The 54,804-nt window shown below is 36.6% G+C and overlaps 6 protein-coding genes and 1 pseudogene across 10 annotated transcripts in view; 5 read left to right on the forward strand and 2 right to left on the reverse strand.

The window, feature by feature from the left end:
- The window catches only part of LOC107667398 (protein kinase C delta type-like), a 19,057-nt gene extending 8,926 nt beyond the window's left edge, over positions 1-10,131 (forward strand). Inside the window, exons 2-18 of the mRNA XM_016459071.1 lie at positions 3,022-3,150; positions 3,525-3,724; positions 3,816-3,882; positions 5,491-5,650; positions 5,731-5,762; positions 6,003-6,088; positions 6,164-6,293; positions 6,548-6,648; positions 6,763-6,853; positions 6,930-7,060; positions 7,159-7,332; positions 8,038-8,129; positions 8,259-8,321; positions 8,430-8,568; positions 8,655-8,843; positions 8,992-9,120; positions 9,211-10,131. Coding sequence (XP_016314557.1) covers positions 3,042-3,150; positions 3,525-3,724; positions 3,816-3,882; positions 5,491-5,650; positions 5,731-5,762; positions 6,003-6,088; positions 6,164-6,293; positions 6,548-6,648; positions 6,763-6,853; positions 6,930-7,060; positions 7,159-7,332; positions 8,038-8,129; positions 8,259-8,321; positions 8,430-8,568; positions 8,655-8,843; positions 8,992-9,120; positions 9,211-9,369 — 2,052 coding nt within the window. The 5' untranslated portion in view covers positions 3,022-3,041 and the 3' untranslated portion in view covers positions 9,370-10,131. The remainder of the gene's footprint in view (positions 1-3,021; positions 3,151-3,524; positions 3,725-3,815; positions 3,883-5,490; positions 5,651-5,730; positions 5,763-6,002; positions 6,089-6,163; positions 6,294-6,547; positions 6,649-6,762; positions 6,854-6,929; positions 7,061-7,158; positions 7,333-8,037; positions 8,130-8,258; positions 8,322-8,429; positions 8,569-8,654; positions 8,844-8,991; positions 9,121-9,210) is intronic.
- Positions 10,132-11,173: 1,042 nt separating this feature from the next.
- On the forward strand, positions 11,174-18,620 carry LOC107667352 (protein DDI1 homolog 2-like). Of its 2 annotated transcripts, XM_016458976.1 has the most exons (10): positions 11,174-11,588; positions 12,435-12,561; positions 12,647-12,907; positions 12,991-13,117; positions 13,233-13,360; positions 13,610-13,738; positions 13,824-13,927; positions 14,676-14,868; positions 15,599-15,649; positions 15,915-15,926. In XM_016458976.1, the coding sequence occupies exons 1-9, from the start codon at positions 11,451-11,453 to the stop codon at positions 15,607-15,609; spliced, it is 1,218 nt and encodes a 405-aa protein (XP_016314462.1). In that variant the 5' UTR covers positions 11,174-11,450; the 3' UTR covers positions 15,610-15,649; positions 15,915-15,926. The 2 variants fall into 2 exon arrangements, with proteins under 2 accessions (XP_016314462.1, XP_016314463.1); XM_016458977.1 differs by lacking the exon at positions 15,599-15,649 and having other exon boundaries at positions 15,915-18,620.
- A 1,218-nt stretch (positions 18,621-19,838) lies between these two features.
- LOC107667310 (rho guanine nucleotide exchange factor 19-like) lies at positions 19,839-23,956 on the forward strand (annotated as a pseudogene).
- Positions 23,957-24,274: 318 nt separating this feature from the next.
- On the reverse strand, positions 24,275-24,992 carry tomm6 (translocase of outer mitochondrial membrane 6 homolog (yeast)). The gene is made up of 3 exons (XM_016458985.1): positions 24,771-24,992; positions 24,516-24,642; positions 24,275-24,429 (listed from the first exon to the last, which is right to left on the reverse strand). Exons 1-2 carry the CDS (start codon positions 24,863-24,865, stop codon positions 24,546-24,548), a joined length of 192 nt encoding a protein of 63 aa, XP_016314471.1. The 5' UTR covers positions 24,866-24,992; the 3' UTR covers positions 24,275-24,429; positions 24,516-24,545.
- Positions 24,993-25,028: 36 nt separating this feature from the next.
- On the forward strand, positions 25,029-27,337 carry LOC107667355 (ubiquinol-cytochrome-c reductase complex assembly factor 2-like). Of its 2 annotated transcripts, XM_016458983.1 has the most exons (4): positions 25,029-25,241; positions 26,109-26,183; positions 26,573-26,642; positions 27,023-27,336. In XM_016458983.1, the coding sequence occupies exons 1-4, from the start codon at positions 25,104-25,106 to the stop codon at positions 27,127-27,129; spliced, it is 390 nt and encodes a 129-aa protein (XP_016314469.1). In that variant the 5' UTR covers positions 25,029-25,103; the 3' UTR covers positions 27,130-27,336. The 2 variants fall into 2 exon arrangements, with proteins under 2 accessions (XP_016314469.1, XP_016314470.1); XM_016458984.1 differs by lacking the exon at positions 26,109-26,183 and having other exon boundaries at positions 27,023-27,337.
- Positions 27,338-29,174: 1,837 nt separating this feature from the next.
- On the reverse strand, positions 29,175-31,881 carry tspo (translocator protein). Of its 2 annotated transcripts, none has more exons than XM_016458982.1 (4): positions 31,567-31,881; positions 30,689-30,862; positions 30,413-30,551; positions 29,175-29,729 (listed from the first exon to the last, which is right to left on the reverse strand). In XM_016458982.1, exons 2-4 carry the CDS (start codon positions 30,859-30,861, stop codon positions 29,553-29,555), a joined length of 489 nt encoding a protein of 162 aa, XP_016314468.1. In that variant the 5' UTR covers position 30,862; positions 31,567-31,881; the 3' UTR covers positions 29,175-29,552. The 2 variants fall into 2 exon arrangements, with proteins under 2 accessions (XP_016314468.1, XP_016314467.1); XM_016458981.1 differs by having other exon boundaries at positions 30,689-30,875; positions 31,567-31,880.
- Positions 31,882-37,041: 5,160 nt separating this feature from the next.
- LOC107667350 (fibroblast growth factor receptor substrate 2-like) lies at positions 37,042-46,669 on the forward strand. 2 transcript variants are annotated; one of them, XM_016458974.1, is made up of 8 exons: positions 37,042-37,165; positions 39,318-39,442; positions 39,586-39,674; positions 39,812-39,998; positions 41,276-41,437; positions 42,214-42,335; positions 44,645-45,562; positions 46,056-46,669. In XM_016458974.1, the coding sequence occupies exons 3-8, from the start codon at positions 39,609-39,611 to the stop codon at positions 46,485-46,487; spliced, it is 1,887 nt and encodes a 628-aa protein (XP_016314460.1). In that variant the 5' UTR covers positions 37,042-37,165; positions 39,318-39,442; positions 39,586-39,608; the 3' UTR covers positions 46,488-46,669. The 2 variants fall into 2 exon arrangements, with proteins under 2 accessions (XP_016314460.1, XP_016314461.1); XM_016458975.1 differs by lacking the exon at positions 37,042-37,165 and adding an exon at positions 37,459-37,592.
- Positions 46,670-54,804: the final 8,135 nt, after the last annotated feature.

Below are 54,804 nucleotides of genomic sequence, written 5' to 3' on the forward strand. Positions count from 1 at the left end.
GACCAGGCCTGGATTTTATTTTGTGTTTTGGTTCTGTTTGTGCGCGACAGTCGTCCGCGAGGGGCTGTCGCGCTAGTTTGTGTTTATTTTATTATTAAAGTTTTATTTAAATGTTCACCGGTTCCCGCCTCCTCCTTCCTGACTTACGAACGTTGTTACAGACACATTTTAAGTGTGTGCACACTCTCTGGGCGAGATCAGGGTATATCTGAGAGCGCACGTCCAGTTTTGTGCGAGAGGAAATGAAATCTGCATGTGAGCGGAATTATGTTAATGTACTTTTATACTACAACAATGTGCTCTCGAAATTTGTCAGTAAAATAACGCCATAGCTAGGGATGTAACGATTAACCGCGAGCCGGTTGAAAATCAATTCAAATACGTGACGATTCAAATCGGTTGAGATGCCAAACAAATCGCGTTACAATTAGAAGTTTATATGAATGTATCTCTGAAGGGAACTTACTATCTTTAGAAAGGGTTACGTGGTATTTTCTTTTCATCTTGCCTCTGAACAATGCATATTAAAGTAGTATTCATAAGCGCTGCTCTGCTTTGTTTACAGCGGTAACCCAGGAAACACTGTATCATTGCTGTTCATAAGCGCCACCTGCTGGCAGAGAGTGAATCTGCGTCCCATTCAGCTCGTCTGCTGTTTCGTTCAGATATGTTTTACGTAGTATAGTTTCACAAAACTAAAGTCAGACCATTCTGTTTTTGTTTCAAATTTCAAAATTATACAGTCTAATTTAGATTAAAAACTACTCCTGCTGCATGTAGGCATGTAACGATATGAAAATTTCTTATCACGATTATAGTGACCAAAATGATCACGGTTATCAGTATTATCACGGTATTGTTAAAATGTGCTGGAAATGTTCAAAAAGAACTGACACACAATCAAAAAAATCAACAAACAACAAATAAAGTGAGTTTTTGTTTGCATAACTAAAACAATAACATTGCCAATGATGGCCGGATTTTAAATGACAACATGACTGACAACAGTTTATCTAATAGCATGTTGAAATATCTAATGTAAATGTTCAAATAAAGCTTTGAAAAAGTTTCATAAATGGTAAACCTCACATTTCAGCTTTTTAAAATAAAGAAAAGGGTTAAGTCAAAATGATATTTGATTAATAAATTATTATATGTATTTTATCTGCTCCATAAATAATACTAGATACCTTATTGTTTAAATGTGTAGAATCCACATAAGCGTGTTTTTCATCAACCGGTCAAAATTTACAGCAGGGCATGCAAATTCTGTCTATTTTTTTGGCCCAGACAAAAACTGCACACAGGCTGAATGTAAATGTAACTCTCTGTAAATCCACTCTCTGACACTAGGTGGCGCTATAGTAACAGTAGAATTAGAGCTGTTTCCTGTAACCTCCGAGGTCAAAACAGCATTGCGCTTAAAACACGACTTTATTAGGTATTACATGGAGCGAAGACGAAAACAAAATGCCATCAAATCTTTTCTCAAGACAGTCAGAATCTTCAGAGGTACATTCATATAATTAATTCATCCATATATTCATTTGTATAATTCCCTTAGCACTCTTTAAAACCTCCCAGCTTTTCCTCCATGTTTTTACACAAAACTAAACCACTCTGCTGCTGTGCTCACGCGAGTCTGTTACTTAAAACTGTGTTTTATGCTTCAGGGCTCCAGACTAATTCTTCCCACTGGTCGCTCTTTTGCGACTAACTTTCTCATTTGGTCACACCAGCACATGATTTGGTCACAATATTTTTATTTTTATTTTTTGGGATTAATCAGTGCATGCTGATGAACATTTATCATAGTTTATAATTATATGAAAACGAAAGTGGTTAACATTCAACCCCTTCTTTTTCATCAGTATTATTTGTGATTTAAATCAGTGCAACCGCACACAAAATTTAGTCGCACTGGCAGAAAAAATTATCGCAAAATGCGCCCATTTGATCGCACACTGGATCCCTGTGCAGTACAGTATGTATTTATCCTCAGTTGTTCAAATCGCGGTAATCAAATACGGTTATAGTGATAATTAAAATATGAAACGGTAATACTAACCGTGGGGTATTTTATCACGATTTATCGTCAAACCGGTAATCGTTACATCCCTAGCTGCATGTATGCTGCATCTTTGTTTGGATCATGAATAAAATCCAGTGGTTGCCTCTAATTTTCAATGGAAAGAGCACAGACAAAGCCTTAGTTTGTTCATATTAAGAGATTTCTTTTATTTGTGTAACTTGTTTGATTTGGGGTTTGTTTTAAAATTTCTATTTAGTTTTGTTATATTTCAATTTCACAAAGAAACATGCAGCAATAGCCTAATAAAAGACACCTTTTCATTTACTGTATAATGTCTTCAATCTCATTTTGTTAAAAATCGTGAGAAAATCGAATTGTGAAATCACAATCGTGAATCGAATCATGAGTTGAGTGAATCGTTACATCCCTATGTAGAACATAACTAATCTTCAGAAATCAAAACTTCAACTTCATTCCTAAAACACCTTCTGATGTTCTGATGCCTGCATTAACAAGTCATTGTCTCTTTGGTACATAGAAACTTCCACCCATTCAGTGTGAGGTAATAAGAAAGAAGTATTATACTTTTAATTCTAAACACTGGAAATACTAATGAGAAGAGTTCAATTGTGATGGTGCATAGTACCTGCCAGTTTGCATATCTTTTTGAAGAATCACAGTGTTAGAAACTGCAGCTCAAGTATTTTTATTTCACGGTCACTGGTCATGTCAGTCTGATCATTTCAGCAAGACTAAACAATTTCCTCTGCAGGTACATGCGCTAGCATGAACAAAGTATAGGTTCCTATTTATGACTAAATATAATTATGATAAAATTACCTTATTAGTTCTAAACTGAAAATAAAGCATTTTTAATGTTTTTTCTTTATTGCTATATGCAGTAATGCTGATGTTTTTCTGCTTTACTCAACATATTACAGAACACATCAGTAAAGTCATAAGAATTTTGCTTGTCTATCTTTTTTTAGGTTGTGTCTGAGGGGTTGCCATGGCCCCTTTCCTGAGGATTACGTTTAATGCCTATGATCTTGGCACATTCTCGCCAGTGGCTGAGGCGCCATTCTGTGCCGTCAAAATGAAAGAAGCTCTCAGCACTGGTGAGTAAATGTGTACGCGGTTATGTGTGTGTAATGGGTTTCAAGTGCATGGCTATGTTTGGAATGGCATACCGCCATGCATCTTGTGCTGTTTTTTGCAGTATACTGTATGTACACAGAACAACATGCAAATCCTCCATCTGCATAGAACTGGATTACGTGCTTCATTTTGCCAAATGAATAGTTTAGAATGGAGTACACTGCACAGAATTTTGTTTCCCACAGTGTAGTGCACCTTTACTTTACCTTAATTTCAATGTGACTAAAAGCATTATCATTTGTCACGTTTAATATAATTTTTCTAGCTGATTAATGTATCAAAGCTGGCAAGACTTAACTTAGTTAAATCAAAAATGTCGCCCTTTCCTTTTAAGAACGAGGAAAAACATTGATCCAGAAGAAGCCCACCATGTATCCTGCTTGGCGATCCACATTTGATGCACATATTTATGAGGGACGTGTCATACAAATCCTACTCATGAGAACCGCAGAGGAACCTTTAGCAGAAGTTACTGTGGGTGTGTCTGTGTTGGCAGAAAGATGCAAGAAGGCAAATGGACGTGCAGAGTTTTGGGTATGTGATGACATGGTTATGTGTATACATTTGTATGAGTGTCAGTGTTTGCACTTTTACAGGTAATGTTATAGTCTTGCTTCATTTTCAGGTTGATTTGCAGCCTTCAGGGAAGGTTATGATGTCTGTACAGTTCTTTATGGAAGATTCAGATACAGGTAAGACTCGATCATACTTTCACTTAAACACTCTTTCTCTCTTACTGTACAGTGATTTAATGTTCACAGGAAGGGTTTTTTCCAAAACAGAGCTAAAAGGCTCATTAACTTGAGACTGGATTGCCACTCTCATAAAAATGTCATTTCCATAAAAACTGGTAGATTTAAAGACAGTTATTCATATTATGCTCAACCAGTTTAGTACATCCACCCTAAGTTAGTGTGTCAATTATGGGACACCTCCCATAATTTTTTACCTCAGTGCCACCCTTGAGCTCCTTCTCAACAGACATTTCAACCCCTGCTTGAATCTAACCTATTGCCATTAGCAGTGGGAGGGGTTATTCTTATCTGATCATATATATGGGTGTGTGTGTGAATCCATTTGGACTCTCTTTAAAGTTCTGTGCACAGGAATGTCTCCGTTGAACAGCTTCAAAAACAGCTTCAGAACAGCTTGTCCCTGCATTACACTGTCAAAAATTCTGTCTATCTCTTCTTTTCCGTTTCATTGTTTTTAGAATACAAAATGTTCAACTGCAGATTTGCAAAATGATGTGTAAAATTAGATTAATATTCAAAAGTTTGGGGATGGAAAGGTGTATTTTTTTTTGAAGGGGTCATATGATGCGATTTCAATTTTTCCTTTCTCTTTGAAGTGTTACAAGCTCTTGGTGCATAAAGAAGATCTCCTTCGTCGAATCTGCCAGCCGCCGCTCACTCAAAGCCGCCGTGTGTGACGCTGTGTGTTTCGTTGTGAAAGCGAAACCTTTGTTTGGCGTCTCATGCTCACCAAGCCTGCATTTATTTGATAAAAATTGAGTAAAAACAGTAATATTGTGAAATATTATTATTACAATTTAAAATAACTGTTAACAACTATTTGAATATATTTTAAAATGTAATTTATTCATGAGACCGCAAAGCTTCAATGTCATATGGTCCTTCAGAAATCATTCTAATATGCTGATTTGTTTCTAAGGTAACATTTTTCTTTTACTTTCACAGTTGTAAACAGTTGAACTGCTTAATATTTTTGCAGAAATATTTTTTTTTTTCAGGATTTTAAAAGAACAGCATTTATTTGATATTCAAATATTTTTAACAATGTAAAAGTCTTTACTTCCACTTTTGATTTAATGCATACTTGCTGAATGAAAGAATTCCTTTAAAAAAATCTCACTGGCCCCAAACATTTGAACGGTAGTGTATTTTCAGTGCTAGCTTATTTGTGGGTTGATTGAACAACTAGTCAGTTAATCAAACTTAAAGAAGCCCTGTACAGTATATTTAGGCTGGTTGTGGATTCTCTTGAGCCCATTCAGGTGTGTTTTTTTGGGGACGTTTACATGAGATGCTTGTTCAAAACAGCTAGACAAAATTTAATGCAGTGGATCAAAATGTAGGCGATTTAAAAGTTGGTCAAAAAATTAATAAAGAAATAAAAAATGCATAATATTTACTATATGTATATAAAATTATTATTAATTAAATTATAATGAATTGTTTTCAGGACATAAAGATTTAATTTAATCACTGTCAAAAAGTTTCCTGTTATCAACTTGATTCTTCTTCCATCCTGTTTTGATTTTTCTCTTTATCTCTCAGACTGTCGTCAGTCAGTAGTGTCGGAAGAGGAGGCACCAACTCTCAATCGCCGTCGAGGAGCAATTAAACAGGCAAAGATTCACTTCATCAAAAACCATGAGTTCATTGCCACCTTCTTCAGACAGCCCACCTTCTGCTCTGTCTGCAGAGATTTTGTTTGGTCAGTCCTGATTGTTCAGTTATAAGATGTAAGAACTTCATAACTCAGACGTCCTTATAATTTTGTCTTTTGCTGCCCAGGGGTCTTAACAAGCAAGGTTACAAGTGTAGACGTAAGTATATTTTGCTGTTGTTATCCTAAATACTTCTCCACATATGTCCGCAGTTTGTTTTAGTAGGAATGTGCCCTAAATGGGGGAATACATGAATAGATTGCTTCCCATTGTTCAATGTTTAACTTGTATGAATGTTTTAAATGTTTTATTCAGAATATAGCAACACTGTGAAAACACATCCTGTCCCAATGCCTGAACCACCCTTAAAAATGTTTTTTTTGTCTTCTTCTCCACCAGAATGCAATGCAGCCATCCACAAGAAGTGTATTGATAAAATTATTGGAAGGTGCACGGGCACTGCAGCCAATAGTCGAGACACTATGGTATGTTTTGTATTAAACTATTTTTTATTTTATTTTATTGTACCATGGTTATTTAAAGTTTTTGTGTGCCTACAGTTTCAGAAGGAACGTTTTAAGATTGACATGCCACATCGCTTTAAGACCTACAACTACATGAGCCCCACCTTTTGTGACCATTGCGGTAGTCTGCTGTGGGGCCTTGTCAAACAGGGCCTCAAATGTGAGGGTGTGTATACTGTGTGTGGATGAGGATGTGTATGTATTGAAAAGGCCCCAAATTAACTGCTAGCCATTATTTGTTTACATTGTGGTTTCAAACATTTTAATATTTAGAAATACTTAAAATTACCAGCCCACTAGTCAGTGACTTTATAAATTGGCTAGTTATAATTACTTGGAAAAAAGGCACTTTTTGTTATTTGGTGCTAGTCGTAATATTGGACCCTGATTATATGTTTGCAATCGTCTCTTCTCTTTCAGACTGCTCCATGAATGTCCATCATAAGTGCCAGACTAAAGTGGCCAACCTGTGTGGCATCAACCAGAAACTACTGGCAGAGGCTCTTACCCAAGTCTCAAGTGTAAATATTAATGTTTGCACAAGGTTGCACAAAGTTATGAGGCACTTAATGTACTCTATTTCAACACATTAATGCTGTTATGTTTTGAAGTTGTGTATGTTTTTGTTGTCACAGAAATCCACCAAGCGACCTGAAAGCAACTCGCAGAGCAACTCACAGGATCTTGGTGTTTACCAGGATTTTAATAAAAGTCCTGATGTTAATGGTAAGTATGATTGATGGTAACTAATTGTGAGAATTAAAAATATGATTCTGATTTGACAGCAATTTTTATATTGTAGATGGGGCTCCTTATGGGCATCTGTGGGAGGGTTCGAGTCCTCATCCCCCCTCTCGAATCACCCACCAAACACGTATCACTACTGAGCTTTTCATTTTCCATAAAGTCCTGGGTAAGGGAAGCTTTGGCAAGGTAACAAACAACTTCTCTCTCCCTCAAACACACATTCATATACACTTGTGCTCAGGGTCACACACACAAACACACATTCATCATCTTCCTGTTGTCAGGTGCTGTTGGCTGAACTAAAGGGCACTAGTGAATGGTTTGCAGTGAAGGCATTGAAGAAAGATGTGGTGTTGATGGATGATGATGTAGAGTGCACCATGGTAGAAAAACGAGTGCTGGCTCTCGCCTGGGAAAATCCGTTTCTTACACACATCTACTCCACTTTTCAGACCAAGGTACACCACAGACATTTACACAAAATAGTAACACACACAGTTGTATGTATGCAATTGTGCCTGTCACATTTATTCAATTATCACTGAGCCATTTAAAAAATGTAATTCTGTTTCTCAATATAATTCCAATTTTCTACTTCAAACATTCTCATTCAAATAAGGCCATTTTATACTAGACAGATCAAGAAATGTGTTTATTATTATTATTAAGATGGCATGGATGTAGTTTCAAAGCTAAACACAACTACATGTTGATCTTAGCTCAATAAAATAGGACAGAACATTAATATGAGATTTTCCAAGAAAGTATCAGAGTTGTGGCCCAGTGGTCTATGCTCATGATGTATGTAGGTGACCTGAATTCAATTCCTGACTCATGTGAAGTGACGTGTGACCCATACTCGGAATTTGTGCTCTGCATTTAACCCATCCAAGTGCACACACACAGTAGTGAACACACACACCCGGAGCAGTGGGCAGCCATATTGCTGCGGCGCCCGGGGATCAGTTGGGGTTTCTTTGCTTTGCTCAAGTGTCTCACCTCAGTCGTGGTATTGAGGGTGGAAAAGAGAGCTGGTTATTCACTCCCCCCACTGGATGTCTAAATCTTAGCAACAGTGCCAAACAATAAGTTAATGGAGAATGTCATTAACGGTTATTAATTGTTAGCATTAAAAATCACATTAATTTGTTTATCTTTAACAGGAGCACTTATTCTTTGTGATGGAGTATCTGAATGGAGGAGACTTGATGTTTCATATACAGGAAAAGGGGCGTTTTGATCTGTACAGAGCCACGTATGTCACACATACGCATATAAAATGGTTTCAATAATATAAAAATATAGTTGAACCCTTGATTTAATGGGCATATGTGGTATATAAATGGCACCAAAGTAATTGTTCTGAATGGAATTCTTCTGCCAGGTTCTATGCAGCCGAAATAGTGTGTGGCCTGCAGTTTCTCCATTCCAAAGGCATTATTTACAGGTACACAACTGTTTCACCATTGTTTTGTTGTATTTGTTAATTACTCCACTCAGAATTCATAGATAGGCTTTCTGGATTATTTTCACTGTTGCTCTCTCCTTTTGCCAGGGATCTCAAGCTGGATAATGTGATGTTAGATGGAGAAGGCCATATAAAAATAGCTGATTTTGGAATGTGTAAGGAGAATGTGTTTGGGGACAATCGGGCCACAACCTTCTGTGGAACTCCAGATTATATCGCTCCTGAGGTATGAAACACACTTTGATGTTGGTTCACTCTCAGGCCGTAATGTCCTGGTATTGACCCAATGTGTTTGTGTGTGGGAAATCACAGATTCTGTTGGGTCAGCAGTACGCATTCTCAGTAGACTGGTGGTCGTTGGGCGTGTTGGTATATGAGATGCTGATTGGTCAGTCTCCTTTCCATGGTGACGATGAGGATGAGCTGTTTGAATCGATCCGAATGGACACACCTCATTATCCCCGCTGGATCACAGTGGATACTAGAGACATGCTAGAAAGGGTACACATGCACAAATACACATTTAAAAACACAACACAAATGAAATGTCTACAATTACACTTTATATGTATATACAGTATATGTGTGTGTGTGTGTGTATATATTTATTTATTTTTTTGTTTTTTTTGTTTGTTACATCTGTACACAGCTGTTTGAGCGTGACCCATCATGCCGTTTAGGGATTGTGGGTAATATACGAGGCCACCTATTCTTCAAGACTGTCAACTGGTCTGCTTTAGAAAGGAGAGAAGTTGAGCCCCCTTTCAAACCAAAAGTGGTATGTTTTCCCTCTCGCATCTTATCTTCTTTTTTGTTTTTGTTTCCTCATTATTTTTTACTTTTTTTTTTATTTTATATTTAATTGCAGAAAGCTCCAAATGACTGCAGTAACTTTGACCGGGAGTTTTTGAGTGAGAAACCCCGTCTTTCACACTGCGAGAAAGGCCTGATTGATTCCATGGACCAGAGAGCTTTTGCTGGGTTCTCGTTCATTAACCCAAGAATGGAGCATCTTCTACAAAAGTGACACACTTACAATGTAGTCAAAAAGAAAAAGATCTATTATGTTCATGTGCTTGTAGTATTGAGACAGTTTATTGCTCCAACCAAACCAACCATGTGCACTCTCCCAGCTCTTCCTTTAAAAGGACTGAACTCTAACCTAAGACACGACAGGCCCTTTGTAACCTAACACATATTTTGAGCCTCCTCATGGTGCATCAGTGAGATTGCAGTCTTGTTGCATTTTAGGGTCCCCCAATCTCAATGCAATTTTTAACTTGTCCTCTCAAAGTTAGGGTGTCTAAAAATAACTTTGCTGGGTTAGTACAAACTTGACAGTTGAATGCAGGGAGTGTGCTGTTAGTTTTGTTTGGGAAAAGAGCAATTCAAAGAAGTGTGCAAAAACAAATTAGGTAAGATATTATATACAAGTATTGTTTAAATCAATATTTGCATGCTACAGTCATGGATTATGTTGTGCATTTCTGCTGTGAAGTGGGTAATTATGTTTGAACAAAGCATTGACCTGAATTTGTGTTGAATGTGTGCTTTGTAAGTGTTGTATATATTGTATTTTAAATAGTTTGAAAACAATGTGTGTATCTGATACAGAAACATAGCTATCTTTAGCTCAGAGAGTCATCTGTTTGTGTGTGTTTTAGTGTGTATATTGTTGCATTTTAAGGTGTTTTTATAAAATGTACTTATTAAGAGTCCACATGATCAAATACCATACATGACTCCGTCTTACAATGAGAAACTTCACATGGTCCAATAAACATTTTGATGGTGAAAAAAAACTGACTTGGACTGAGATTTATTTTTACTGTCAGATTTAGTTTTTAGAATGTCACTGGCCTTTTAGGTTTGTAGTAATATTTATACACCTAAGAGAAAAAGGAAAAAAAAATCATGTCAGTATAATAATTTTAGTGAAAAGATTAACTGAAAAAAATGATTTCTGACCGTTTGGATAGAGGTTCACATGTCACACATTTGCTTATTTGATTAGTGATCTGGAAATGGGTTTCTTTGTTTTAAATATTCCAAGATCCTAAACCTTTCCTTATTTGCAGGTTTACATTTTTTAATTAAATTTCGAAGGTTTTCAAAGTGCTCTGAGGTTTTTGGTACCAACAGTATTTTGTGAGGGCAATGTCAACGATACAATTTCACCCTTAAAGTACCCTTAACTTTATAATTGACAGTCCTTCCTCATATTTATTATAACAGTGTTCATTTAGTTATTCATCTAATATTAATTAAAACTGCTGTAATTAAATGTATTTTTTCTCAGAAAACTAGTCAATATCCATTCCAGAGGTGATGAATTAAGTTGAGCCGTAGCGCCCTCTACAGTACGGTGGTTGGGTGTGTTGCTACTTGCTGGAGATAAAAATCAAACATGCCTCAGTAATTCTAAATAGTATGCATATGCATATTGAATATTATGTAGTAATTTCATGTATTTTATGTACTGTATGTGCTATTAGTACAGCTTAATCGGGTTATAAATCTTGCTGTAATCACACAAACAAAAAGTCTAAATAAATAGGCTATGCATGCATGTATACACGAGTATAAAAGCCTGAGGCTACACTGAAAACCGAGCATCTCTGTAGAATTAAACAGAAAATGTTAGGATTTCAAACAAAGAAAAGATTCAAAAAAAGACACACACACACACACACATATTTAATCCAATCTAAATGTGTGAAATTGACCATGTTAACTTTAAACAATTTAATTAAATATTGAATTATTCGCTTTTTTATTTCTTTGTTCAATTAATTTATCATATCAAAATGCATTACTGTTTTGACGTTGTATGTTGTTTCTGACTTCCTGTCTCAGTATGCTACGACACACGTAATCGGTTTGCGGCAGTGGCTGAAGAGCTGTGGAAAGGAAGTGAACGAATTCTTTATTAGTGAATTGTGTTTGCTTGTTGAGTTGTTTCTCCATGCGTTTAAACTCTTCATAACCAGATATTACACAGCGTTTTAACGGGGCAGTCCTGGGCTCATTTCCCACAGAAAAACTCCGGAGTAACGGCATTTTCTGACTGCGAGTAGCGGTAACCGGGTTCGAGCACCCCCGAGCACAATGCTGCTCACAGTGTTTTGTGCACCGAGAGACCGCTCGGAAACCACTTTCGCCTTGGAAGTGTCCCCGGAGCTTGAACTCAGGGATTTTGTGGCTCTTTGCGAACTAGAATCAGGAATACCAGCCAGGGAAATTCAGGTAAATGTCTTTCAAAAGTGTTGCAACAGTTATTTAGCCTCTATGCTAAGCGACCTGACTAAACAAATTGGTGCCAAACAAGCCAGCAGGTCCATTCTATTAATAGCATACTGAGGCTATGTCAACACTTCTGGAAAACCCCAGATCTCGAAAGGTTAACAGGCCATAGTTGCGTTTGCCACGCTAATTTCAATTAAACGTAGTTTGTTTGCTAAATATGAATCATGTCAGGAAACTGTAATACACGGAATTGTGCCCTGTAAAACATGGAAGCCCATCTCCACCACATAACAAAAAAAAAAATCATGCTTTGGTAAATCATAATCATGACAAATATTGTCGTAATTATGAGATAATTACGTCAAAATGGTTATACTAAGCCGAAATATGAGACAAAATTTCATTATGACCTGAAAAGTCGAATTGTTATGCCATGATTGGGTTTTTCTGTCATAATTATTACTTTTTATGTCAAGTCTTTATATGTAGTAATTATGATTTTTTTTTGTAATATCATAATTATGATTTACTAAAGCATGTTTTTTTTTCTAATGTGGTGGAAATGGGCTTCCGTAGTTAAAACGCATATGATTGATTCTTTATTTGATATGGGTGTATCGAGGTTGTTGAAAACCGAAAGAGAAACTTTGTCTGTATGTACGCCCATTTAATGGTGCATGAATTGAAACGGTAACCTGTAATTTATTAACAGAAAAGCTTTCAAAACTGAAGCATTTTTTTGTATATTTTAGACCTAAAACGCTTAATTTCATAGGTGTTTTGAGAAAAAGATGATATACTGTATTTTCACATATTGAACAAAATAATGCAATCTTTGCTGTACAGATCTCATATGCAGAGCAGCCTTTACAAGATCCCACCCGAGCCCTGGGGAACTATGGGCTGAAGGATGGAGATGTGGTAGTGTTACGACAAGCAGAGAGGTTACTAGGGCCACAACCCACAGTTCCTGGTAAACCAGCATAACTTGATCTATTTTAAAATGGACTAACATGAGCTTATCATGTCCTTAATCATAACAAATCTTAATGTCATAGGTCTGCCTCGCATCGATTTCAGTTCCATTGCGGTTCCTGGGACCTCCTCAGGCCAAAACAGACAGCACCAAGCCCAGCGTCCCAGTGCCACCCAGTCACGGCCGCCCCCCGCCACCACCACACCAGGCTCAGCCCTTTCTCCTCAGGGATTGGACAACCCTGCCTTGCTACGTGACATGTTGCTGGCAAATCCACATGAGCTGTCATTGCTTAAGGAGCGAAACCCTCCCCTTGCTGAGGCTCTACTGAGTGGAGACCTTGGTAAATGAAGATGATGGTGCTTAAATGCATCTATATGGAAGATTGAATGTTTTGTGACAGAATCATTTTGATTCCTTTTTCAGAGCGCTTCACCAAGGTGCTATTGGAGCAGCAGCAGGACCGAGCCCGAAGAGAGCAGGAGAGAATCAAACTGCTGACTGCAGATCCTTTTGACTTGGAAGCTCAGGCCAAAATTGAGGAAGAAATCAGGTAACAAATAAGGGGTGAGATTATATGCACAGCAAAAACATTGTCTGTGGCACAGGGATCGTAAAAACAAAAGAAAAGCACTGAATCCGTGACATTTTTTATTTTAAATTTCCAGACAACACAACATTGAGGAGAATATGACCATTGCTATGGAAGAAGCACCTGAGAGTTTTGGCCAGGTGGTCATGCTCTACATCAACTGCAATGTCAATGGACACCCAGTAAAGGCCTTTGTTGACTCAGGTAGTAAATCAGGTTTAAGATTTTTTTTTTTTTTTTAAGTCTGCTGGAAATTATGTTGTTGAGTGCTTTGTTATATATTGCTCATAGTAATGTTACGTTGAACATTATGCCTTAAAAACCAAGTGATAAATATTTTGGGTTAATATACAGCGTCCAGGTGAGTTATTTTCAGTCATATGCTATTTTTGTATACTACTTCGACACTCCTTTTAATACTTTTTTATTATTCTTCTGGTTATCCTTCTTTAGGAGCTCAGATGACAATTATGAGCCAAGCATGTGCTGAGCGATGTAATATCATGCGTCTAGTGGACAGACGCTGGGCAGGCATTGCCAAAGGTGTTGGCACCCAGAAAATTATAGGCCGAGTCCATTTGGGTATGGCATTTATTGAGACCTGCTCCTTTAATATTCAGTATCCATTTCATCCATCCATTATACTAAATATATATCTTACATCCAGCCCAGGTACAGATAGAAGGAGATTTCCTGCCTTGCTCTTTCTCCATTTTGGAAGATCAGCCCATGGATATGCTGCTTGGCCTTGACATGCTGAAGAGACACCAGGTCTGCTTGGAAACTTTGGTTCATAGCAAATCAAATAATCTATTTCCCGTAATGGAATCTGTTTGCCTGGCCATTAATGTTGCTTTAATGGAATAAAACAAAGTTGAGGATGCAGACTTTTTCCATATTCCCTAGACACACAGACTTTAGCAAGTGAGATTACTTTGTCTGCATGTTATTGTCAGTGTGAAAATATTGTATATCTCCCTAATCTTACAAATATCACCCAAATAGTTTATTAGCTTAATGTAATATTATGTAAATGTATTAGGGCTGCACGATAAATCGCATGCGATATTTAATGCGCATCTTGTCAGTAAAGACGGTTCTGTAATCAGCGGTAAATCTCCATCACCTGCGTGCTTTCACATTGAGCAGCATTAACTACACAGAGCCGTTGTTCACTGACGAGCTGCGCAAAAAATCGCGCGAATATGAACGTGGTTTTGCGCAACTCGTCAGTGAACAACGGCTCTGTGTAGTTAATGCTGCTCAATGTGAAAGCCCACAGGTGATGGAGATTTACCGCTGATTACAGAACCGGCTTTCTGACAAGATGCGCATTAAATATCGCATGCGATTTATCGTGCAGCCCTAAAATGTATATTTAATTTTATTAAACAAACGTTTTAGAGAAGATTACTAGTAGAAGTTTTCATTTTTTTTCATTCATTACTTGAAATCTGAGCATGCAAGCTCTGCTCTCTTCTACTGACTGTTGTTCACAACTTTACTTGCTTTCATTCAGTGCTCCATAGACCTAAAGAAAAATGTCCTCCTCATTGGGACAACGGGTACAGAGACACATTTTCTACCTGAGGCAGAGCTGCCTGAGTGTGCCCGGCTGGCATATGGGCCAGAGGGACGAGAGGATACCCGGCCTGAGGAGATTGCAGATCAAGAACTGGCAGAGGCAATACAAAGATCTGTGCAGGACAGCGGTGAGATGCATGATATGTAGGCCAAGAGATGGCATGGCTAATAGGGTTGGAATAAAGGCTAGAGTTAAAATTTAACACATGTAATGAATACTCATTAGTGGTTTGTTCTAGAATTATGAGGCTTTCCTTATTTAGGAATCAGAAGAATATAACATTTTAACAGGTTTTGTAGTCTGTTTATCCTGGTTGCAGTGCAGAACCACTCATCTAGTTCACAAGGTGGCGTACAATGTATGAATGAAAAACACTTCCATTAAAATGTTTGGGGCCAGTAAGATTTTTTTTGAAAGAAATTAATAGTTTTATTCAGCAAGGTTGCATTAATCAAAAGTTAGAGTAAAGACATTGGTGATACTTTTTTTTTTTTTACTGTATTTATGATTAAATAAATACAGCCTTAATGAGACCACTTTAAAACACCTTTTAAAAATCTTACTGACTCCAATCTTTTGAACAGTAGTGTATGCTTGTACATGCCTGTCAAAATAACACTAATGAAACTATCTGAGGAAACATGGGTTAAAACATTAGTAGGACATTGGCTTTTCAGAATATATTCTTTAGTTTTAATATGCTCACCAAAAACTTGTGAGTTGAACACCACCTTGTGTATCTAATGTGATTTTTAGGTGCATGCCTCTTTTCTCTCTCTTTTTCTGGATGTGTTTTTGCTAATTTTTTGCCTCTTATTGCATGAAATGTGTGGCGTTTGTGCCCTAACTATGAGCAGGACAAAACTGATGTCATATGGACAGACACAGGAGAGGGCTCTACTTACCAGGTATTACGTTGACCGTGGGTATATCTCATTAGCCTAATAAAGTATTTTACCCAGTAAATATTGGACATATAATATACAGTACATTGGTATGCACAGGAATGGCTTCCATTTTGTGAGTAATATCTTGCATATCTTGAATCAAGTTAGTCTTTGCCTGTCTATGATGTTAACTATTTTGCATGGTTTGCAGTGTTTGCTGAATTTGCATGGTTTAACTTATTTCAATGTAGACTTTCAACTTCATCAGTTACTGTTTCTCTTATAGATATTGAAGATGGAAAAACTACCTCACCACAATCCCTGCCATTTAAACCCCTCAAACAACCCACAACAACTTCAGCCTCAAGTCAACCCCACAGTCTCACCCTAGACCGTTCTAAGTCTGCCCCAGCCTCAATAAACCAAGGAGTGTCCCCAATTGAAATTCCCGCATCGATTGAATCCTCTCTACTTCAACCCTTGAAAGTGGGTGAACCCTCTCCAGATCCCTCTGATGACACCTTCAGATCTCAGTCCCAAGGACTGGCAGATCTGACATCGGCTTGCTTGCAAACAGGTGCAGATGCTCCTATCCCAAGCGCTCTTTCCTCTCAGGAACCATTCTCTAGTGCTGTGCCCGAGGACCATGAAGTGACAGGCAACATTGTTTCAGGAGATTCCGGCAGTCAGATAGATGTGGATTTGGGGAAGAATATCACTTCCTCTGGGACTGTAGCAGCAGAATCTCCCTCTGTTCTTTTTAACCCAAGGTCTCAGACTCAAACGCTGGATCAGGAAGTGGACATGGACATTTCTTCCAATGCAAAACCAGAAGCTGGCCATGACTTTTCTGATCAGTCCCAGAGAGACCAAGGTATGATGGAGGATGTTTCAGGGGCTCAATCACAACTCATGCCTGTTCCAGAATTTAACCTTGAACCCTGTCATGCTGAGCCAGCCATTTCTTCTGTCCATTCAGACTCTGCGAGTGTAATACCCTGTGAAAGAGAACAGCCAGAGACAGAGAACATCCCTTCCTTGGCTCAAGCCCTTAAGGAGCTCCATAAACTTCTGATGTCCAACACTTGTCCAACAGTTTCTGGAAGGATTCCTCTATCTGATGCTAATGATACTACACCAAGACAAGATGTTGTTGAGGTGAACCAGGATCCTGCTGCAACAAACCATGTCACTCTGAACCCAACTATTGACTCATCCTCTAATACTGCCACAGCTAATGACATGGAAGAAAGTGTTGCCAAAGCTGACTTTACTTCTCAATCAGTGGGAGATATTCCAGATGTACCAACACCAAGCAATCCAGGGCACACAGAGAACCAACCTTCTAGATGGGTAAATCCCATAGTGGAACAAACGAATGAGTGCACTTACGCGGCTGAAGAAAATCGGGCCATTGTTATTGAAGAAGGTTCTGGGCCAGTGACTTCTTCCCAAGGAGATCTTGAGTTCCCTGAGGGTCAGCAAGGGCAGGACATTGTGGACAAAAACACCTCAGGCATTGACATCTCAGCTGACCTGTTTCAGCAGCGCCCGCTTTCTGTAGCAGCTGGCTCATCAACCAATTCCAGCCTAGGGCCTGTTGCATCTCCTCAAACTGAAACCACTGAGATGGATCCTCTTTTCCTTGGAGACTCCATTCAACCTGCACCACAGCCCTCGATGGGACAGTTTCCACTAGAGCACATTCAGAGGATCCAGGCATCAGGGTTTTCAGCCCTTGAGGCTGCTGAGGCACTGGAACAGGCTCAAGGCAGCGTGGAGCTTGCCTTATTGGTGCTGCTTGCAAGAAAGATCACTGTGCCCTCATAGACTCAGAATCTACTCTTATTGGTGGCATCAGTTAACATATGAGCCTTTTTTCATCCTGTGGTTTTACTTTAGCAGTCCTTGTGGTTTTGTACTCTGGTTGTCGTCTTCTGGCTCTTCTACTTTGCCAACATACATAATGTTTAAAAAATAGATTTGTGAGAAGCTGGCCATATTTCCCTTTCAACAGAACAATGATGTCTGTGCAGTCTTTTTTTAAAGTTTTGCATGTTGCCTCAATAGTTCGTAATGGATTGTTGATTTTATTGGTTTGGTTTGAATAAATTTGATAAACTGTCAGACATTTTACAGGATTATAAATAATTACAGGTGGTGGGGCTCAATAATAAAATTCTTCTTGTGGCAGAAATAGACTCTTCCAACAACTGCATGGTTTTACATCTCAAAATTGATTTACATGCCTGATGTTTACTTATTTTAAACTGAAACTTCTGAAGCATCTTACTAAATTTATTTTGTATAACTGTGGTAATAGGAGCAGATAGTAAACTGGTAAAGCACCCATTTCAGAGTCCTTTTTCTTATTTGAATTGGCAATAATGTTCAAGCTGAGGTCATTTTCTCTTTAATTATTATTTTATTTGATAGTTGCCAATCCTGTATAACTTGACATGTTTTCAATAGGTTGCCTTTGGAAATTATTAAAGAATAGACTTGCCATTACCTTTATGTGTTCATAGTCCATCCTTGAACAATATTGTCAGTCTTTTGGTAATGATATAAAACAAATCTAAAGGGGAAGTTATAACATACTTTTATTATCAGTAGTATCTCTTTTTATCAGATTCATGATGTTGTGGCTGTGAATGTAGTGTTTTACATTGTGTTTTTGATTTAAATTTAAACGGACAGGAAAAAGCTGGTGCTGACAAAGTAATCTACAGGAAGGTTTTGTTTTTTTGTTTTTGCCCGTCTACCACTACATTGTTTTGGGAAGTCTGTTTTATTCTCTTATTTGTTGTCCCTTGTCTAAACGCTTGATTTTGGTGTAAAGCCCTGATGTTCCCTTTCCAGCTGTCTGTGATCTTTTGTCATGTCTACATTCTTGTTATTTTGTAATCTCTGGGTCATATATCAGTTCAATCTATTTGAGACACTCAGTTTCATCTTGTATACAGTTTAAAACCAAATAAAAGGAAAAAAAGTGATTCTTATATTTCAAATGTGCAGCTGTTTTTTTTTTTTTTAGTATTAATTGTAAATAGTTGACTGCAATAATGTGACAAGCATAAGTGCATAAGCATAATGCTTTATATGTTTTAATGTTTATTAGATAAATTGGACAGATTTGTCAGTTGTGGAAAGTCTTATAATGCTAAAATGCCTATTAAGTCTACTTGAATTACTTACAATTAACAGTGTCATTCATCTTTCATAATAATAGGGTGTATCTCACACTGAAGTGTTAAATGTTACCCTAAAAGCAAAAATATATATATTAAGAAATATTTTAATTATGTATTATTAAGAAAATGAAACATAAGTTTTATTTATTTTTACATCTTATATGCAGATTCTTCGTTCGTTTGTTCTTATTAATTAATACATGGAGACCACAAGTAACGTATTGAATTAAAAGTGACATTTCGAAGTAGAAAGACTGAAATTGTATTTTGTCAAACGTATTTAAATAAACTTTGTTTCATTTACATCTTATAAAAAAATATATACAGTGGGTAATGTAATGACAATGATTTTGTTATCTGTAAACATTCTTTAAAGGGGTCATATGATGCGATTTCAATTTTTCCTTTCTCTTTGAAGTGTTACAAGCTCTTGGTGCATAAAGAAGATCTGTAAAGTTGCAAAGACTAAAGTCCCAAATCCAAAGAGATATTCTTTATAAAAGTTAAGAGTCAGCCACGCCTACCTAAAACGGCTCGTTCTAACACGCCCCCACATATCTACTGGTGCGTTCAAGTCATGTCGGATAGATCGTATTTACGAGATGAACGCCACCACAAAGTCGTTATTACGAGTGGGAAACTCGAAACTTTCTTTAAGCCCCGATTTTAACGAGTTGGGTGCGTGTCAATGAGAAACATGGCGGAATCGATGGATGCAACGGGTAAATTTTTGTTTACATTTATAGTTTTGATGAAGTTTTTATGCGATACAGATTAAAGTGGCTTAATAAATTACTTTTTAAAAATATTAAAAACGCAAAACACTGCAAAACACCTGATGCGAATTCTTTGCTCTTCATTTTCTATAAGCAGAGTTAACAGACCCTGTTGTATTTTCTTGTAATTGCCCCTTTAAATTAAAAAAAAAATGTGACGTGATAAGACACAGACTTTAGGTTCAGCCAATAACAAAGTAATCTTCGTCAAAGCAACGCCCAATCAAATGCATTAAAATTGGTTGGGCGTAATTGGACAGATGAGGACGCTCTTCCGAATCAATTAGACTGGTGACTTGCTGTGTAAAAGCAGTATATTGACTGCGAAAATTCAATTTTTTTAATTCAAATTCAATTTTGAGCATTAAAACTCTTAAATGTTAATAAGCCGCGAGAAAGTTTACCGCATTCGTATGGCTCATGTCATGGAGGATGAGAGAATCTGGGCCGACAGAGACACTGATCGCGCCGGGCTGGATGAACACAGCCTTAAAACAAATATAGAGGACTGTGAAGCGTCTGGTGGACTTTACTGGTATGTAATAAAACAAAATGAACAATAAATGTTAAATTTGTTCGTTATTCCTATGTTCTAACGTGGCCTGGTATCATAACTATTCCTATCCTGTTGTTTTACTTCCTTTTAATCGCCTATCTCACAGTAAGGTTCAAGACTTGTAATGCATCTTTTTAAAAAGGTTTTAGATGGTGTGTTGAATTTCATTTTGATCTCTCTTTTTCTTAGCACATCTGAAGGGTTGGCTGAAGCTCTTAGATCTGTTGCAAGCTTACAGTTATGGAACTTTATGGGGTTTTCTCTGCCTGTGTCCTCCCTCTTCTCTCTGGAGAGCTCCAGTCTGAAATCTTCTGACATGCACTGTGAGAAGAGTGAGGTGAAAAGGTCATGTTTATACTTCACAAAAACACATTTCAGGCACCCAGTGTTAGCTAATCATTAATTTATGTTCATCAGCCTTTGCACAGAAATGAAGCTGTCTCTTTTCAACCATTTTCCTTGTTTCAGGGCAGATGCTACCGAAGTCAGTTCTCCACAAGAGGAAACGTACGTTGCCCAGTTTGAATCGGAGTACATCAACAGTTGGAAGTTTACAGATGAATCTCACCAAATGGTCAACCAGATTCTCTAGCCTGGTCACATTTCATCCATCGAAGACTGAAAAGAATTTGCTTAACCTTATAAGGCCTACTGTATTATATTTGATACACAAATTTCTAAGGCCTCTAAATTATCATAATCCAAACTTTGCTAAAAAAAAAAACTGATGAACACAATCCACTACAGGCCTTGTGTTGTCTGGTTGATAAAATGCTTTTTCTTTTTTTTTTTAGCAAGTAAAATGTCTTTTAGTATAATTCCAAAAACGCACCCCTTCAGGTCTTGGAACACACGTCTTTTTGCTGTGAAAGCTTTAAAGATTTTTTGTAAAGTAAACCAGAATAACTTTTTTGTTTGTCTTTTTTTTGTAATATTTTAAGATGAAGACTTACTGGACTGAAGCAGCTTAGGTTTACTTGATTTATCCATAATTCTTTTTTGTAGAAAAATCATGTTAAAATGTATGATCTGATATATCAGGCTTTTAAGGAACGTTTAAATTATCATTGTATTGCATTGGATTATATGTTCTGCCTCCTACAATTAAAACTATAGTACTTTAATCATAAAACTAAGCATTAAAATATCATCTTACTAAGACATATTATTGGGAGATATATGAAGGTAGTCTACTATACTGTTATAAAGATCTAATTTATTTACATTATTCTCAATTTCATCTTCCATCAGCCATAAAAGCCTGATATATCTCACTTTTATTTATATAGCGCTTTTTAACAATACAGATTGTGTCAAAGCAACTGAACAGCATTAATTAGGAAAATAGTGTGTCAATAATGCAAAATGACAAGTAAGGACTCTAGCCGCTGCATTTTGGACTACCTGTAGCTATATCTCATATGATATTGAAAAAAAAAAACATGCATGTTTTGCTTATACATGTGCTATTCCTTTTGTCTGCTCAATTTTGTTTTCCTAGCGGAAAACAAAATTCCAAAAATATATCAGGAGTTTTGGATTAATTCTATGAAGAAGGATTTACACCGAGCACAGCACACTGGACTTTCAGAATTGGTGACATCTATGCGTCTTCCTGGTCTGAAAACTCCCCCTGCTTTAAGCCCGTCCTCTGTGTTGAGCCCACCAGGACTACAGGCTACGCCATACACTCTATGGCAGAAGCTACCGCAAGTAAAGAGTCTGCTGAACTCCCTCAGTGTGCATGAGATCCAGCTTCAGGAGGTGTGTATTGCAGAACACTAACAAGTCTTGCATGCAAAATGTGACCTTGGTCTGATGCCTACTGTTATGCCACAATTCTTATCCCTCTGTTTTTGTGCTTTCGGTCAAGGCCATGTTTGAGCTGATTGTGTCAGAGGCCTCGTATCAGAAGAGTCTGATAGTAGCACAGAATGTGTTTCAGTGCTCAGCTGAACTCCAACAGATCCTCTCCCGTGTGCAGCAGCATGTTCTGTTCACCAACCTAAAGGATGTCTGCAGAGTCAGTGAACAGTAAGGATAGATATTTGAATATACTATACTATACTATTATTAATTTATAGATATAATTTATATAATATAAAATATTAATTTATAGTTGTATACATAAACTACCATTCACAAGTTTAGTTACATTTATTCAACGAGGATGTATTAAACTGATAAATTGATAAAGTGACAGTATAGACATTTATAACGTTACCAAAGATTTCTATTTCAAATAAATGCTGTAAGTTTTAAACTTTCTATTAATCAAAGGAGCCTGTAAAAACATGTATCATGGTTTTCACAAAATTATTAACATTGATAATAATAGTAAATGTTTCTTGAACACCAAATCATAATTTTAGAATGAGACACTGAAGACTGAAATAACAGCTGCTGAATATTTAGCTTTGTCATCACTAGAATAAATTACATTTTAAATGTATAAAAGCATTTAAACGGGAATCAGTTATTTAAAATGATAATATTTCAAAATATTACTGTTTTAACTAATGTTTTTACTAATGCAGTCTTGATGACTATATATAATAATTATTTTATTTTGGTTCATTCAGATTTCTGCAGGACAATGGAGTCTCATCTTGGGCAGTATGTGGTAATGTCACAGGTTGGTGATATTGTTTTGAATCACCAGCAAGGTTTCCAAAAAGTCTGTGCCATATATCACCAACATGATGTACCAGGAGGCTCTCATCGCTCAGCTGCTGTTTGTTCCGTTTTCATGTATCATCCATATTGAACATATACATTTAATATAATGGCATGCTAGCATTCTGATTACGATCTTACACGAAACTAGAGAAAGATCCACAATGCCAGAGACTTTTCTGATTCTTCCCTTCCAGAGGATCACACGAATGACACTCTTACTTGAGGTTGGCTTTCATTTATACAAGCCAGAGAGATGTGCAGACTCTTCAGAGAACATCCTGTTACCATCGTTTAGTGAACGTGAACATTTTGTTATTTTGTTTAGAACATCCTCAAGCGAGCTAAAGGTGTTTGTTCTAATGTCCCTAATCTGAAGGAAGCCATTGAAACTGTACGTAAGGTAGGCTATATCATGCTTTTGCTTTCAAAATAATAAATGCCTCCCATATAATGAATAAATATCATAATTAGACACTAATTTATTACTTGCTCAATATTACATGTAAATCATGTTACCTTACAAATTAATGCATCTAAATGTATAGATATAGTGGAAGAGTGTGACAGAAGTGTCCAACAAATGAAGAGGACAGAGCTGCTGTTTGTTTGGACAAGTTAGTGGACTTTGGAAATAAGGTATAAAATATATTATTAATGTAATTCCTATTTTTTTCTGCTGTCATATTTTAAACCACTATCTTTCTGTTCTCAATTAGTCCATTCCATTAATCACCAGAGCGCGTCATTTGATTCAAGAGGGAACTTTCAAGCATCTAATTGTTGGTGGCAGTCACAAAGTCTATAGTGTCTCGCAAAGATGTGTACATACACCTTTTCAGTTATCTTTTGCTCCTCTGTTAAAAGGTAAGGTCTGCTAGAAGATGTCTATTATACTGACCCTCTAATTTTTAAGATTGACAATTACCTAGGTTTGGTATTTTATTTTATTTTTCCTCCATACTCCACACTGGTTTGTTGTGCAGGACCATGCACTATTTCCTGATAATGTGTGTGTAGAGGAAATCAAAACAATTTTGGGATTACCTCCTGAATCCTTCCTGCTCCATCTAAGAACCACAATAGATTTTCCACCGCCCTGATACTGGCTGCACCAACGAGGTAACTTTCTTGTCTTGGCAATACAATATATTGCATAGTGGAAGTATTCATCCGGAGTGAGCATTTTGATTTGAAAATGTAAAAATTCTTATTTAAGGTAAATTCTAAAATGGGAATAATTGTGTCCTTGGATTAGAAAAAGAGACCTGGATCAAAGTTTTCTCTTCAAAATAGGAGACTGCAAATGTGGAAATGCAACAAAGTATGCTCTTAAAGAAATGGGCACCATGAAGTGCTCTAAAATACTAATTATACTGGACCTTTTAATTTTTTTGAATATTGTTTCATTATTAATATGTATATTAAATAAAAGGCTGTACGCAACCGTTTAAACGTGAGCTTTATTTCAACAAAACAATTAATGTACAGAAAGAAATTTACATTTGAAACCATCCAGTTGCTGGGATTTATTCCCTTCAGAGTTGAATGGGCTTGGTCAAGACCATCGTAGAAAATGTCTCTGTTCTTCCATTTCACCTATGATGAAAAGACAAAATAAAGAAGTATCAGATCGGTTTTAGATGGTTAGGGGTGAACAATGCTTTCAAGATTTGTTATTTCACCTGTTAAAGTTCTTTTTTGTTGATTGGGAACTACGTAACTGGCTGAGGAGACATCAAGTCAAAGTCTGAAAGGTTTCTTGCCACCCAAACACCCGCTGCGAATAAACCCAGGTTCACAAGGAGATTCCTATAACAATAAAACAAAGGAGATGGTCACATGGTGGCAAATATTTAAAACTATACATCTGAACGTCATTTCGAGTATACGAGTTGCACGCAAAGGTACAGTTCGTGTCGTTTAAAACGGTAACAAACCTTCTAAAATCATTTCTGTCCGCCGCGAAATGGCAAGCAGAGCTTATCCATCCCATGATACTAGCCGATCGTCCTTCTGTTTTCTTTCCGCTCATTTTATTTGTAAATATATTAGTATTAGCGAGCAAGCCAGAGGCTCTTTGATATTACCTTGAGATTGCTACGGCAAAGCACGAGGTTAACAATATCGCGCTACGGATCCTCGACTGGACCAAACCGTATTGAGAGACATGCGGTTTCATTTATCAGGAATCAATTTTGAAACGCCGTACCATTTGGCCCTCCACGGCTTACAGATTGTCAGCACAGTGCAGTTGTGAAACACACTTAAACATGGCTGCCACCAGATACCGTCGATTTCTAAAGCTGTGCGAGGAATGGCCAAAGGACGAATCAAAGAAAGGGCGAGATTTAGGAGCATTTTTACGCCAAAGAGTCGCTAGTGCTTTCCGAGAAGGCGAAAATACACAGGTATTGTAGGGGAATTACTGCACGATTTACCTATGTATGTATGTATGTATGTATGTATGTATGGGGTGCGATTTTTATTAAATGTTTTTAATACGACGGAAACTGTATTTAACGTGATCACAGTTTATTAAAAACATTGTAGGCCAACGTTAGGCCTATTAATTGTAATGATTTCATTTCCACGGTTATTCAAACAACGAATAAATTATATAGAGAAAGCGAGCAAAGAACACAACGGAGCTTTTTGAAGCTCCGAATCAGTTAAACCATTGTGTCGCAAAATGAATCACTGTTTCGAAGCGCTTCAATCGGATCGCGTATCACGAGTCATTTGATTCAGATCGGGACTTCAAAGCGTGTATCGCGAGTCATTTGATTCAGATCGTGACTTCAAAACGTGTATCACGAGTCATTTGATTCAGATCGGAACTTCAAAGCGTCTATCACGAGTCATTTGATTCAGATCGGGACTTCAAAGCGTGTATCACGAGTCATTTGATTCAGATCGGGTCTTCAAAGCGTGTATCGCGAATCATTTGATTCAGATCGGGACGTCAGAGCGGGTTCGCGGGATGTTTTTATCCCCACCGGGGATAAAAGTAATTCAGCAGAGGCAGGGATATATATATATATATATGTATGTATGTATATATGTATACAGTATGTACATACGTGTGTGTATGTATGAAGAATTCTTGTGTGTGCAAGTACACTTGGCAATAAAGCTCTTTCTGATACTGAAGGTATATTTCCTCATCAGTGTGTGGTATGTTATGTTTTCTTGTAAATAAATATCCTTGCCCAAAATAGTTTAAGTAACTATACAAATATCTTGGCTTGCCTATGTTGTCTTATGTTTAAATTTAGATTTCAGATCCAGAGAAATGTGATCAGATGTATGAAAGTCTGGCTCGCATCAACAGTAACATGTACAAAGAAAAGGTGAGTCTTATTTTCTAAATGTTTCTAGATCTAAACATTTATGGAGAACAGAAACATCCACATGACAGTGCTGCTGAACTTAGACATTAGAAACGGCATATCTGCATTTTTTGGATTTAATGTATCTTTAGATTTATTTTAACCTGCATTCTTTAGAAATATTGTATTTTAGTATCTTTTTTGTCTTTGAAAGAGATGCATATCTTGCATATTCTGTGGGGACTTTGGAGTAGATCAAGACAGTTACAGTGTGTGCTCATACTGGATTTATTGTCAAAACACCTTTCGTCACATTTATGTTTTTAATAAAATATTTAATTTTGTTGGTTTAATTAGCCCAAGCCTCTAAACGTGACCGCATCGTAATGCTTGTGTTTGTTTGTTTTCAGTTTCCGAGGGCAAAAGATACAAGTTTTACAGGTGTAACGGTGGAAGAGTGCCGAATACTATTGGCAACAGGTGAGGATTTCTTAGGCTCAGCTGTCTGAAATTTTCCATTTAACTACATTAATGGGTTGGTAATTCTTATGCTGCATTTTTTTGTTTTTTGATTAAAATAAAAAGTAAAAACGGTAATATTGTGATATTAATATTACAATTTAAAATAACTGTTTTCTAATTTATTATTATGATGGCAAAGCTGAATTTTCAGCAGCCATTACTCCAGTCTTGAGTTTCACTTCATCACATGAAATTGTTCTAAATATGCTCGAGTAACATTTCTTCTTATCAAAACAGTTTGTGGAAACAGTGATAGAATTTTTTTTTCAGGATTCTTTGATTAATAGAAAGCAAAAAGAAACATCATTTTTACTTTTTCTCATTTCTTTGTTTTGCAGGAAACATGCAGCACACAGATGAGGAGAAAAAGGGATTGTGGAAGACACTAATGGAGCGCTTCTCCTCCAAACTTGAAGATGGAACTCCTGAAAAAGCTGAAAAATAATCATCATATTGCACTGATCTTATTTATTCCCCTTTGCTCTTTTTCAAATAAAAGGATTAAGGTGTGTATGTAAATCTTCACTTCTAACAGCTGTAGCTCTCTTCATGTTGGTCTTTCATGTTGATCATGTCGAACAGAGACTTCCAAGAAGTAAAACTGATTGTTTTATTTCAGGGTGTCCGCGGGGTCTTAAAAAGTATTAAAAGTTGATAAATCAATTTAGAGAAAATTAAGGCCCTTAAGTATTAAAAAGTCTTAAATGCCATTTTCCAAGGTATTACATTTTGAATCATCTTTTCATTATGTCTATTTGTCCGAATAGTGGGGTTCTGTGTAGTTTATTTATGGCAGGGGTGCCCACACTCGGTCCTGGAGGGCCGGTGTCCTGCAGAGTTTAGCTCCAACCCTAATCAAACACACCTGAAGCAGCTAATCAAGGTCTTACTAGGCATACTAGAAACTTCCAAGCAGGTGTGTTGAGGCAAGCTGGAGCTAAACTCTGCAGGACACCGGCCCTCCAGGACCGAGTTTGGGCACCCCTGATTTATGGAATCCCGCAAGATTTGACGTCATCTGTTATGGCGCTCACTGACTGATTGTGCTGCTGCGTGATAGCACGGGGCTTGTTGATCCCGCTCTCTCTGAATTTCTGACATTTTGCATTCTACCTGTAATAAAACTGTGCTAAATGTTTTGGGCCACACTAGTAGGAAGGATTTGAGCTGTGTTTATGATAAATGTGCATAACAGTGACTGTAAAATATGTATTTTAGGGATGGTAATTGCGCTACTTTGGGCTGTTTTTTTTATTACTGGCATGGGCTTGGGATGCACAATTAAAATGATGTAATAGTTGTGATCATTATTTTACCTTCCATGATCAGGCAGACACGATCAGGTGCAGTACTGACACTCTGTCAAGTCTGCATCAAATCAAGCACTCCGTAATCACAGGTAAACTGTTTGATCAGTCGGATGTTTGTCATGAGAAGTGTTCCACAAAAGAGCTATGGTTTGCAGACAGTTATAAGAGTTGATGTTACAAATACGTCTTTTGACTTCTGAATTATGTTGTATTGATAAGGAGTTATCACAAAGTAAGTCTGTTTAGTTGTGCTATCTTACAATCAATATATAATAAATGCAGGTTAAAGTGTCGCCGATGTAACCAGTTAAAACTTGGGACTGGCGATGAGGTCTTAAAATGTATGGAAAGAGTCTTAAAAAGGGTCTTGAAAGGTAATAAATTTAACTCCATGATTCCTGTATATACCCTGTATTTGGAAGACTGAGTTAAAAGTGGGAGAAATGTGATTAATCTGGAATAACAATATTCAGTTATAGAATATTACTCTTCAGTTTTATTGCATATTCTTTCTCTTGAATCCATAATGAAAATAAATACTTTTTGTATTTCCCATGTACTGTAGCAGTCCAGTATCTCTCGTTTTGATTTCACTGGATAAAAGCCATGCTGAATTATGTACACTCTTTATGGTTTTTGCTCATATGTATACTGTTTTTACGGCCTTCATTTTATTAGACTATATATATTTTTTTCTAGATGGGTGTGTTTTGAAGAATTGGTTATTTCAAAATGGTTATTTAAAAAAAAAAGCTTTCATTGAGGGTTATACACAGGTGTTTATTCCTAATATATTGATGTGAACATTTTATTGGCTGAATGCATGCACCATATAAGAAAGTGTGGTGATTAATATTTGTTTTTATTTGATTTATGATAATGTTTGTGAATTTTTTTTTATAATTTAGGTTTATGATGGAATAACAGCTGAAGTGCAGTTTAGTAATAGAAAGTTGCACAGAAAAGTGAAATAACAAAGCTGATGCACACTGGGGAATTTTCTGGCAGATATTGATAATATGGTATGTGCCATGACAACATATGTTCACAGAAGATAGCTAGATGATAAAAACTTCGCCAAACCACCACCCTTGCACAGCCACAAAGGTTTATGACGAGAGCTTGGTGTTTGAAAAAAAGTGTAATGTTTTAACTAAATTTCCTTCCAAGAAACCAAGAGTCATGAAAACATTTTTATTCATAAAAAATTGGCAAGAACCAAGCAAAACATTTTCCTTTTATCAGAGATATTTTGAGTTTGAAGAGCCTATAAAGTGATCTGTGTAAAATGCTGAACTCAAGTGAATTGATGGAATGAGTTTATATAAGTCATGGAAGCAATAGAACATTCTTTTTATTGCCTTTCCTTCTCTTATAATTAAGATACATTGTGAATTTTCTGATATTACAAAATTTTAAGTGAAGATAAAAAAATAAACTAAATTCTTCATTATTAAAAGGTAACTTCAAAATGGCCAACAAGCAAAATAAAAAAGCATGATTGCATTTTTGTTCTAGTCAGTGTTAGTTAGAATAGTGTTAATTTTTATTGGCCTCTTTAGTAATCTTTTTTGGGGTCTGGATTATCCCTCCAAATGCAGTAGTTGAGGCTGGTAGCGAGGCAGAGCCAGGCCAAGTATGGTACCATGAGAAGAGTTGCAGTGCGGCTGATGGGATACCAAGACACCATTGTGGCTGCCACTGTGCCAGTCAGCATCACAATCTCTATCATTGCCTAGATATGAAAGAAGAAAGTGTGACGTGACATGTGGCCAAGTATGGTGACCCATACTCGGAATTAGTGCTCTGCATTTACCCATCCAAAGTGCACACACACAGCAGTGAACACACACACACCGTGAACACAACACCCAGAACAGTGGGCAGCCATTTATGCTGCGGCACCCGGGGAGCAGTTGGGGGTTCGGTGCCTTGCTCAAGGGCACCTCAGTCGTGGTATTGAAGGTGGGAGAAAGCGATGTACATTCACTCCCCTCACCTACAATCCCTGCCGGTACGAGACTCGAACCCACAACCTTTGGGTTATGAGTCCGACTCTCTAACCATTAGGCCACAACTTCCCACAGAACATCACTATAGTTAATCATACAAGACATTATATAAACACTGACTTCCGTTGCATTGACAAAAAATACAATAGAAGTCAATGGGAACCATTTGTTTACTAACATTTTTCAAAATACCTTCTTTTGTGTTCAGCAGAAGAAAGAAATGCATATAGGCTTGGAATGACATTAGAATGAATAAATTAGTTTTTAAGTCTTCACAAAAATCTCTGATACTATCTCACAATGACTATATGCAGAAAAACTGGTTCCTGGTTTACCTTTTAAGCAGTTTCTCTGTATTTTAACTGAAATAACAGTAGGATTTTTGAAACTCAGAATAATATCTAACCAGCTTAATGTTGTGAGCGCCAAAGAAGATGGGGGTCCAGGCCCAATTAAGTGCTAACTGCATCCCATAGAGCCCCAGTGGTAACAATGCATCCTGAGTGAAGCCTCCAAGCTCTTTCCACACAAGGTATGAACCGTAGCTTTAAAAAAAAAGAGAAAATAATTTACACCATCCGGAATTACCTTTAGTTACTCATTAACTTTTAACTACAACTTCCTTCAAAGTTACTAAATGCATAACTGCCAGATATAATAAGTGCCCAATGTTTGAACAAACCCCATGCCAGTGTAGAGAGTGGTCCACGCCACTGGAAAGGCAGCATTAGGTGGCCTCCATGAGGGTTTATTGAGCCTGGTGTACCAGGTCTTCACCTCCTTCCGTGTAATTAAACCTCCAAATATTCCACCAACGTGTGGCAGAGCAGTCAAACTCAGCATAGGAATCCACATCCTTTCAATGCAAACTGGCAAAATAAGGTTTCTTAGCATTTGAGTACATCTGAGTACATTATGTAACACATTTGTTTTTGTGTAATTGCTCTGCACCCTCCTTGTCTGTATAACTTATTCCAAGTCTGAAAGTTTATCTCCACAGAATGTGAGACCTTTAGGGCTCAATTGCAGTAAAATAATTAGGACAACACAATTAGGCCTTCTCTCGCAATTAAAGCAATCGTACAAAAAGCTCACATATGAATATACAAATATCAGCACAAAAACAAGTAAATAAGTAAAACATGCAAATATGACAATATTATGCTATCTAGCTGTTGGGTAGACTACTGAACAGAACAAAACTAACATACTAAAAAATAAACTGTTTTCTAAATACTTTTGGTTCATTGCCAGTTCAGTTTTCCTACTCTATCTGGGATCGACTTCAGGCACTGTACGACTCGTAAAATTGTTTTGAAAGACGAAGATGACGATGTGAAGAACGTCGTATAGAACCAATATAGACTTTTTTTCGTGCAAAAAATGTTAAACAGCATGATGGGTTTGCATAATCTTATTCACGCGAATGGCAGAATATTATTTAACGCGCGATACTGATTGTGGAATTTAGTTCACACATTCATACGACGGACTAATAAGTGACATAGCCAAGCAAATTGCCTGTTGTAGGCTACTAAATAACAACGCTGCTGACTTTACCTGAATTGACAGGTCGAAGCGCTGTTCTATGCTATTTGAAGAAGAGAGACGTCTCGATGGCCTTCTATGACCGGAGTGATCTTGAAATCATGATACAAGTTTGTGTAACAGACAGTGGGCGTGCAAGAAGGATAGGCTGCTCTCGCGTACAATACTACTGAAGCGCTGGCCACTAGAGAGAGGGATGTAAACATCTGCCGCTTCCTCATGTTGTAAAACGATCACTTAGCATAGTAATGCGCTTGAATGGTGTGTTCAAGCAGATCAACGCGGCGCTGCGCTGGGCTGGAACAGATGCCAGCTTTGAAAATTAGCTGTGACAGATGTGTCAAATATCAATAGGGCAAAAAGTGCTGGTATAATCGAACCGTTTACTGCCTCAAAAACGACAACAGACCCCCGTCACTGACAATAAATATATAAATATCTGTTGTAATGTGTGCGTGTATATGTATAGATTTAATAAATAATGTGCGGGCTTGAATATTATATGCAAATGAACACAAAGATCTCATGGAAAACTTGTATTCCCTTGTTCTGGCTGGGTAAGAGCACCAAGGAAATGTAGCCTACAGACCATGAACATGAGTCCCTCTGTAGGCTATTTTCATGTGTTCGATAGACTGTTTCTATGAGAGGTGCAGTATATTTTTAAAATCTTCCAAAGCCATTTTTTTTTTACTTGTAGACATGTGATGTACATGTGCACACTAGCTATTAGAAATTTGCAGTGCCTTATTGTAACTCATTCAAAACACTATTTTATGAAGATATGCACAATAAGCTACTGTGTCTCATAATTCTGTGGTAAATCAAAATGGACATTTCCTTAGTTCATTATTTAAGTGTGGTTATGTGAACTCCTCTGTCGGAGAAACTGGTTTATTAATCTAATTTTTACTCTTAAAATGGAATTGCAGTACAGTGTTATATAAAAGTAAGAAATAAATTAAATGTAAATTTTGTCAACTGAATTTTTATTGTGAATTAATTTATTATTAATTTTGGATGTGGTGAAATATAAAAAAATAAAATAAAAGAAAGAAAAGCTAAATAAATAAAAACCTAATGGCTTTATAGTTTATGTTATGTGATAATTTTGTGAAAGCAATTTAAATTTCAGTTAATTAAAATTCAATTAGATGAATGTTTGCAATCAACCAATCTCAGAAAACACAAGATTGTGCCTTGGTTTAACCTCATGATTGATGATGAAATTTGATATTATTTTTTAAAAATTAAACGAAACTGTGTATGTTATGTGGATGCATTATCCTACTACTGACATAAAGATGTTTTTAGCACAATTATTATTTATTATTCTACCTCCTCAAAATGGTTTATGCAAAACATTAAAAATAAAAATATTTAAGAATGTTAAAATATTTAAAAATGTTGAACATGCTGTAATTAAAAAGCTTTTAATGGTAGTAAAAATGTATTCTGTAAATTGTCTATATATCTGCATTTAGTACTTTTGTATTTTTCTGTATTTTTGTTTGTATTTGAACTTTCCTAAGTGAATTTATGCAGCTGTTAAACTTGCAACTATGATATCATAAAAGGAATGTTTTAACATAGCAGATGAGAATATTGAGGGCTAATTGGGCTGGTAACTATCTCAATTGAGCATGTGTGTCTTTTCTGATTTGAGAGAGCAAATTTTTTCCACAAACATATACTTTTCAATGAATTCCCGCGACTGGTCCCAGCCCAAGCCAGGGCACGAGCAGCCTTCTTGCTCTCCAGCACCTCAAATATGCCAGAATAATGGTAAGAGAGCATGATTTCCTGCTTGAACTGACTGATTTAAACCAAATTAATCATCAGTAAGTGAACCTTAGTTCATAACTTAGTTACCTAACTGTCTGTATTAGTAAGTTATTAAATAAATAATAAATAATTTAGTAATTATTACTTATTTTTCAATCATTCTTCCAAAATGCTGTGTTAAATGTATTTGCATTAATAATTTAAATCAGATTTAAAGATTTTTTTGCAAGTTTAAATTAAATGGCATTGTATAATTTTAAAGGACCCGTCATGACAGAAAATTACTTCATGCCACCTCCACCTCCACCCTCACAGGATTACAGAGTAAAGGGGCCATCTACCAGCCACAATTTGGCCCTTCCAAGATCTGATGCGATTGAGACCCCATTTGGTGTTATCACACCTGAAAGTAATTTCTCAACATGAATATCACACCAATGTAGTTTATCAGCAGGTGAAAAGATATTGGGATGCTTATTATGTTTTTTATACTTAGATTTGATCTGGGATCCACCAAATCTACAGGAGCTTAGTCCACTGAAATTATTAGGTGTTTACAACCTTCCACCAGTCTTTTGGCCTGCCAGCTTAAAGGATAAGGTGAAGAATCTTGGCATTAATGTGGATGAGACAAAAAGAGCTGATGACAGCAGCAACATGAAGAATCCATCTTCCTCTGTGCCTCATAATATGTTTGAGGAGCTTCTTGAGAATTTGGATTTCTCAGCACCTTCTCCTCATGCAAATGAGGACATCTTTGAAATACTAGGCCTCTCTGTTGATGCATACAATGAACAGACTGAGACTGATGCCGTCATAGAGCAGGAAGAGGACAAGGACAAGTTCCCGCTCAGTCCTTATGTCATCACTTACCACAACATGGAAGCTGCAGCCTTTGATTGTGAGGAACTTCTGTCTTATGTCACAGGCTCAAGAAAGAGAAAGAGGACTATTTTCTCTGACAACTCCTCTTCTGCTGCTGCCGAAAGTTCTGCCATGGTTGATGATTTTGAGCCTCCACATGCTAAGCCTCGACTGGACTCTAGTGAGTATGATGAAGACATTCTCACTACTCTTTGTACTGCTATCTTCTCTGACGAAAAAACTACTTCTTACGATTAAAGCAATGTAGTTGTCACGATCTCTAGCTGGAGTGCCCGTGAGCTTCACTAGAGGGCACTCCATCCCAGACTTCTACCACTCCATCAAAGACTTAATTTCCCATAATCCTTTGCCCGGACTCATCAGCACTCACTGTTTGCACCTGTGTCTCATTTACCCTGTCTGCTCACCCTATATAGTCTGGTTTAGTTTGTCATTCTTGGCGAAGTCTTGTAAGTGCATCTCTGAGCGTTTCTCCTGTTTATATGTATCTTGGTTTTTGGACTCTTAGCCTGTGTTCTGGATTACCCTTTTGCCTGTGTTCTCTACCTTGTTGTTTAGTCGGACTGATTGCCTGTGTGACCCTTGCTTGCTGTCTGATTTCGATTCTGGACTTTCCAAATAAACACTGCATTTGGATCCTCACTCAGTCTCAGAGCAGTTCCGTAACAGCTGTTTATGAATTAAAAGTCTGCAAAGTTTCCTTTTTGTGTGTGGTCATCTGGGCATTTTGACACTCAAAAATGTCATATATGCCTTGAGCTAGCTGAATTCAAAGTGCTGGAAATCACACTTTCTGGGTGGAAAAAATGTAGTGGTTAACTATCTGAGCTTGGTACTTAGAGGCTGCAGGTTAAATCCCTGAAAGGAGTAATCCATAAATTAACATCAATGTTGAACAAGAAAGTAAATGTGAATTGCCATTTTACTTACATAATGTGAGATTTTATATATCATGTGTCATCATATGATATATCATGTTATATATCAGGAAAGGATTGGATTGTGAAATCATGTGATCCTAACATGGTCACCACAATGACGGAATGTGCTCCATGTAAAACAAACAGCCTATTCTATCCCAATGATATGCCTCTAACTTCTTAAATTTGATCAAACTTGCAGCAAAGTTGTTGTTGCCTTTTACAGGCTGACAGACATGTAATTGATACCTGATGCTGATGTATCCATTTTCTCTAGTTGTATTCCGTGTCTGAAAAAGACTAAGATTTACAGTTGAGATTCATTTCCTAATTATATATTAGCCTCAGTAAAAAACGAGGTTAAAAAGGATATGCCATAAGATTGACGGACATTCCTAGCTTACTGTATTATAAATAAGAAAACATTTAAGCAGTCATAAAATATATTTTTTTAAATATGAGATATTTGACCTTTTTATGAAAAGACTTCTTTTGTCAAACAGAGAAACATTTTATTTATATATTTTATTTTATATTTATATATTTCTCTTTTTTAGAAAACATTTTTGAAAATAATGATTAAGTTACCTGATATTTTTCAGAATTTAACATATCAGATATTTGACCTTTTTAAGAAAAGCATCTTTTGGAACGTCAGACATAGAAACCCCCTCAAAATCCTTAATATTTGTGACCCTGGAGCACAAAACCAGTCTTAAGTCGCTGGGGTATATTTGTAGCAATAGCCAAAAATACATTGTATGGGTCAAAATTATCGATTTTTCTTTTATGCCAAAAATCATTAGAATATTAAGTAAAGATCATGTTCCATGAAGATATTTTGTATATTTCCTACCATAAATATATCAAAACTTCATTTTTGATTAGTAATATGCATTGCTAAGGACTTCATTTGGACAGCTTTAAAGGTGATTTTCTCAATATTTAGATTTTTTTGCACCCTCAGATTCCAGATTTTCAAATAGTTGTATCTCGGCCAAATATTGTCCGATCCTAATAAACCATACATCAATGGAAAGCTTATTTATTCAGCATGTATAAATATCTCAATTTCGAAAAACTGACACTTTTTCTTTTCTGGATAACTTTTGTGGTCCAGGGTCACATTTGTAAAAATAAACAGAATATATATATATATTATAAAACATTTTGAAGATAATGATGAAGTTAATGTGTATCCATGGTGCAAGGAAAGTATATAGCACTTCTTACTTAATGGTAAAAACTTTTTTTTTTGGTAGAAAAAGGTATCCCTGTTTTTCAAAAACGTATGAAACTAAAATTAATTTAAAAATGTAGTTTCTAAAAACGGACATGTGTTTTAAGCTAAATGTTAAAATTAATTATCTTTTTATAAGACGTAGGGAATGCTTATTTTTACATAAACTCATACAAATGGCTCTGAGATTAGCCTAAACTTTTTCCACACTAGCTAAATTTCTATTCTTCTTCTATAAACTCTTTGACAGTTGATATTAACCAAAGGAATGAACATGGCACAGTTACAAGCGATTCAGAAGTAAAGTTTTAGCCATTTGTCTAATCGTAAAACACCTGTTTGAGAGAATGCTGAACGCATAAATCCAATAGGAATTAGATTCGTCTGTCTTAAATGACTGCAAGGTGGATTTAAACAGAGCTGCTGCCAACACGTCATCGTGTGATGCTCAAACACATTCACACCCAATCTTCTGGTCCTCCAGCATATTCTACCTTCTTGTCGCTCCAGCAGCCCTCGTTGTCTGCCTGAACTCTCACCCTGGTGGTCGGGAAATGTCACAGAGAGGCCCGTGCCGCAGCAAGGGGGCGTTACGGGGAAAAAACAATTGCCTTCACTGTTGTATTTTCACGCATTTCGCGCTTTCTTAGTCTTACCACTAGAATAAGCATCAAAAACGACCACCACGCCGACCGCCAAGTCCGATGGTGTAGCATCCAGCGTAGACTGCTGTTCGCATCCTTCATCTGTCTCGTCTCGTATTGCAATCATTGCCAAACATGTGAGTAGCAACCGCAGCTGAATTGTTCTGCAGTAGCCTAAACATGTTTTGATGCTGCTGGTACAGCGCGAGCTCGATCGCCTCCTGCTCTCAGTCATCTCATTAGTTTGCGTGAATGTGCTGTGTTTGATACACAATAGTTAATAGCATCCAGCTGCAAACGGTTAGTGGTAGTATAACACTAACGTTGATACAAAGGCTGGAACATAGCGAGCCATCTCCTAGAACGCCGCAAGAGTTGCTTTTACTGGTTCGACTTGTACTTTGCTTTTCTGTCTGAGCATTAGAAAAGCTAGTCCCGCAGATTTGTGCTGCATTTATCTGGTTTTTCGACTGATTCTTGGCGGTGATGTGCTACAAGACGTTCAAGTTGCATCTGTTTGTCACTCAGTGTCTATTCGAGAGACCTGCTGCACGAGATTCGGATGTAAGCTTCTGGGTTATTGCATGAACTGCAGACAAAAACACAATTTTCCAGGTGCCAAACGCGTCTTGTCCCGCATGACAGACTTCAGAGAATCAAATGTGGATTTCAGGTTCGACTGTGCGAACTGCTGTGTGAGGCACGAAAGGTTGTGTGTGTGGCCTGATGTTATGAACTGACGTGCTCATAAGAGATCAAATATTCAATGCATTATCAATCTATTATTTCCTTTTTCTGTCTACATTACGCAGATATACTGTGTATGTTAGTTTGGGTGTATGTGGAAAGCAACTTTATGACTGGGCCTTCATGTGATGACTAACTTTATGAATGAATTACACATGAATGGTACTGACGAGTCTGGCACACTTTTAAAATGCTGCCATCTTCCATCATTAAACCTTTTGCATTTAATCATGCATGCTTCATTTTGCTGAACAATGTTATGCTGCTGTCTTGAGATGCTCATGATGCTATATTGACCAGTGTGAGGACTGGATTAGTAATTTTGAGTCTGGTTAAATTTGATATTAACATTAGACATAAAACAGACAACAAATATAATTATACAATGTATTTTATATTATCATTATATCATGTATATACTATATAAGTTAATAGTTGAGAAATTTCCTTGAATGTAACGTTGGCATTCATAAACTTAGAATTTCTCTCTCTCTCTCTCACTCTGTTTAATGTCATTAATTTTGACCTGCTTAGAAATAAAATTAATATTCAGTTAATGAAAGGCTTTAAAATCATGTTTATTGGAACAGAGATTCTATTAGATAGGATTTAGTGGTTATTACACACTAAGTAAAGACACCTGTTGGAATTTTGTCTGTGGGTTTTAATATAATAATGCATCCTTACAGTACCTTAACTAAGCAAAGATTTACTACAGACACAGTAATACAGCAATGCATGAATATGGTACTCTGTACTCATAGAGGTATTTGTGTACTTTGTGTTTGGATAGATTCAAAACATCAACACAAAACCTCATATATTAATAAAGCAAATACAAAAATCTAACTTTTGTGTGGTGAGATCATGCACTTTTCAAAAGTTGATTTTTTTCTGCATTTTCCATGTGTTTCTACGTGTCAGCATCATTTTTACATTAAAGGGATACTTCATTCAAAAACGAAAATTATGTAATTATTTACTGACCTCATGTTGTTCCAAACCTGTATGAATTTCTTTCTTCTATTGAACACAAAAGAAGATATTTTGAAGAATGTTGGTAACCATACAGCTGTTGGTAGCCATTTACTTCCATGATATTTTTTTTACATACTGTGGAAGTCAATGTCTACCAGCAACTGTTTAATTACCAACATTCTTCAAAATATCTTGAGGATGAGTAAATGATGACAGAATTAAATTTTTTTAGGTGAACTATCCCTTTAAATTGGAATAGCACAGAACTGATTTTTTCTTTTTCTTTTCTTTGCTGAAGCCACCTGAAATATAAATGGTGCTTATCAGTTATTTTATCTAAGTAGCTTTCTGTGCATATCTTATAGGCTGAAGGTGAAACCAGTTGTAGGCTGATTCCACTTGAGAATAAGATTCCCAGTATAAAGTAATTACATTTTATTTAGTCAGGGGAGACAGAGCAACTTCATTCCCTGTATCTTAATCACAGCTCAGGCCTTTTTGAGAAAGAGGACAGTATACTCAAAGGATTGTACATCAAGTCCTTTCTTTTTCTCTGCTTCATAGGAAAAATGAAACATTTGCGCCCTGGGACTGGATGCTCTTACCAGCACACCCCACTTCCACCATGACACCCAGCAGAGGATTCTGGGATTGACACAAGCATCACTCCCACTGATGGCCTGGACCAGGTGAGCATATAAGCGCTCTTTTTGTCTTCAGTCATCTCTTCATGCATGACCTATTTATTTTACTTAAAACAATGGTTGCTTATTAACTTTCAGTTGTCTCCATATAGTCCCAGCAATATATAATCTGTTTGTTCCTGTTTAAGGTTTCAGCTGGCCTGCTGAAGCTATGGGGAGCTGCTGGAGCTGTCTATACAGAGACGCTATCCAAGACAACCATCTCAACAAATTTAAGGTGCATTTCACAAGACACATTCTGATAAAAACAAACCTTAAAAAAGCAGTGTGGCAGTAATTATAAATTTTAAGTGCAACATTTGAGAATAGTTCGCCTAGTAGAGTATTGCTATGATAACTTGTTATGTCTGGCAGGTGACTAATGTGGACGATGAGGGGAATGAGTTGGGCTCAGGAACCATGGAGCTCACACAGACAGAGCTCATTCTGCACACACGCAAACGTGATGCCATCCGGTGGCCATACCTTTGCCTGCGTCGATACGGTTACGATTCCAACCTCTTCTCTTTCGAGAGTGGCCGTCGATGTCAGACAGGACAAGGTGAGATGATTTTTACTTCTACTTTTTGCAGATTTAAGACTAAATTGTGTGTAAAGCAAATACCAAAACCTTCTGTGAGCCTTTTATATTTGGTGGTTGATTTGGCTACTTAAAAATAAAGATTCTGTTATAATTTACTCATCCTCATGTTGTTCCAAACCCATTAGACTTTGGTTAATCTTTGAAACACAAATTAAGATAGTTTTAATGAAACCTGAGAGTTTTCTGTCCCTCTATTGAAAGTTCAAGTAACAATCTTAAAAGATAAAAAAAAAGGTCATAAAGGCCATCATAAAACAAATCCATATGAATCGAGCGGTTTAATCCATATCTTGTGACAAGATACGATTGCTTTGAATGGTATGATTTAATTTAGGCTTTTATTTATTTATTTTATTTTATTTAATTTAGGTTTTTATTTACATCTAAACAATGATCACATATATATATATACATACATACATACACACACGTATTGCAAACATGGAAGCTTATGCTGACAAGGATTTTTCTAGCACATGACGCACAAGTGACACACACACAAGCTTCTGTGTTTACCATATGTGATTTGCTATATGTATGTGTTTATTTGTGCATAAAAGCCTACATTAAATCTGTTTATCATATAAAGTGATCGTATCTCTTCACAAGACTTGGATTAAATCCCTTGATTCATATGAATTTGTCTAACAACACCTTTATAAACTTTTTTTTATCTTTTGGTGGTAACACTTTAGTTTAAGGACCAATTCTCACTATTAACCAGTTGTTTATTAGCATGCATATTGGCTGTTTATTAGTACTTATTTCTGCATGACCATATTTTAAATCCCTTAACCTTACCCCATACCTAGAATTAACAACTAACTTGATAACTATTAATAGGCAGCAAATTAGGAGTTTATTGAGTCAAAAGACTTAGTTAATAATTAGTTAATAGTGAGAATTAGTCCCCAAACTAAAGTATGACCGATTTGGTTACCTGGACTTTCAATGCAGGGACAGAAACCTCTCAGGTTTCATTAAAAATATATGAATTTTCCAATGGGTTTGGAACGACATGAGGGTGAGTAAATTTAAATTTTTAGGTGAACTACCCTTTTTAACGTGTCTTGTAGTAATATTAGTTATAATTAAATTAAGTTCAGTTTAATGCTGTCATCCTAATTTAGGATTTGTGTGCCAATATATTTTTGCACCTTCCCCCATGCATGAAAGTACCACTCCACCTATGCATTTATTATTATTGTTTTGCTATTTTCTTGCATGTTTGACAGGGATCTTTGCATTCAAGTGTTCTCGTGCAGAAGAGATTTTCAACCTGCTGCAGGAGTTGATGCAATGTAACAGCATCAATGTGGTGGAGGAGCCCATGATCATGACCCGGCCCGGGCATGCACCAGAGATGGACATTCCTCGAACTCCACAGACACCCAATAGTGAGTTGAAATATCTACACACTTGACCACACAGGGTTTCATATATACATATATGTGTAAAACAAAACTGTAGTCATCAGTTGATCAGTCTTTACTGTTTTAATAGGGTCAAAATATTTGAACAGTGGGATCATGTTAGATATCAGTTATGAAATATGGATAGACAAGTTAATTATTATGTCACGTCAACGGTATTGCTTTTTTTAGAAGTAGAATTTAAACACCTATCCACCTGTATTTACATATTTTCACACTCCGTTCATTAAATGTCTCTCACAACTTTATTTTTATTTTCAGGTGTGCTGTGAAGCATTGACATTTCTGTCATAACATTGACATTAGGAGATTTTTGTAACATAATATGTAACTAGTCATCATTTTAGCCTTTTGGAATTCAAGTTTATTTGTATAGCGCTTTCACAATACATGCTGTTTCAAAGCAGCTTTACAGAAAATGCTTGTTTCAATGTCACAATTCACTTAAATAGTCATAGTGAATTTTTGAAAGCATATCTATTCTATGTAGGTATGTATAATTATTTTAAAGACCCCAAAGAAACAAAATTGGAGTTTTGTGGTTTTTAGTCTGTTAGCATTAGGCTTTTGTTAGACAGGCCATTGAGGTCATAGGCAAAATGGTCCAAAAATATTGATGACTCATTTCACACATGTTCTTGATGACATATCTTGCCCACATATCAACAGAATGTAGCTTATAGGAGGAAGACCTAAATGTTACCTGCTTATGTGTACTGTGCTTTGGTCTTTTTGTGTAGCCCCTGCATTCCCAATGCAGGGTTTTCCTAATGGATTCCCAGGATACCCAATCAGTGCAGACTCATCGCAGCCCTCTCTCACCAACGACCACAGACACAGCCTCATGGGACTGGATGACCATGTGAGAACAAACACCTGCCTTTGCACACATACAGTAGCCTCAAAAAGTATCTGGATGCTCAAGCAGCATTGCATTAGACAAATAAACAAATAATGTTAGACCTTTTCTCAAAACAACTTGTTTTATTCATTTTTGCTTGAAAAGTATGTTGTGCTACTTTATATTAAAGGGGTCATATGACGTTGCTAAAAAAGAACATTATTTTATGTATTTGGTGTAATGAAATGTGTTTATGCGGTTTAAGGTTAAAAAAACACATTATTTTCAACATACTGTACTGTACATCCTCTATGCTCCGCCTTTCTGAAATGCCTCGATTTTTACAAAGCTCATCGTTCTGAAAAGCAAGATGTACGCTGATTGGCCAGCTATCTAGTGCGTTGTGATTGGTCGAATTCCTCAAGCGTGTGACGGAAATGTTAAGCCCCTTACCATACTGTGATGCCATGTCCCGGCGCTACGAGACAAAACCAATAAAACCCATTATAAACTAGGCATTTGTTGCATCCAGTGGGGACATAATTACTGATTATAATTACTTATACTGTCTTTTTACGAGTTGCGTTGCATCGCGCCGCGATAACATAAAACCATGTCTGCATTTGTGATCGGAGAAACGACAAACAACAAGCGCTACTCTACACTGCTCAAAACTCGCGTTTGAATCATCAGTGGCAAATCCTTTAAATATGAAAACGTACTTACAGGCTGTGAGTCAGCATTATTTGTCAGCATCATAGACTGTATAGGGTCAGCATGCGCGCCGAAAATCCAAATCTTCCCACACAGTGATGTAGACATGTGGGGGCGTGTTTAAACGAGGCGTTTTAGGGGGGCGTGGACGAGTCTTAACTTTTATAAAGAATATCTCTTTAGGTTTGAGACTTTAGTCTTTGCAACTTTAGGGATCTTATCTATGCACGAACAGCTTGTAACACTCCAAAGAGAAAGGAAAGCTTGAAATCGCATCATATGACCCCTTTAAGTAAATGACACTTGATTTGATGTTGTTTTATCTAATGCAGTTGACATTAATATGCGTAAGTGTGTCTTAAATTAAAAAAAAAACTTTTGAGGACTTTGTACGTTTGAATAATAATATTACTTAACTTGAAATTAATTAGATGAATTGGACCCTTTTTACATTTCTGGGGTTCTCAGAAGCAGGAGTCATTAAAGATTGGTAAACTTCTCTAGTGGTGATCGGAAACAACTATAATTTTTGCATTTCCATTCGCCCCAATAGCAAAAGAAAAAATCCATGATAGCGGTTCTATGACTTTCCATAAGAGGGAAAAAAAATATTGCAGACCGATTATGTTTGTTAGAAGAGAAAAAGGTGTCAAATTTGCTGTCACTTCCTTAGCCACTGTATCAGAAACACTCACACAGCAGAATTAACCAGTTTTCATTAATTTAATGCCAAGGTAATAAAACGCAAAGTATAGTGTTATTGTTACGGAGCTGACGAGACGAGAGGCGTGCGGATCCATGTGCAAGCTTTTATTAATATACATAGTCAAAAACACAGGCAGGGTCGAACAACAGCAAACAGGTATGGCACAGGCAAGACAAAAGAGCAATCCTAAACGGGCTTGAGTCAGACGACAGCAAACGTAATCCAGAGGGTTTGACAAAAGGGGTAATCCGTAAACGTGAGCATAAGGCCAGGCGAGGAGCAAACACAGTCCGAAACAGCAAGCAAAGGGTTAATCCAAGATACGTGGCAAGAATCAGGAACCAGGAAAACAGGCAAGGCAAGACTATGACTAGACTATGAAAACTAGGGCAGGCTCCGTAAAGTAGCTATCAAAGTGATAAACGCTAAACAATACTTGGCGTTGAATGGTGGTGTGAGACTGATTTATATATTGTGTGTTATTGGTAGCAGTTGTGTGTGATTGGTTTCAGGTGAGCTTGTGATTAGTGCAATGGAGCATGGGAAATGTAGTCCAGGGGGATGTGTAACAGTCTGTGTAGTCCATGTGGAGAGCCGGTGACCTCTGGTGGTGAGAGAACGGAAGTTTATAAACCCGATTTGTGACAGTTATAAATCTACATAATTTTTTAAAATGAAAACATAAAAAACTCTTTTAGATTTACAATATTATCTGTGGAAACACCATCATCACAGTCTGTAATAAGAGTCTATTTACAAATGGACAGTTCAGATCCTTTGCTTCAAAAGTGGAACACTTTATCTTTTTCCAGGTGTTAAAATATTAATAATGTAAAATTTAGTCCAGGTAAATAGTGTGCCATCAGTCATTTAAACATCAATTTAACTACCTTTTCTCGTTTGTTTCCAGACCCATACATATGTGAATACAGTGAGCATGGAAACTGACCTCTCAAGCCACCACTGTGTCCACTCCCTGCCCGAAGTACGGCCCACCACCTTCCCGGAAACTTCAACTACCACCACCATACGTGGGGGCCCAGTCCCAGGCCAGCCCAGCATGCACTGTTGCTCCCTGGACGACCCTCACAAAGACCCTCAGGTCTTCCTCCAGCCTGGAGCCCAGGAGGTGAAGTTCATGTTAGGCCCGACCCCAGCACAGCGCCACCTAATGGAAAGAGACAGAGACCGCCACATCACTCACCCGATTCGAGCACCAGACGGCAGCTCTGAAACAGAAGGAGAGGAGACTCCGTCCGTACACATGTGCAACACGCACTCTTACCACCATTGTCATCATCTAATCCACCGACACCCTAGCATGGAGCCTTGCCCGGAAAGCCAGCTGACATATGAGAATATCAACGGACTCCGTGGGGCACGTAGGCAAAGGCTGAGTCCGAGCACTGTGTCTCAATCTCAGTCTTTGGGCTCCAGTAGCAGTAGCAGCACCACCGGTGATTCGCGCACACACACGCATCCGCACTCCCTCCCGCTCACGCACACACACGCCTCCCCGCTGCCTCCACAGGGATATGGGTGTGACCGGGGAATGGGGGTTGGTGGTCATCGGCGCACCGCGTTGCTCAACTATGAGAACCTTCCGTCACTCCCCCCGGTTTGGGAATATCGTGCGCTTCAGCGTGAGGAAGAAGAGGATCAGGATGAAGACGAGGATGAGGACGAGTATGAGGAGGAAGAGGAAGAAGAATATGATGAGTATGAGTATTCCGAAGGGCCCACAACCCCAAATGGATACCATCAAGAGAGTGGTGGCAGCGGTGGGATTCATCGTGATGCCCTGCAGAACTATGTCAACACTGAACAGGTGCGTCAACAAGAGCATGAGCAAATACATGTAGAGAATATGCCAAATCTAATTCCAGGGTAATATCAGGGAATTGTAAAATACTGATTTCCAGGCCTGGGAAGTTATGTGAATAAGTAAAATTTCATAAATACACAAAAAAAGTAAAAAAATAAATAAATAAAAATAAAATAATAATATATATATATATTATATAATATTTATATGAATATTGAACATATATGAATTCATCGAATAGAATAAAATTACAAATTAAATATAAAAAAATATTTTATTATAAAATTATAATGCAAGGTAAATACAATAATAATAATAATTTTATAAATGTCAGGTAAATTTCTAGAGTGAATATTTATTTATATAGTTATGCTTAGCTCTAAAATAATTAAATTGGCTAGTTATTGCTCTTTGAAAGTTCAGTCTGTATAAAATTATTTAAAATTTTTTATTGACTAGTAACACTGAAATGTACTTACATGCAAACTCTTAACAGCTACAGCCTCCAACACATCTTCGTCACGCTTGCCCTCCCCACCCTCACCCGCCTGAGAGGGCCAACCGGGTTTTCAACTTCGACTTCAGACGTCAGCGAGTGGGACGTGGCAGCGCCACCTGCGAGCAGCACAGCCGTCACCCGCCTCCTCCTCCTCCCTCTCGCCAGCTCAACTACATCCAGGTGGACCTGGAGGGTGAGCCCTCCGGTTGCTCGGGACATGGAGGAGGGGCTCCGGTACCACAGAGACCTCCTCCCCTCAAACGTGGCATGGCTGCCGCCACAGCGGCTCCGTCCTCCCGCCGAGGAGAATGCTACGCCGTGATTGACCTAAAGAAGACAGCAGCCATGTCCAACCTACAGAAGGCTCTCCCTCGGGATGACGGCACCTCACGGAAGACACGCCACAACAGTACCGACTTGCCTCTGTGAGAGGGAAAAAGAGAGTTGCAGGTATGACAGGAATACAAATGAGGGAAAATGTTCATTAAAGAAAGTTTTGGTGGTATTTTCCTCCCACCATTATAGTGAAGCCTCTATTTTCTCATTTTCTACACTCATACCAACTGCTGCTTGATGAAATAGTAACTCCATTGAGTAGAACACTGAACATTTTATTTAATTTTTTCTCACATTTTGCGTGGGAAGGTTGGGAGATGATAGTTGACTACTTATCACCGTTGTTTTTGGTTGCTGTCTGGGCTTTGGGACAAAGAATTGGGTTCAGAAAAAATGCTTAATTCAGGAAACAATCTGCAGTGTCTTAATCCTTTTTTCAGTTTTGTTTTGTTTGTTTGTTTTTTATATTTGTCATTTATGGTTTGTTGATTTAAAGGGATAGGTCACCCAAAAACTAAAGACAGCGGTCTGCTAGATAACTAAAATATCATATATATTTTGAGTGATATTAAGATGAATAGATGATTTTTAGGTGAACTATTCCTTTTATTCCTTTTCAGTAAGGCAGCATAGTATTTTGACACTTGAGCAGAACGGACTTGAAACCACCATAAGTGTTTCATTACGTAGTAAGATAATATAAAAAATATCAAAATATATAAAAGTTTCTTCCGAAACTAACTGAAGACAAGCTCTTCGTCAGCATAAAGATACTCCAGCAGTCTCTCTCATTGTCTGTTTCAGTTCCCATATGTAGCTATGTATGTGGAGGCTGCAACAAGGATGAAGAGAGCTAATTGTTCAGTATTTGTATGCCACTTGAGTCTTTTATCCCCAGGAATTGATTTGATCAATTCAGTTTGCACTTATTGGTCTCAAATTGTAACTGAGCCTCCCGTTATTTCATAATTCCCCACTAAGTTATGGCAAAATAAAGTTTACACAATTAAAAGTAATTCTTCAGAACATGATCCATTGTATCTCTTTGGGTTTGTGGTGGTTTTGAAATAGAGAATTCTATGTTTTAAAGTGCTCTGTTTTGAGTACTAAATCCAAACTTCGGCCCAGCAAAACACATGGAAAGGGAGGATCATTCTGATCCAAAAATTAGCTTATTTTGTTCAGTATCTGCTCAAGATTTTGCTCTTAGCACCATTGATAGTCCTTTTTTATTTTACTATTTTTTCTCTTTTCCAATCAGAACATGGTCAGATATCAGATTTCACAGAAATTGAAAGGAAAGAGCAATTTAAAACAGACATTTGCATTGAAAAGTAAGTAAATAAATATTTTCAAGTAAAAAAAAAAAAAAGTATGATACAATAAAAAAACTGCTATTCTCACATCCCCAAAGTGACAATATACCTGAGAGTGACAAATCTCTGTGAATCCGAGAGTGTATTTATGTACATCTATGTTTTGTAAAGCTACGTAAAGCACCATATGCATATTCAGAGGTAAGAATGTTAATTATTTTTTTATATCTTAAAAAGTATGCCAGGAATCATGAGGCAAAACATATTTATTTAATTTCAAATTATTTATCTATCTAGCTGTCTGTTAGTTTATTTATTCATTTATTTATTGTTTCGTATTTGAATTATTCGTACAAGTAGATAACATGTTGTTAGATTAGTCGTTTTAGAGATACCAAAGGTGGTATGGGAGACCACAGAATCTACCTTGGTATTAGTTAATGTCTTTTTTAAACTGCAGTTTCATGTTGAATAATAACTATTTGAACATATTGTGCCAAAAATATAATGATATCACTGAAATATGTGCCATTGGTAAATGTTGAATTTTAGGGCTAACAATCAGCAAAATGTAAAATATAAATGCAGCTGTTCTTTACAATTACATCATGATCAGTTCAGGGCTTGATAATATTTTGTCTATAAGTACACTAAAAAACTAGACATGTCAGTGTATTCCCAATGAAATCCCATTGTATCTATCCTAATTAGTTAAAGGTGATATTTTATAGTCTCTAACATTACTGCTGTTTTTCATTGGAATTTCATAAATCAGCTATTTTTATAACACAGTTAGTGTTCTAATATGGTTATGCATATTTTGTTTTTCAATTTTAGCATTTGCATTCTTATGGTTGTTTATTCAGCCCTAAAATGAATTTATCTCTCACCAATGATACTGATGTAGCTATACATTTCTGATGTTATGAAAATTTTGCTAGGGACCTCCAAGAGCTGAGGTTTTTATCTTACTTGCTGGGCGTGGATGTAGACCCAGTTTTTCAAAATCTTACTGGCAGCCATATTGTTCTGAGCGCAGGGCTTTGTGGGCCTTACTTATAGTACACTTTTTTTTTAGCAAAAAGTTGATCATAACTGATATCTAATGTGAGATGGGTTGTACTTACTATTTTAACTCCATTGGAAACTAACGACATCACAGTAGATTTAAATGTTTTGCCAGAAGCCATAATTGAAAGAAAATATTTTATGGGTCAGGTACCAGTATCTTATTTTTTAAGGAAAATGTTCAGAGTAATAAATGTGATTTATTTTTCTATCACCAAAATTTTAAAATGTAAAAAAAAGTGAAAATAACTGATTTAAAGATTATATGCTACATCGTTGTGACGTTTTCATTTTGAGAGCCTTGCAGTTCAATACAATATTGCTGCCAAATAGTAAATCCAAATAAAATCAACATAATACACTCACAATCACATTTAAAAAGTGAAGTGACGTGACATGTGACGTGACATGTGACCAAGTATGGTGACCCATACTTGGAATTAGTGCTCTGCATTTAACCCATCCTTAGTGCACACACACAGCAGTGAACACACACACACCGTGAACACACACCCGGAGCAGTGGGCAGCCATTTTTGCTGCGGCGCCCGGGGAGCAGTTGGGGGTTCGGTGCCTTGCTCAAGGGCACCTCGGTCGTGGTATTGAAGGTGGGAGAGAGCGCTGTACATTCACTCCCCCCACCTACAATCCCTGCCGGTACGAGACTCGAACCCGCAACCTTTGGGTTACGAGTCCGACTCTAACCATTAGGCCACGACTTCCCCGCTTTTTTTTTTTACATACTTGTTGTACTTTAAGAATGCGATGATGAACTATTTGGACATTTTAGACACTTTTCAGAGGATCAATCTAGTTTTTAACATCTATATTTTGGTATTGTGGTATGATAAACATTTTGCAATAACAGCTAATGGATTCATATCAGAATTTGTTTGAGTTGCTCAAGAACATGTTCTGTGATACAAGTCACAGTTGTGTATGTATTCAGAAAGGACTGGATCAGCAGTGGGTTTACTGTCTTTCTCAGGCCTCATCTTGATAAACGTGCGCTATATGTGTATTTAAACCAGGCTTGAGGGAAAAAAAGATCTAGTCATCTTGTCTGTAGGTGTGGGATCATAGAGAACTTGATTGTGCCATAAGTGATTTTCATCCACTCTTTTAAAATAACGTGTAGCTATTGTGGAAATTTAAAGGTACAGTAGCACATACTAACTAGAATCCTGTGTTGACTTTGCGCGAGGCCGCGTTGGAGTGTAAGTGCTTGTTTTGTTGGTTGGTTGGTTTAGTTGTTTTATGTTTTTATACCTTCCATAAACCTCATTTATTTCATTCTTTATCAAGGGCAATTAGCCTTCGAGTTGAGTTACATGTTAGACCCAGGTTAAATGCACTGAAATTGTAATTGAGTGAGCAATCATCTGAAAGTACTGTAAATGCCTATGTGAAATCATGTTTTTTTTTTCAAAATTGACCAAGAAGTATAATGACTGAACGTGCTTATTGACCTAAATGAGAAAGAGTTTAAACCTTTCAGTTTTTTTGTTTCGATGAAAACAACATTGAACCTCTTAGTTATGGAATGCCAACTCTCATCGAGTGATTATAATTGAGTTTCTCATCTAAACCTGGGATGGTATTCCACTTGAAGAGGGTTTCGCAGTGACCTTATCGAATGACCTGTCCTATTGGCAGTAAACTTACATTGTCATAATAAAGCTTAGGTGAAGCTCAATGACTGTGATGTACTGTACATTAATGTGAATGTGTCTCAAATGTGTCAGAGAACGAGAGCTGCCCATGCATGGACTCTTTACCGGAGACTGCATTTCTGAAGCTCCTCAAACTGTCTCGCTCTCGAACCATCTTACTCTCTGTATGAATGTACCATGCAGAGATGGACTTGTAAAATGCTCAGATGAGGTGATTTACACTCAATGTTTCTATCCTCCCTGATGAAAAGATGTGTTAATGTTAATGTTTCGTCTCAGAAATTCCTAATTCAATTCGATTTTTTGATTATGTTTCTTTATATACAGTATTTACATTTTCTTGTAAGTATGTAATTCTGTGTATGTACATAACATATATGGGTATGCAGTTGTAGTCAGCTTCTCCTGTGTTCGTTTGTGTTGGCGCAACAGACACTACTTTTGCCACAGCCATTTGTAGAAAGAGCAACGCCTTGACAGTCATTCCATTAGATGGACATTGCAGTCTCTATAAACAGATCAGAGATCTTATATAGTCTGTTGATGTTGCAGTTGCAACCCTTCCCCATTCTTACAATGCAAAGCAGGCATGCTCCATGTTGAATGTTATTTTCAGTCATATAAACTTTTGAAGAGAAAGGCTTGTATAATAAAAATGAATGTGATTAAATGTAATGTCAACATTAAAACTGGAAATGTCATCAAGTGTTTATCTCTGATGCATGTTTGAATCTGAGAACAAGATGGATCGCTCTCGAAAGAAACAGAAACTTATGTACTCTCCTTTTCTATTGTGAACTGTCTACGTAGTACACTAGATGGCAGCAAAGGCTACAATAACGTAAAAGAAAGAAAACGCACTAAAAAACGAACAAGGGAATAAACATACGTTATAAAACAATATTTGTTACGTAAGTTTAAATTAATTTAATAAAAACATGTTAATTAAACATTTCTTTATTATTAATCATCTACATTTTTATTAATGGTGTTTGCTGAGGCATTATTACTATTGCTGAATGGGTTGGAATATAGAAAATATCAGGTATGGTTATCTTGTTTTATTTTAAATGTTTAGAGTAATAAAAGTTATGTTTATATCACCAACATTTCCAATTTAAAGCAGTTTAAAAAGGAGAAAATGATCAATCTAATAAAGATTATGTGCTCCTCTTGTTTGATCATTATTACATTTTCAGGTGGAGAGCCTTGCAGTTCAATATTGCTGCCAAATAGTAAACCCAAATAAAATCATCATATTACACTCACAATCACAATAAGCTTACGTTTTGTACTTGAAACACTTTCAGACACTTTTCAGGGGGTCAGCCTAGTTTTAACATCTATATTTTGGTATGAAAAAAAAAACATTTGTCAATATTTTGGGGGATTTGAACAAACTATTTAAAAATGACTTTAAAAAGTAATGTATCAGAAAACATTATTCTATTAGGTTTTAAATTCTGTTCTATTTATTTTTTTGTAAAAATAGAATACCTATTACAAAACAAACATATGGGGTCAGTAAACAACCACCCCCTAAAAACATTGAGAACGCCATAACACTATATCTATACAACCTCAACTAATCATTGTGGCTGCCAGTTGTAGACAGGCAAGCACCACTCATATTCTTGAGAAATAGTAAAATCAAGCTTATTAATAATTACTTGATATCACATGTTTGTATTATTATTATCATCATCATTTATAGGCATTATTAGGCCTATACTTGTCGTCCATGGCAACCACACATCCGGGTAACTGATACCTGTCCTATCACACCGCGGACTCGCGCTCTCTCGCTTCAAACAAACGCAAGTGGCGCCACATTAAGTCTTAGTGCATTGAAAATGAGACCTCAGACTATTGTTTTATTAGCGGAATATCCATTTAACAGGTAAGAAATAACTTTCAGATTAACATTTCATGTATTTATTTGGTGAGTAGCCTTGTTAGTAAGTAGAAGGAAAATGCAGTCAGTTGATCATTATCTCAAAATAGCCTACAAACTGATGCAGGTTATTTTGTGCTGACTGTACATTATTTCTACTTATTTATTTACTTATTATTAAGGTTATTTAGAAGCTGGCAGAAAGCTATGGAGACGAAACCTGCAAAAACAATAAATAAATAAATAAATACACAAATAAATAAATATGCAAATAAATAAATAAATGTCTGTATAAATGCACAAATTCTTGTTTAAATACATATAGAAATAATTAAACATGTAATTAAAGTAGGCAAATAAATAAAATAAATTGGTGGGCAAATGGAAAATGTTTAAGGAAATGCTAAACTCATCCTATTTATTTTCCTTTGATCACTGATTTATTTCTGAATGTAGTTACACATTTATTTTTCCTCTGCACAACATGCTAATGAGAGGGTGTCAACCAACGCCCCCAGCTATCACAAGACCCGAGCAAGTCCATGGTTGGCACCCTCTCATTAGCATGTTGTGCAGAGGAAAAATAAATACGGAACTACATTCAGAAATAAATCAGCGATCAAAGGAAAATAAATAGGATGAGTTTAGCATTTCCTTAAACATTTTCCATTTGCCCACCAATTTATTTTATTTATTTGCCTACTTTAATCACATGTTTAATTATTTCTATATGTATTTAAACAAGAATTTGTGTATTTATACACACATTTATTTATTTATTTGCGTATTTATTTGTGCATTTATTTATTTATTGTTTTTGCAGGTTTCGTCCTCCATAGAAAGCTGCTTATGTACATGATAGCGTTTACTCTTGTGCTGAACTGAGCAGCAGTAAGTTCCCTGTGGTGGAAATGGAATTGAAACGCAATCATAGTTTAATTGATGGGATTTAAATGCATATCCAGAGATAAGATATTGGCTTTCAGACCATCCACGAGTTTGAATTGGAATTGTAAACATTAGACATACAGAACATCCAAAAACTGTTGTTTCTGATTTAGCTAAATTGACTTTACTATTGTTTTTGGACAAGTTTGTGACAGCTAGGCCTATTTGCGATATAATTTAGGACAAAAAGATTAGCTTTCTTTAAATGACTAAACCCTAGGAAGCCCAATAATGTTACTTTCCCACAAACAAGATCAGGCTGGAATGTTCTGAGGACAAGTAAATATTTGTTATTTTGTACTTACTTTTTTCTTTTCTTCTCTCTCTCTCCTCAGGCACAAAACTGTCAGTAAAAAACTAACAGTTTTCACATTTAACTGCACCTGAGAATGCATCTGTAAGTCAAGTATGTTTAAACAAAGTACCAATTATTTAACTGTACACTTCAGAACAGCTAGTTGTTGTATATATTTATATAGCAAACCATCAAAACAAGACACGTGATGATTGCCAATATTTATTTTTTGTTTATTTACATACTTAATTTAATAACTTTTGGGGGTACAAACTAAATAGTCCATATAATTATTATTTTTATTATATTTTACTATTATACCTATTATAACTGCAGAGAATGAAGGAAAACAAAACATGAACTAAAAATGTCAAGATGCACTTCAGACTATTATGATATTAGCATGTATAATGATCTGACAAGCAAAACAAAAATGTGGATGTGTACATGCATCTTAACAATGTACAAGGCAAAAGAAAGTGGATGTTTAGTTAGAGCCATTTTAGAGTCATTCATCTTTTTTAAATGCAGGTGTTCTTGTAATGAACATAGTTCATTAGAACCGATATTTCTGTTTGACCAAGTTTTGTTTCATTAATATTTTGTTAATTCTATTAACTGTATTGTAAACATATTGCAACAAATAATTATTTAACTTTTATTTATTTTTATTTTGCTCTTTATTTTTTATATTATTTATTTTAATTTTAAAAAGAGAAAAAATATAGAAGTTGGTCATGCACTACATTCAGGTGCTCTGACATCTAGGCTGCAAAAATATGATGATAAAAATTGTCAGGCATGGCTGATGTAATTTTAGAAGAATTTGTCAAAGGTGTTGAAAAGGTGCTAAATGTTCATACACTAATTTAAAGTGTAATTAAATTGTCAATACTTGAATCATTTATGTACAAAACTCTTGCCTTGTGTATCAGTATTGATCTTTCTTATCTTTTTTTAATCAAATTGCTGTTAATAAACGATTATAAATTATAGAATGATTAGTATGATTCCACTGATATATAGATAAAAATTGTATTGTATATTAATAAAACATTTTTAATTTTTTATTTTAATACTAAAGACTTGAAATACCCTGAATTTCATTAAATCTGATTGCTAAGTGGACACTTTAAATCAAGACATTTTTTCATCATTTTTACTCACAGAAAATATTTAAAGGGGTCATATGATGCAATTTCAAGTTTTCCTTTCTC

This window comes from Sinocyclocheilus anshuiensis, unplaced genomic scaffold (assembly GCF_001515605.1).
Source record: "Sinocyclocheilus anshuiensis isolate Anshui unplaced genomic scaffold, SAMN03320099.WGS_v1.1 scaffold964, whole genome shotgun sequence".
Taxonomy (NCBI): Eukaryota; Metazoa; Chordata; class Actinopteri; order Cypriniformes; family Cyprinidae; genus Sinocyclocheilus; species Sinocyclocheilus anshuiensis.

What these genes read in the sequence shown, in the direction of transcription:
- LOC107667350 (XM_016458974.1), top strand. Translation starts at nt 39,609, where the DNA reads ATGGGGAGCTGCTGGAGCTGTCTATACAGAGACGCTATCCAAGACAAC. An exon ending in ACCATCTCAACAAATTTAAG is followed by an intron (nt 39,675 to 39,811) that starts GTGCATTTCACA and finishes TATGTCTGGCAG; the next exon opens with GTGACTAATGTGGACGATGA. An exon ending in TCATGGGACTGGATGACCAT is followed by an intron (nt 42,336 to 44,644) that starts GTGAGAACAAAC and finishes GTTTGTTTCCAG; the next exon opens with ACCCATACATATGTGAATAC.
- tomm6 (XM_016458985.1), bottom strand. Translation starts at nt 24,865, where the DNA reads ATGAGCGGAAAGAAAACAGAAGGACGATCGGCTAGTATCATGGGATGG. An exon ending in GACAGAAATGATTTTAGAAG is followed by an intron (nt 24,643 to 24,770) that starts GTTTGTTACCGT and finishes TTATTGTTATAG; the next exon opens with GAATCTCCTTGTGAACCTGG.
- tspo (XM_016458982.1), bottom strand. Translation starts at nt 30,861, where the DNA reads ATGTGGATTCCTATGCTGAGTTTGACTGCTCTGCCACACGTTGGTGGA. An exon ending in ACTCTCTACACTGGCATGGG is followed by an intron (nt 30,552 to 30,688) that starts GTTTGTTCAAAC and finishes TTTTTTTTAAAG; the next exon opens with CTACGGTTCATACCTTGTGT. An exon ending in GCGCTCACAACATTAAGCTG is followed by an intron (nt 29,730 to 30,412) that starts GTTAGATATTAT and finishes TTTCATATCTAG; the next exon opens with GCAATGATAGAGATTGTGAT.
- LOC107667352 (XM_016458977.1), top strand. Translation starts at nt 11,451, where the DNA reads ATGCTGCTCACAGTGTTTTGTGCACCGAGAGACCGCTCGGAAACCACT. An exon ending in ACATGCTGAAGAGACACCAG is followed by an intron (nt 13,928 to 14,675) that starts GTCTGCTTGGAA and finishes GCTTTCATTCAG; the next exon opens with TGCTCCATAGACCTAAAGAA. An exon ending in AAGATCTGTGCAGGACAGCG is followed by an intron (nt 14,869 to 15,914) that starts GTGAGATGCATG and finishes TTTCTCTTATAG; the next exon opens with ATATTGAAGATGGAAAAACT.
- LOC107667355 (XM_016458983.1), top strand. Translation starts at nt 25,104, where the DNA reads ATGGCTGCCACCAGATACCGTCGATTTCTAAAGCTGTGCGAGGAATGG. An exon ending in GTAACATGTACAAAGAAAAG is followed by an intron (nt 26,184 to 26,572) that starts GTGAGTCTTATT and finishes GTTTGTTTTCAG; the next exon opens with TTTCCGAGGGCAAAAGATAC. An exon ending in CCGAATACTATTGGCAACAG is followed by an intron (nt 26,643 to 27,022) that starts GTGAGGATTTCT and finishes TTTGTTTTGCAG; the next exon opens with GAAACATGCAGCACACAGAT.